The 60948-nt window shown below is 45.6% G+C and overlaps 3 protein-coding genes across 5 annotated transcripts in view; 1 reads left to right on the forward strand and 2 right to left on the reverse strand.

Moving 5' to 3' along the window:
• The window catches only part of WDR33 (WD repeat domain 33), a 120547-nt gene extending 115815 nt beyond the window's left edge, over nt 1-4732 (forward strand). For 2 of the 3 annotated variants that reach the window (XM_049769290.1, XM_049769291.1), the window contains 4 exons: nt 805-968; nt 1103-1195; nt 2169-2384; nt 4070-4732. In XM_049769290.1, coding sequence (XP_049625247.1) covers nt 805-968; nt 1103-1195; nt 2169-2384; nt 4070-4299 — 703 coding nt within the window. In that variant the 3' untranslated portion in view covers nt 4300-4732. The remainder of the gene's footprint in view (nt 1-804; nt 969-1102; nt 1196-2168; nt 2385-4069) is intronic. The other variant, XR_007492892.1, reaches the window with a different exon arrangement.
• A 4743-nt stretch (nt 4733-9475) lies between these two features.
• On the reverse strand, nt 9476-10133 carry SFT2D3 (SFT2 domain containing 3). Its single transcript, XM_049769339.1, has one exon. It carries the CDS (start codon nt 10131-10133, stop codon nt 9483-9485), a length of 651 nt encoding a protein of 216 aa, XP_049625296.1. The 3' UTR covers nt 9476-9482.
• Nucleotides 10134-32927: 22794 nt separating this feature from the next.
• Nucleotides 32928-60689, reverse strand: GNB5 (G protein subunit beta 5). Its single transcript, XM_049769322.1, has 11 exons — nt 60516-60689; nt 49741-49877; nt 48322-48363; nt 47527-47603; nt 45662-45794; nt 42730-42873; nt 40534-40625; nt 38040-38088; nt 36131-36227; nt 35207-35373; nt 32928-32973 (listed from the first exon to the last, which is right to left on the reverse strand). Exons 1-11 carry the CDS (start codon nt 60625-60627, stop codon nt 32962-32964), a joined length of 1062 nt encoding a protein of 353 aa, XP_049625279.1. The 5' UTR covers nt 60628-60689; the 3' UTR covers nt 32928-32961.
• Nucleotides 60690-60948: the final 259 nt, after the last annotated feature.

Raw genomic sequence — 60948 nt, forward strand, 5'->3', positions numbered from 1 at the left:
AAGACAAAACAGTAACAACAACAAAAGAATTTGGATGGCACGGGATCCTCAGCTTGGACTAAGGATCAAGACTGGGTGAGGGGCCAGAGAGATAGCATGGAGGTAAGGCATTTGCCTTGCATGCAGAAGGACGGTGGTTCGAATCCCGGCGTCCCGTATGGTCCCCTGAGCCTGCCAGGAGTGATTTCTGAGCACAGAGCCAGGAGTAACCCCTGAGTGCTGCTGGGTATAACACCTCCCCAAATACAAGACTGGTTGAATTCTGAGGCCACTCAGATAGTACACTTGCTTTGCATGCAGCCAACCCAAGTTGAATCCCAGGCATCCCATATGGTTCTCCAAATACAAACAGGAGTGATTCCTGAGTGAAGAGCCTGGAGTAACCACCCCTCATGGTCTCTGGGTGTGCCATATACCCCCCAAAAAATGTAAAGAAAAGTTCATTGCTTTTACTATTTCTGAAAACCTAAAAGCAAACTAAAATAACCCTATGTTGTAGTACATTTCCTTCCTGCTTCACTTGGCCTCTGGGTTATACTATCAGGGTTGTAAATTACCTATTTTTGTTTTGGTCCTTTCCCATTTAAATTGTACCATTGTGGTGTTTGGGGGATATGCCCAGCCCTATGCTTGGGATATCATTCAGTGCCAAGGATTGAACCATGACCTGCAAAGCCATGCACTTAGCTTGTTGCATGCTCTTGCCACAGGAACATATTTTTCATATTATTCTGTTGCTCTGATTTGTGATACTAAGAGTGGCAAAGTTTTGCATGAGGTGGATGTTCTGCTTTTTCACAACAGCTTTAGAAGAGGAGCCCCCCCAAGACATGAAGGCCGTGCTCCCCCCAGAGGACGGGACAATTTTCCTGGTCCAGAGGACTTTGGTCCAGAGGAGAATTTTGATGCATCTGATGAAGCAGCTCGAGGGCGAGATCTCAGAGGTCGAGGTCGGGGAACTCCACGAGGTGAGCATTTGGCTCTGAGGAGGCTGAGGAGGCCCAGGTGCAGAGGTGCAGAGTCAATGGGCTGTGGACCAGTAGGCTGTCCAATTGGCTCTGGAAATGCCTCAGACAGTGCGGGTGACTCTTCTTTCGTGCAGGAGGAAGGAAGGGCCTGCTTCCCACTCCTGATGAGTTCCCTCGCTTCGAAGGAGGACGGAAACCAGATTCCTGGGATGGAAATAGAGAGCCTGGTGAGTGAGTGATGGGAATGCCGTGTCTTAGGGTATCTGCAAGCTCAGCAGTGCACATAATGTCATTCATAGCTTTGGCAGAACTGAGGCCTTCCCAGATCCACTGGGCTTTCTCTTTCCACAGGGTCCTGAGCCATCAGCATCATTCGAGTGCAGTAGATTGAATGTGGAAATGGAGAGTCCACTTTGTTTCAACCCAGACCATTCAAGGGATTTGCCTGAATGGAAAACTGCTCTAAGACTGCTCTTTTCACTAAAGTGTTTTTATTTTAGAAACATAGCTTAAATGAACTAATATGGAAATATATTAGATGTTACTTATAAATGAAATTTCAGGGACTTCAGGTCTTAAATGAGAGGACGTTCCGAGATTTTAAATTATGAGAAGCTGGGGGCTGGAGAGATAGCACAGTGGTAGGGCATTCGCCTTGCACACGCAATCTATGACCTACGATGATGGTTCAAATTCCAGCATCCCATATGGTTCCCCAAGCCTGTCAGGAGCGACTTCTGAGCACAGAGCTCCTGTGTTCGGGTGTAGCCCCTGAGCACTGCCTGGTGTGACCCATGAAGGAAAGGAAAGGAAAGGAGAGGGGAGGGGAGGGGAGGGGAGGGGAAGGGGGAGGGAAAGGAAAGGAAAGGAGGGGAGGGGAGGAGAGGAGAGGAGAGAAGAGGAGAGGGAAAAAAAAAAGAAAAGAAAAAGAAGCACTTTGGGGTTTTGTGTTTGTTTTGATTTTAGGTAGGGAAGCATCCCCAGGGCTTCAAGAGGTTCGAAGTACCTTATGTGGTACTAGGGATTGAAATGTCATCATGGTATGACTTATTCCTGACCTTTGCTGAGCATCAGGGAATGTTTCTACTGAATGGATAGAATGGAAGTGTCAACTGATTCTAAACAACACTGTTTCCATGTACTTTTGTGAATGAACAAGATGCTTTGATTTCTAGCTAGTGACTTAGTTTCCTGTTTCAGGACCCGGTCATGAACATTTCCGTGACCCTCCTCGCCCTGATCATGCCCCTCATGATGGTCACTCCCCAGCTAGTAGAGAACGGTCTTCATCTCTCCAAGGCATGGACATGGCTTCTCTGCCTCCTCGAAAGCGCCCCTGGCATGATGGGTTAGGGACCTCTGAGCACAGAGAAATGGAAGCCCCGGGGGGTCCCTCAGAGGATCGAAGTGGCAAAGGTAAGTGGAAGCTTGTGCTCCCATGAATGCCTGATCCATTCATATTTTCCAGTGCCACTTCATCATGGTGCTGACTGCTCAGACTTTCTGAGCGATATTTCTACTCTCTTGTACATGAGAAGGAGATTTGTCCTCTCTTATATCTACTTTCTCCCAAAGGCCACACTAGTGAAGAATATTACCTGTGTCCAGAGTCTTGGAAAATATCACTTGAAAGGGGCTTTCCTCAGAGCAAGAGAGTAGATGATTTCTGCACTTTGAAGCAGCTGTTAGTGTGCTATATTCTGGAGTCTGTTGTGAAAGTTCCCTGCCCCCCCACCTTATGTGCTGACTTGCCTTACCTTATGCTTACAGGTTCCATTAAAAAGTTTTACTGCACTGCTAGGATTGAACAAGAGGGGGGAATAAAAGATTCCATGTTAGGTTATTTTATGTTTTTGATTTTTGAGGGCCCACACCTAGCAGTGTTCTGGGTTTACTCATTCTCTGCTCAGGGATTACTCCTGACAGATTCAGGGGACCACAGTGGGTGCTGAGGCTCAAAGCCAGATCAGCCACATGAAAGGTAAATGCCGGTCCTGCTGTATTACCCTGTAGCCCCTTGTTTTGTGTTCGTAATGTTTCGTTATTCTCATCACAGAATCCTCATAGGTTACCTTATGTGGTACAACACAAAACCTATTGTACCCCACCCAACCACATTTTATTCTTCGAGAATGGTTATGATCTTGGACTTGTACTGACACACTGAGAGATACCTGAGTCCTGTCCCAAGTCAGGCTATATGGCTAGTGTGAAAATGACATCTCAGCTGACAAACTCTGCTTGGGGACTTCAAGGTAGCTTAGATTGGACTTTGTAAGAAGCCATAGTAATTTCTCTGGCTATTTTTCTATCTCTTCATCTCAAAATACTTAAAATTCCATTAGAATTTAAAGCACAGTAGGTTTGGCAGCAGGTAGATGTGGTCAAATCTATCAACTCAGTTGAGGAAATTTAAGTCAATTTCAATAACACCTAAAGGTTTGTGTTCATGTATTCCTGAGAGCAATAATTCTGCCAGCTAGTCTTTTTCAAGCAATCTTTAATTTCATGATTCAAAAGGAAATCACAGTGCCATTACAGGTATTTTTTTTTTTTTTTTGTTCCTCCAGAAGAGAAGTCATTGCTTTTCAGATATTCCCTGAGTACTGCTAGGTGGGTGAATAGATTTCCCATTGACTGGCACCACACGGAGTGTTTCATCTTTCAGTGGCTCCCGTTTCTTGGCTTCTCAAGGCCTTCTTGTATAGCTCTGGGGAATGTGTTTGGTTGATACTGGAGGTGGGGCGGCAGGATGACAGACCAAGATGAGAATATGATATCAGTATCAAAGAGTGAGGTACATCTTACTTGGCTTACCTGCCTTGCTAATAATCCTCAGAGGGTGTTGTAAAGAAAGATCAAGAAGTGTTTCATTATTATCAGAGTAAAGTTTCTACTGAAAGTTATTAGTTTTAAGTTTCTGGTGAGGTTCGAGCTTTGCACGTGGCTTACATAGATATGATCCTCAGCATCATATGATCCCCCAATCACTGCCAAGAGTCATCGCTGGGTGCAGAGCCAGGAGTAACCCCCCTGAGCATCATTGGGTATGGCCCCCAAACAAAACTTATGTTGCATGTGAAATCAATATTTCATTTCAGGCCGAGGGGGCCCAGGACCTTCGCAGAGAGTGCCAAAATCTGGTCGTTCCAGCTCCTTGGATGGAGATCATCACGATGGATATCACAGAGATGAACCTTTTGGGGGTCCTCCAGGCAGTGGTACTTCTTCTAGAGGGGGCCGGAGTGGCAGCAATTGGGGTAGAGGGAGTAATATGAACTCTGGCCCACCTAGGCGAGGAACTTCAAGGGGTGGTGGACGGGGTCGGTAGAAATTTGGACTGACTAGCCCTAGGCCTCTCTGGACAGTATTTAAGACCTTCCTGTGGACTTAACCAAGAGCAACAAAAGGAAGCCGCACTATGTCGCACCATGAACTCTTTCTGGAGCAGTTGAAACCCAGGAGCCCCAATTGAGGTCTTCAAGATGAAGAGACTGCTGCTGGCTACCCAGAGTAGCTAGCTTTGTTTTGTCCTGTATGTCCTCACTGCCCTAACTCCCCCATTGTTTTGTGAAGATAAAAGCTGGAATTCTTTTTTTTTTTAAGTGTCACAAGACATGGAGCACCTCTACAAATTTAAGTTCATGTCCTATTGGAAATTTGTTTCTATATGTACAGTTTGTCAGAGAAAAAACATTTTTTGTATGAATACAGAATGTGATTTACGCAAGAATTAACAAAAAAAAAAAAAACCCAGTTGTGAAGCGTTTACCTTAAACAGTTTCCACTACATCTAGTGTCATGGGTGGGGCATTACACAGTTGTGATATGGTATCTCTCTGAACTTTTGACTTTAGTAGATTGCTACTGCCAACAGGTCTCTCCCAATCAAGTGCCCCTGACAGGGTAGTGCTGTGGTGCCATCAAGGATCTACCTGGCAATGCACAGTGCAGATACATGGCAAGTGGCAAAGTACCTGCGTCAAAATTAGGGCCTCTTCAGCTCTGTCCCCAGCAATAATTTCTTTTGTTTCGTTTTATTTTGGGTCACACCCAGCAGTGCTCAGGGGCTACTCCTGGCTCTGTGCTCAGAAATCGTTCCTGGCAGGCTTGGGGACCATATGGGATGCCGGGAATCAAACCAGAGTCCATCCTGTGTTGGCCGCGTAAAAGGCAAACACTGTACCGCTATGCTGTTGCTCTCACCCCCAGCAACAATTTTACGTTTAAACAAATTCTTATCTAGTCATCCTTTTGATTCTTTTAAGTAATACATGATATTAGGGCCAGCAAGTTAGTACAGGAGCTAAGGCATTTGTCTTGCACACTGTTAGCTCTGTGTGTGGTCCCCTTAGCACTGTCAGGAGTGAGCCCAGATGTGACTCCCCCCTAAATAAAGCAAACTAGAATACAGAAAAGTGGGGCCAGAGTGATAGCACAGCTGTAGGGCATTTGCTTTGCACAAGGCCAACTCTGGACAGAATTGAGTTAGATCCCCAGCATCCCATATGGTCCCCTAAGCCTTCCAGGAGAGATTTCTGAGTGCAGAGTCAGAGTAACCCAAGCACAGCCGGGTATGGTCCCCCCAAACCCCCCAAAAAACCAACAATACAAAACCAGAAAACTTTACTCTGAAGAAAAACTAATCTGTCAAAATAGGGGTTCTTCCTAGCTAGATGAGCTGCCTTTTACCTGCAAAGAAGAGGAACTTGACCTAGAATGGAAATTACATGCACCCTTTTAATTACTATAAACCATTTCAAACTTTTTAAGTAAGAAAGGATCAGACAAAAACAAGTCTTAAAATAGTTCTATGAAACTTAAACTATTTCTTCTATACTCTGTGCTACTTACTGCCCAGCTTCAGTAGAATGGAAAATTTTACTTTCACTGGTGCTCAGTCTCAACTATTGTTTAGAAAAGAAACGCAGTTGTGATATATCCAAAATGACCTCTTGGCTGGAACAATAGTAATCGGGTAGGGTAACTTGTCTTGTACATGCCTGATCTGGGTTCCATCCCTGGGTGTGGACCAAGAAACAACACAAATTTCTAGCTTTTTATTATTGTAAAAAAAATGGTTGAAAGCAGCTTAGAGGGGGCCAGAGAGATAACATAAAAGTAGGGCATTTGCTTTGCACATAGCTGACCTGAGTTCAATCTTTAGCATCCCAGACGATCTCCCAAGCCTGCCAGGAGCAAATTCTGAGCACAGCCAAGAGTAACCCTGTTGCCAGGTATGGCTCAAATACAAAATAGGAGGCTGAAAAGATAATACCATGGATGAGATCCTTGCCTTACACATGGCTTAGGGTTCTCTGTCCATAGGCGAGTAATTCTTTAGAGCTACCCAAAAATTAACAATACATAAAAATAATAAAAAAAATAACAAAAAGTTACAATAATAAAAGGTAAAACTGTTATTTCTGCAGAATGATAAAATGTTAATCATAAACTTTTAGAACACCTAGATTGAATTTTATTTTGAAACTCACTTATCAGAACCTTGTTGACAAATAAGTGATTGGGAGACCTGAGTTGCTTTATGGCTGAATATTATTTGCTGTCCTTGAATCTAATTTTTTTTTTTTTTTTGATTTTTGGGTCACACCTGGCAGCGCTCGGAGTTACTCCTGGCTCTACCCTCAGATATCGCTCCTGGAAGGCTCGGGGGACCATATGGGATGCCGGGATTTGAACTACTGTCCATGTGTATACAAGGCAAACACCTTACCTCTATGCTATCTCTCCAGCCCCCCCATGAATCTAATTTTAAAAGAGAATTTTTCGGGTCAGAGAGATAGCACAGTGGTGGAGCATTTGCCTTGCATGCAGGAGGACGGTGGTTCGAATTTCGGCATCTCATGTGGTCCCGAGCCTGTGGGGGGGCGGGATTTCTGAGCATAGAGCCCAGAGTAGCCCCTGAGTGCTGCAGGGTGTGACCCCCCCAAAAAAGAAGTTTTCATCAAAATATTTTTTTGGTTTTTGGGTCACACCCACAGCGCTCAAATTCTGGCTCTGTGCTCAGAAATCACTCCTGGCAGGCTCAGGGGACCATATGGGAATCCGGGATTTGAACCACCGTTCTTCTGCATGCCTTATTGCTGTGCTATCACTCCGGCCCATTTTCATCAAATTCTAAGAAGCTAAAATGAAAGAAAAAACCCATATTGAGATGAGGCTCAATTTTAAGAAGTTGGGGTGATAATAACTTTATTTTCTCAACAAAATTAGGCTATAACTTTATAAACACATTTTTGCACTGAGTAAATAGGTTGCAAGAGTGCATTTTTGAGAATGGCATTTATTTTGAGAAAGTTGAATTATAAGTGTAGTAAACGGATATAAGTATATAATAGATATTTTAAAAATTGTCAAAATAAACATTTGTGCTCTAGATTTTATTAAAGTTTTTCAAATTGGGAAACAAATTTTTATTTATTTTGTTTTTTGGGGCCACACCCGGTGACGCTCAGGGGTTACTCCTGGCTATGCGCTCAGAAGTCGCTCCTGGCTTAGGGGACCATATGGGACGCCGGGGATCGCAAGGCAGACACCTTACCTCTAGCGCCACCACGCCGGCCCCAAGGGAAACAGATTTTTTAAAAATACAGCACAAAAATAAATTCTATTAAAAACAAGTCACAGAAATCTAGAAAACATTTCAAAATGGAGCAGAGCACCCAATGGCACATACTTTTCCAGTTGAAAATTGCTTCCTGAAAGTGTTTGTTCCCAAGAACACATCTTGGCTCATTATTCCTTTGAGGTAGGTAAACAAGTTTACTGAGAGAACAAAGCAGTATTCTTTTTTTTTTTTTTTTTTTTTTTTTTGGTTTTTCGAGCCACACCCTTTGATGCTCAGGGGTTACTCCTGGCTATGCACGCAGAAATTGCCCCTAGCTTGGGAGGACCATATGGGACACCAGGGTCGCGATCTTTCCTTGGCTAGCGCCACCTCGCCGGCCCCACAAAGCAGTGTTCTTAAGAGAATTCTGAGGTTATGAGGTGAGTTGTGAACTTAGTGTGGGGTGTGGCTCACTTTAGTGCCACTTTTTTTTTTTTTTTTTTTTGGTTTTTGGGCCACACCCGGTAACGCTCAGGGGATACTCCTGGCTATGCGCTCAGAAGTCGCTCCTGGCTTGGGGGACCATATGGGACGCCGGGGGATCGAACCGCGGTCCGTCTCCTAGGCTAGCGCAGGTAAGGCAGGCACCTTACCTCCAGCGCCACCGCCCGGCCCCAGTGCCACTTTCTGGGGTAGGAAACGGAACAGAAATTTTTGGTTTTTGGGCCACACCCGGCAGTGCTCAGGGGTTACTTCTGGCTGTCTGCTCAGAAATAGCTCCTGGCAGGCACGGGGGACCATATCGGACAGCGGGATTCGAACCAACCACCTTTGGTCCTGGATCAGCTGCTTGCAAGGCAAACGCCGCTGTGCTATCTCTCTGGGCCCAGAACAGAAATTTGTATTCTGGCTAGCAAAGGACACTCCGATGCCGCCTGAGGAACGTTTAAGTTAGCACTGAAGTTCCCCAGGACGTTACAGGTCGTGCAAAACTATCAAACAGTTGCCAACGTCGGCTATAACATGCTCAAGAAAATTACTGATGCCTGGAAGTCCCAACCCCAGATTTCTGATTGAACTGCTCTGAAGAAGTGCTCATCAAGGAATCTTGATGGGAACCACTGGCATAGAGTTTTATTTACCTTTTTACTTTCTAGTTTCCATAGTAACCGACAATAATAGTTTTATGGACTGGGCCCAGGGTGGAGAGATAGATAGTACAGCAGGAGGGCCCCATTTCCACCACACCAAATGGTAAACCTGTCTTGAACCGCCCCCCCCCCAAAAAAAAAACAAGTCCTGAACTTAAAACAGATATTTGGACATTATTTGAAGAGATTTACAATGCATTTGGCATAAAGTGCAGCTTAAGATAAGCAGATAACAAAGATTGGCTAGAATTCAAACTGACATAAATCTGTTTCGGTAGAAATCTCCGTGGGTCGTTTGGTGGGGGGGGGGGGGTCCTTAGAGCCTTTCCTTGGACTTTCCCGGGTGCCGTGTTCTCTTGGGGGCCTGGAACTGCAGTGGCTAAAACTGAATTGCATTGGTATTTGAATCCAAGAACCCAGGAGAAAACATTGAGTTGCTTTAGAATTTTTTTTGGCCTTCAACGATTTGAATCCAAGAACCCAAGAGAAAACATTAAGTTGCTTTAGAATTTTTTTGGGCCTTGAACGATAAAGGGTAAAAATGATGGGAAAAGATCATTACAAAAGCAGGTCATTGAAACATGGGTTGTCTTTTTTTCCGTTTGTTTTACTGTTTGGCGAGTCGAGTGCAAAAGCAACTTGGGGGTTCCCGTCTCCGATTGCACAGAAATCCTTTGCAGAGCGCTTTGAGCCGAGTAGTCCGTCCGAGGTGCTGAAATGCAATAAATACACGAAGTGCGGCCCGCCGTCAGCAACTCCAGCGGGGTTCGGAAGAGGCCGGGCCTGGGTCCACGGTCACACGGGCAGCGCCTTGGCCAGCCGCGCCCCGGGCTTGAGGCGCCCGAGCGCCAGGCGCAGGGTCGGGCCGGCGCCCCAAGGCAGCAAGTCCAACACCAGCGCCGCCAGCGCCAGCACCTGCGCGCACGCGCCCAGCGCCGTCCAGAGCGTGCTGCGCATGCCCAGCGCGGCGTACAGCGTGGCGCCCAGCGCGGCGACGTAGAGCAGCGCGGCCCGCGACGGCACCTCCTCGCCGCGCAGCAGCCGCCCGCACGCCGCGCCGCCCCGCAGCAGCGCGCCGCCCACCAGCGCCAGCGCCGAGCCGAGCGACCAGAGCAGCGCGAACTTGCGCGCGCGCAGCAACAGCGCAGGCGCGTACAGCACCGCCAGCCCGAAGCAGAAGGCGGCCAGCAGCAGGCACACGCCGGCCGCCGCCAGGCGCTGAGTGCGCGTCACCGTCGGCAGGCACGGCGGGCCCGACGCCGCCGCCGGCTCCGCGGGGCTCCGCGCCGCCCACGCCCAGCGCAGCCCCACGCGGTCCAGCCACGTCCCGCCCGTCGCAGGCTCCGCCGCCGCCGTTCCCGCGGCGAGCAGCGGCTCGGCGGCCTCGCCCCCGCCCGCTCTGCCTTGCGCCAAGTACTCCTGCAGCTGGCGGTGGAGGTCCGCCATCTTGGGCCGAGCGGACGCTTCCGGCTTCTCGCCGGCGGAAGTGGCCGCCCTCCGCGTGCTGATTGGCCGGCCGCGGCGGAAGGGGCGGGACAACCCCGGAGGTGGGCGGGCTCCCCTTGGCTGTAGGTATTTCTGTAGGGTTGTTGGGCCTGTTCACAACCTCTACCTGTTTCAGGGTTCTATTCAAACTGTAAACAACGTTTTTTACGACGTGGGGGAGCAGAGAAGAGCAAATAAGTGAAAGGCCAAATGCTGGCTACACGTCTTAAGTTGAGAAGTAGGATGGGAGGCGAATCCTCTGGAATTCTCGAGGATCTGGAGGAAGTAACACATCCGAAGTAGTTCATTGGAGAAGGTGCAGAGGGGGAAGATCCCTGGAAAAGGAAATGGCCAATGCTTTTATTTCTCCAGTAATTTTTACTTTCTGTGTTTTAGGTGACCTTGAGGTCAGGAAAAATCTCAGTGTTATTTGTGAGGGGCTTTTGTTTATCCATGACTTTATTGTAACATGCATGCTGTGGAGAACCTGAGTCATGGTCTATGGGCCCTCCATGTTCTCTTCCCCCCACCGAGAGTCAGAACACAAGGAGTCTATATTTCATATATATGCATGTATGTATTTTTAAGAAAAGGTACCAAAGAAATAGTTCACATGCTGAAAAACATGTTTTGCAGTAGGCCTGGGTGGATCTGAGACATCGCTTGGTTCCCTGAGCAGTGTCACATGCTGTAGCCCAAACAATACATACATCAAAAAGCATCCCTAGAAAAGGAGACATTCTATTTAAGTTATCTACTATGGAAAAAAAATCAGGGAAAAGTAGAGGATCCCATAGAGACAAGAAAGATGAAATTAACAGATATACTTGCTTAGATTTAATAGCTTATATTTCTATAGTAAAGAATGCCTATAAAGGGGCCGGAGAGATAGCATGGAGGTAAGGCGTTTGCCTTTCATGCAGGAGGTCATCGGTTTGAATCCCGGCATCCCATATGGTCCCCTGTGCCTGCCAGGAGCAATTTCTGAGCCTGGAGCCAGGAATAACCCCTGAGCACTGCCGGGTGTGACCCAAAAAAAAAAAAAAAAAGAGAAAAAAAAAAAAAAGAATGCCTATAATACATATAAAATTTTAAGAGTGGCTGACGTGATATAGTACAGCAGGTTGGTAACGTGCAATCAGTCTAGCTATTTTTCTCAGTTTAAAATCATTTGTACTAGTAGCCTCTACTATATTGTACTTTACATTACCAAAGAGCTTCTAAGCCATCTTATATACAACAGAAACAGTCTACAAAACAGGTTTATCAGTGGTGACAGGAAGCATATACAAAATCAGGCAGACACCTGCAGTGAAAGCGACATTTGTATTCTGTCAGCATCCTTTTTTGTTTTTTGTTTTTTTGTTTTTGGGTCACACCCAGCAGCGCTCAGGGGTTACTCCTGGCTCTGTGCTCAGAAATCGCTCCTGGCAGGCTCTGGGGACCATATGGGATACCGGGATTCGAACCACCGATCTTCTGCATGCAAGGCAAATAAATGCCTTACCTCCATGCTATCTTTCTGGCCCCAGCATCCTTTTCTTTGTTCATTGCAGAGCTTTATTCAATTCTTACAGAAAGGCAAATGAGATACCCTACCTTAACATTGCAGGTACAGTATAAATTATTTAAATTTTCACAAGTGCAAAAGATCAGAAGCCAAAGAAACTGAAATAGAAATAAGTCAGAAACCAACAAGCTGTGGCAAAAACCAGGCAAAGTATGATCTGTATAGCCACAAAAAAGCAGCAGGTCAGGGAGGATCTAAGAAAAAGCAGGGTGGTGCTGAATAGTGAATAGGATGCTTGCCTTGCATACAAACAACCTGAGTTCAATTTCCAGCACCCCATATGGTTCCTCAAATATTACCAAAAGTGAACCTTGAGCATAGAGCCAGAAATAATCACTGAGCACTATTGAGTGTATCCCAAGTTTAAGAAAAAAAAAGGGGGGGTGGTGAGGTGGCGCTAGAGGTAATGTGTCTGCCTTGCAAGCGCTAGCCAAGGAAGGACGGCGGTTTGATCCCCCAGTGTCCCATATGGTCCCCTCAAGCCAGGGGCAATTTCTGAGCGCTTAGCCAGGAGTAACCCCTGAGCATCAAATGGGTGTGGCCGAAAAACAACCAAAAAAAAAAAAAAAGGAAGGAAGGAATAAAGAAATGGGGGAGCAGAGCATACAGAATCACTTCAGAATTGATTGTACATGGGCAAGTTCGTTGGTGATAGGACAACCAGCTTGGGTGGCAGGCACCTGGGGTATATAAGGAAGGAAAAGAGACCAACTAAAGATACATGAGGAGAGCACCAAGGAATCAAGACTATTCCTTTGCAGCTGGAACAAAGTAAGTCAAGTTGGTCTTAGTGGAAGCTAGCTCTATCAGCTCTGTTGCCTTTCCCCCAACCACCCAAGCACTGCAGGGATGAAGTTCCTTAAAAAGGTACATTTGAAGGCTGGAGAGATAGCATGGAGGTAGGGTGTTTGCCTTACATCCAAGAGGATGGTGGTTTGAATCCTGGCATCCCATATGGTCCTCCGGGCCTGCCACGAGCGATTTCTAAGCACAGAGCCAGGAGTAACCCCTGAGCGCTGCCGGGTGTGACCCCAAAACCAAAAAAAGTACGTTTGAGGAGCTGGAGAGATAGTATGGAGGTAGGGCGCTTGCCTTGCATGCAGAAGGACGATGGTTCGAATCCCGGCATCCCATATGGTCCCCTGAGCCTGTCAGGAGTAATTTCTGAGCGTAGAGCCAGGAGTAACCCCTGAGCGCTGCCAGGTAAGACCCAATCTCCCCCCCCCCCAAATAAGGTACATTTGAGGCCAGAATGATAGCACAGTGGGTAAGGCGTTTGCCTTGCTTGTGGCCAACATGGGTTCAATCTCTTGCATCCCATATGGTCCTAAAAGCCTGCCAGGAGCAATCTCTGAGTGCAGAGCCAAGAGTAACAAAACCCTGAGCACCACCAGGTGTGGCCCCAAAACAAAGGATGTACAATTGGGAGGTGGTTTGCATATCCACTGTGTCCAGGGGTAGCTATTGGCTCTGAAAGTATTCCTTTGTCAGCTACTGTGAGCAGTCCCAATTTTGACTGGCCCCATCCCACATTTTTGGAAGGCAGCTATGTTCACCACTAAACCATCAATGAGGTCCCATCCTACATTTTTTTTTAACATTCCTGAATGTTAAAAATGACCATAGCATTCTGCTTCTTAGTTTAGGCTAAGAGACTATGGGAAATGGCCCAAACCAAAAAGACTCAGACTGACCAGACCACTTTGTAGGATCCTTTTATTTGTAATATTATTGATAAGGAATGCAATGAGTCTTTAAAGCCTATACAAAAAAGTGTTATTGTACAATCCCCCACAAACCCATCACATTTTATTAGTCCTGTGCTAAGCCCTTTTCCTTTATCCTCTACTTTCCAATAACCTTGTCTACTTTCAAACTCTATTACCTGGAAATTGTGCTAACAGAGAGACCCACAGTTATTGCTCCTGCATTAGCTCTGTATTGGTGGTCCATGTGGTCCTCACAGGCAGAACCTGGGTTAGCCACACACACACACACACACACACACACACACACACACACACACACACACACACACACACCACCTCCATGTGTGGTTCAAAAAGACAAACAGCAAAAAATTATAGGGTTGTAAGTACTTGAGATAGAGGCCCAATTTCCCAATATCTCTCCTAACACACACACACACACACACACACACACACACACACACACACACCACCTCCATGTGTGGTTCAAAAAGACAAACAGCAAAAAATTATAGGGTTGTAAGTACTTGAGATAGAGGCCCAATTTCCCAATATCTCTCCTAATATGTATTTAAACAAAAAGTGCTAAGAATCTGTCAGTAACCCTAAAAGTGTTGAAAGATGGGCCAAGTAATAGCACAGCAGGTAGGGCATTTGCCTTTTACGTGGTTAATTCAGGTTCAATCCCTGGCATCCCATGTGGTCCTCTGAGCCTGCCAAGAGTGATTTCTGAGTACAAAGCCAGGAGTAACCCGTGAGCACTGCCGGGTATGGCCACAAAACAAAACAAAATGTTGAAAGACCTATAAAATAAAAACTATGTAAAAGACATCCTGTGTTCGTGTAAACATAATTTGAAAGACCATTTTTGTAAAGCAATCTCTGGGTTCACCATAATTGCTATCAAAGTATCAATAACATTTTCAATAGGGAAAATAAATCTAAAAGTTGTATCTGAACACTAAAGATATCAAGTAGACAAAAGAATGAAGGAAAATTTCACAGAAGAGGATTCATGCTTCCTGATTTCAAATTATATTGCAAATCAATTGTAATATAAAGATTAGGGCATTGGAATAGAAAATCTTAACAGTGGACTAGAACAGAGAACCCAGAAATCAACTTACACATATATGAACAATTTAATCTATGAGAACCTAAATGAGGCTATAATGGAGAAAGGAAAATCCTTTTATGAAATTGTCTTGGCAAGTTGCCACATGCAAAGAAAGCTTAATATGATATTTCTGGTACTGTCATGGCATCAGCTGCATGATAGGAAGGGCTTACAATATCATTTAATCAAAAGTCAGGTTGTGAGTAACTTCTCTTCCATTGTTAGTTCCTCCAATCCCAACCAGTTTGTTTTAATTTCTTTGGTTCTTGTGCTTACAGTGGTGTCATGAAAGGAAGTCTCAGTTTCCCCTTGCCAGCTACTATGAGGATCCCCATTTTTCAACATTTTTAAACATTCCTGTAATTCCCCAGGACCTTACAATTATGCCCTGAATTTAGGTTCACCCAGAGAAAAAAGAGTAATGCCTAAAGCAAATGGCCAGACCCAAAGACTCAAAACAACCAGACCACTCTTCATGATCATTATATTCTTCATTATTTATCAATTAGGATTACAAAGTCCTACTACACAAAGACTCAGTTTTCTGATAAACTCCCCACAAACCAAGCCATAATTGACTTAGTCCTATGATGAGTTCCTCTTCACATGAGTTGCTTTTCCTTTCTTGTCTACTTTCCAGTAAACTTTTTTACCTTCTAACTCTTAAGTCTGAGCATCTTTACTCAATATTTTCATTCTGGAAAATATGGAGGATCTTGGGAATTGTGGACAAACAAACCTACTGTCACTGCTCCTGTATTTGTCAGAAGGAATGGTCAAATGATATTGTCCTGTAGGAGGAGATGCCTGGCATCGGTCCACCTCTTTCTATCCAAGGAGCCATGGTTAAAGCCCAGTTGGTCCAGCTCCACACCATCACACACACACACACCCTTGGTGATCCTCAGGGAAGAAATTCTCATATCTGCATTTGTCCTTCCTTCCCTCTGTCCATGGGGCCCCCACTTCCGTTTTCAGGAGCAAGTAAGTGGTGCTGTATCTCATGCCCTCTACCTCTTCCATTGTAGAAAGGTGGAGGAACTCCAGTTCCAAGTGGAGGAGGAATCCATCAAAAATGGAGACAAGCAGATAAAACTATACAGGTGCAGACAAGGACACACAGGATGACCAGCAGCCACCAAGAGGCCCTTCTACCTGCTCCCTTTTGCCCAGAGATTTGGAATTGCCAACGGGAGGCCCAAGCTGTGCAGGCTCCTCTTGGGCCAGAAATTTGGGAGCATTTTCATTTCCTTCTGACAGTCCAGGGCAGAACCAAACCTCAGGTTTGGTTTTTAGTTGAGCAGCCCAAATCCTCAAGAATCCAGAATTTCAGAGAAGACCTAAACCCACAAGAAGCAAATGAGAAATGATTTCTCTGATTATTTTCATTCCTGCTTAAGTTCTTGGAGATTTTCTTGCCTCTTCCAGCAGCATTTTTTACGTATTTATTTTGATTTGGTGGCACAGATGAGGGTGCCCAGGGCTTAATCCTGGCAGGCTCAGGGTGCTGGGTTTTGAACCCAGGTTGGCTACATCCCAGGCAAGCACTGGCCTGCTGTCCTAATACTCTGGCCCCACTCACATTGGTTTGTTTGCTTATTTAGTTGAATATCTTTTTTTCCTTAATGGGACACCAGAATTAAACAATTTTTTTTGTTGGATTTTGGGGGGTGAATGGGCCATACGTGGTGATTTTCAAGAGCTCTGCTGGTACTGTGTTCTCTTAGATCACTCCATGGTATGGGGCTCCTGGTGTCCACTGGGGAATTCAGAGAACTTCCTTAGAAGGGAGCTGGATCATCAGGGACTCCTCGACCCTCCCTGCTCTTCCTGCCATAGTCTTGCATGGACCTTCAGGCTGGCATTCCTGAGCCATTCAATGCTGCACCACATCCACACCACGCTTGAGGCTGCATATGGTGTCTCCCATATTGGCTGAAACAGGTGGCATTTTTAGAACGCCCTCAGAAAAAGACACACACTTTTGTCTGTTGCTGTCTCTCATACTCTATGCTGCTGAGTCACCATTGTGAGGGAAGTTGGTAGCTTAGTGCAGTTACCAATTAGTCTTTTTCGTGCTGGTGACGCTCATCACACACAACAGTGTAGCTTGTGTTTGGTCGCATTCATCGAACATTTTCTGTCTTTCCTTGTGTGTCTTCCCTCTGTAGCTTGCTCACGCCCAACCCCTCCTAATCCTCTGTCCAGGGGATATGCCCTTTGAGCCCCGCACAAACCTCCCTCTCTGTGGGCCCCTATACTGGGTGCAGGGGCTCTGCTGTTCCCTTCCCTCGTGTCGATCCATCATGCTGCTCTGTTCTCTTCTTTTCACTAGGGAGACACAGCCCAATGGAGAAGGCCCTCATGAAGGAACTTGCAGTCAGGTTCTTAGAGACATTAAATTCAAAATTTTTCCTGAGGCAGATAGAAGACACTAGGGTAATGGTCAAGGCAGCTAGTGTGGGCAGTGGGGGTGGGGGGACCTGGTCTCTGAACTCAGAATACTTTGCTCAGAAGTAAAAAAGAGCTGCAGAAAGCCTGCAATCTGCTTGGGGAGATTCTTTAAAAATGGCCTTTTCATCACAAAACGTACTGTATTTGGTCCCTAAGACATTAGAACCATTGGGATCAGAGTGATAGCACAGCAGTAGGGTGTTTGCTTTGCAAGCTACAGACCCTAGATGACCCGGGTTTAACCCTCAGCAACCCATGTGGTCCCCGAACCTGCTAGGAGTGACTTCTGAGTGTAGGAGTAACCTCTGAGCACTGCCAGGTGTGGCCCAAAAACTAAAAAAAAAAAGACTTTAGGAACCATCATTTGCAGAATTTCCTGCATCACAGTGTGAAATTTCCTACATAAAAGCATGAAATTGATGTGTCCAGGGTGATAGTACAGAGGATAGGATGTTTGCCTTGCATGCAGCAAACGAGTTTGATCCCTGCATCTCATATGATCCCCTGAGCCTGCCAGGAATAATTCCTGAGTGCAGAGTCAGGAGTAGCCCCTGAATGCCACCAAATGTGAACCAAAAACAAACAAAAACCATCATGGCATCAGGGGCCAAGAGAGTGCCACAAGGGCCCGGAGAGATAGCACAGCGGTGTTTGCCTTGCAAGCAGCCGATCCAGGACCAAAGGTGGTTGGTTCGAATACCGGTGTCCCATATGGTCCCCCCCATGCCTGCCAGGAGCTATTTCTGAGCAGATAGCCAGGAGTAACCCCTGAGCACCGCCCAAAAACCAAAAAAAAAAAAAAAAAAAGAGAGTGCCACAAGGGTTAAGGCCTTGTATGCAGCTGACTTAGTTTTGGTCCCTTACACCATGCGTGGTCCCAGCACTTCCAACTTCTAGGCATGATTCTTGATCACAGAGCTGGGAGTAAGCCCTGATCACCATGAGATGTGCCCCTCCTGAAATAACATAAAATCACTCACTTGAGAAGTTTTGTGCATGCCGGTATTTATCATCGTTTCTTTTACTGTAGCTGTAAGGACAACCCAAGTGCACTGGACCAAAGATGGAATAGAGATATGCAACCTTACTCAACTATGAAACAGAGAACAGTTGGCCATTTGTACCAAATTGGAAGGTACTCAGTAGATTGTGCAAAACAAAGTCCGAAGGAGGAGGCCGGAGTGATAGCACAATGGGGAAGGCGTGCCTTGCACATAACTGAACCAGGTTCAATCCCTGGCATTGATATGGTCTCCACCATATGGTAGGATGGTGGCATCCCATAAGGTTTCCACCTAGGATTGATCCCTGACTGCAGAGCCAGCTATAACTCCTGAGTACTTTGGAAGGGAGCCATGGGGGAGGAAAAGAGGAGAGAGAAAAAGAGAAGAAAGAGAGAAAAAAGAAAGAGGGAGAGGAGAGAAAAGAGAGAAAGAAGAAAGAAAGAAAGAAAGAAAGAAAGAAAGAAAGAAAGAAAGAAAGAAAGAAAGAAAGAAAGAAAGAAAGAAAGAAAGAAAGAAAGAAAGAAAGAAAGAAGAAAGAAAGAAAAAAAGAAAGAAAAAGGACAAAAAGAAAGAATAGGATCCCCAGCCCCATTGGGTCAGCTGGCTGGAGTGGGCTCCTCCCTCCGGACTCGCTGTCCAGCTGCTCCTCCCCCGGGTGCTGCTCCACTGCCACTCATTGTCCATGCCCAGGACTTCCCTGAGCACAGTGGGAAGCTGTGTGCTCTTGGGAGACACCCTCAGTGCAGGGGAAGCACCCAACACCTGCGCCCCATGGCTGCCTTGGAACTTCACCTGGCAGTGCCTCCCTCTCTCAGCTCATCCAGGAGTCCTTCCGTGAAGCTGCCCCAGTGCCTACTACCGCCATGTGTCCCAGCCCTAACTGGGCCCTGCGCCATGGACAGCCCGTGTGTGCAGGGGGAAGAACAGTGCATCTCTGAAAAGACTGACTGTGCTACCCTCCCATGCCCTATGACCTGTGTGGGCCCTGTCAGCGGCCAGGCCACTGCTGCTGCCTCTTCTGTGGGGTGCTCACAAAGGGCCCCACTTGTCCGCTCAGGTCTCCCCAGGCTACAATTGGACTACTAAGTGGATGGGCCCCTGGCCAAGGTAAGCACCTCCCTTGTCATGTGATGAGAATGTATCGTGTTCGGGTCTGCATGGTCTCCTGGCCGACTAGGCCTCAGCGCACATGGGTGTGTGGGAGCTGGGGTGCTCTGTTATCTGGAGGAACTCTTGCAGCTCTCTCTCTACATCAGGGTCAGGGTCGTTGGGCCTCTGAATGTGGCTCATTCATGGGCTCATCAGGGGCAGGGAAAGTGTTTGAGGGATGCCCAGGACAGTAAGGGCTTCAGGTCCATATGCCATCCAGTGGGCTCCAGATGAATCAGACTGCTTCCATAGGTCCCAGACTGGCAACTAGCTGCCTCAGTCCCTGCTGAAGCCTGCAAAATAAATCCCCAAGTTTTGTGAGATCACCCCACACACCGAATTTCTACCCCCAGGAGGACTGATCTGAAGAATCAGGGTATCCGTGAAGAATTAATAAACCAAGCCAGGCAGGAGAAATTCCTGGAGTCAGTTAGTCTGCTTTTCACCTCGCCGTCTCTCCGAATGTGCCAAGTCAAACTATCTTTTCTTTATTCTCGGTACAAATTCAACCAGGTGGGGGAGGGTGGAGTAAGAGTCAAGAAAACTTTTACATGTCAAAATGTTAGGTGAAAAGGAAAGAGAAAATTTGGGGAATACCTTTATTTGGGTTAATAGCTGGGTGCCATCTTACAGGAGCCAAGTCTGCCTGTACAGCTTGGTACACCTGTACACCTGTACAGGTGTGGGTACATGGGTTCCAACTTGGTGTTTCAGCACACCCTGTAGCAGTGCCCACTTGTACTCCCTCTGCCCTCATCACAGCTCTGCAGCTGGGTAACCCTCTGTCTTTCCTGAGAAAGGCCAGTGGGGAGTAATGGCCTCTGAGGAGGAGGAGGAGGAGGCCCAACAGGTATGAGAGTTCCCGGACTCCATCCCCAGGATGTGCTCACAGTTGCACATTCTCACACGTAGGTATACTGAGCTTGCAGCTTTCTCTGATGGGTCTGGCTGGAGCAGAACACTTCCACTCCCTGGCTGTGGCCAGACATTCCTCCCTTCTTGACTGGAGGCCTCTCCCTGGGACTCTCTCCCTCCCTTCTAGGATTCCTCCCTCCTCCTCCCCCTGATTGGGGACCACAGATAGGCCACACCTGTTTGTCAGGGCCCTGGATGCATTTGGAGAAGCCCACATAAATGATGAAGATTCCCTTTCTCTCACCTGTTTTGCCACTGTAAATATATAAATCTACTGACCAGATGTGGAGGGAGAAATTTTTTTTGTAAAAAATAAAAAAGCAGGGCCCGGAGAGATAGCACAGCGGCGTTTGCCTTGCAAGCAGCCGATCCAGGACCAAAGGTGGTTGGTTCGAATCCCGGTGTCTCATATGGTCCCCCTGCCTGCCAGGAGCTATTTCTGAGCAGACAGCCAGGAGTAACCCCTGAGCAACGCTGGGTGTGGCCCAAAAACCAAAAAATAAATAAATAAATAAAAAATTAAAAAAATCATAGCAAATAACATAAAGCTGCCTTTATTATGTTGCTGAAGTAAAAACTTTGAAAATGAAAGCAATTATTTTTCAGAGGAATCCGTTCTGTCCTGGCAGTCCTGAGTCATGGAGTCAGTCTGCTTTTCACCTCGTGGTCTCTTTGAATGTGCCAAGCAAAACTATCTTTTCTTTTCTTTTTTTTTTCTTTTTTAGTTTTTGGGCCACACCCGGCGGTGCTCAGGGGTTACTCCTGGCTGTCTGCTCAGAAATAGCTCCTGGCAGGCATGGGGGACCATATGGGACACCGGGATTCGAACCAACCACCTTTGGTCCTGGATCGGCTGCTTGCAAGGCAAATGCCGCTGTGCTATCTCTCTGGGCCCTTCTTTACTTTATTCTCAGTACACCAGCTAGTTTGAGGGGCAGTGCAGACAGGGCCTGCCCCCAGCCTCTTCTGAGCCCTCAGGCTCCGAGGGAGTCAGGAGTCCAGACTTGGAAAATGGGTCGAAGCCATTCAGTGCACCAGCCACTCTCCCCACATCCGGGGCTGGTTCTGGTTCTGGGGGAGGTGTGCAGGGCCAGGTAGTGAAAGAGCACTGTGTCAGAGAGACCCCAAGCAGCCCAGAGTTCTGTATTGGACCGATTCCCCCAGTTCCCCAGGAGCACTGTGTCAACAACACTCAAGCTTCCCAGAACATTGCATTGGAGAGCCTGCTAGCTGCCCCTCACTGATGCAGGTTTTTTGGTGGGTGGTCACACCGGTGGTGCTCAGGGGTTACTCCTGGCTCAGAAATCGCTCCTGTCAGGCTCAGGGGGACCATATGGGATGCTGGGAATCGAATCGGGGTCAGTCCAGGGCTCAGGCCCATTCGTGCATTTTATAGCTGAGCTTTCACCGTGCTGGACCACCCCCAAACATGGCCTAGGCTGGTGGCTACTGTTTCTAGACTAGCCACAGAGGGGCAGTGCAGGACAGCGGTTGGTGCTGGCACAGAGACCTGGAACCCGCAGCCCAGACAGACTTGGCCCGACTGGGCTCACTGGATTGACTTGAACATGAGCCACCTCAGCAGTTCTGCTGCTTTTGTGGGTTTCCTCTGCTCTTTTCCTCCACCTGTGAGTCCCATGGGTTGTGAGGTGGGGCCCATTGGTCCCGTGGGTTTGCCTGGCTGGGGTCTGTTGGGGGTAAGTTTGCAGATTCAGGCAGAAACTGACCCCACACTGAGTCACCTTGGATCAGAGAAACACCACCACCACCACCCCCTACAGTGAGGGTCCTTGCGGGTCAGTGGCTGCTCTCACCAGCCTGTGTGCACCTGAGGTGGTCTTCGGCCATCTCTGGGGCCAGTGGGTTCTTGTGTCCCGTGTCCTGTTGGGGCTGGCCTCTGTGTGCTGATGGGGTTGCAGTGAGAATGGTGACGCCAGGGAAGGGACTCTGAGCTCCCCCCCGCCCCCCATAACTTTTGGGTGACCCAAGGGCCAGTGCTTGGGAGCACTCATAGAGACACATTTGCCCTCTGACCACTAGGGAGAACCCCAGGTGCTGCTGATTTACCTGCTATGCCTTCCCAACTGTGTGTGGATTATTTCTTGTATTGGAGTTACTGCCTGATCTGTGTCTCTTGTCCTACTCGAACAGGGGGCATGGGAATCCCTTTCCCTCTCCTGGGGTTTTGGAACACACAACCCACCATTCAACAGGGTGGCCCAGCCCATGGGCTTCATCTTGTTTGGAAATTCCATCTTTGATGTTGCCAGCCCCTTTGAGACGACTGATGCTGCCGGATCTGCTGGTACCCTCCACGCTACCAGCTGTGCAGAGACCAAAGATGCCACCAAAACCACCCATGCTGCTGAATCCACTGAGATCACTCATGCCACTGAGACCAACTATGTCATGCCCCCACTGAAACCATTGAGGTTGCCGGCCCTGCCGAGGGCACCACTGGTAGTAGACACACTAAGACTATGAAAGCCACTGGTCCTGCTGAGGTTGACACTGCTGGCCTTGCCGAGGCCACCAATGCTGTTAGACATGCTGACACCATCCAGACTGCTGGCCTTGCTGTTGCTGCAGTTTAGGATGTCACAAAGAAGCTGTCACCAGTATCATCACCACCATCACTGCTGCAGCTTCTGATGCTGCTTCTGATGCTGCCGCTGCCACTGCCTCTGTTGTAGTCACCATCATTATTGCTGCTGTCACTGCCACTGTTTCTTATGCCATCACCTTCATTGCCCATCTCTGATGTCACCACCTTCGCTGCCACTATCTCTAATGCCATCACCTCCACTGCCACTGTCTCTGATGCCGCCAGTGAATATGTCAATAGAGGTGCCTAGCCTGCTGCTCCATTCATGGCCACTGTCTCTGCTGTTCCCACTGTCACAATTGCTGTCAGGGCCACCATCTGTGGAGGATAGAGGAGTGGCAGGCTTTGGTTACTCATGTGGGCCTCTTGACTTGTGTATTCTAGTTCCCTCTGAAAGGGCACTTGATCTTTCCTGGGCAACAAATGTGCAGTAAACGCCACCTGGCCTCAAGAACCAGCATAGCCGTCCTGCTGTGGACTGACAATGGGACTGGGCCACACCCCTAGGAACTCTCAACTTCAGGGCTGCAGATGGACCCAAGGACAGTGATGGGTGCTGCTGAGCTATGTGGGACAGGGCTGAAGGAGCCCTGAGGGGCTCAAGCTGACTGGGAGGGGCAGAGCTTGGGTCAGTGCCAGCCATGGGCTGGTCTCACTAGGCTGTGAGGATACCAGAATGGGGTGGGCCTAAAGGGATGCTCCAATGACAAGGACACACACAAATACTGTTGGGGGGGGGGGGGAACCGTGGCAGTCCAGAAGCTGGGGAGAACAAACCAACGCATGGACTGTGGTTATCTAAGCTGGCTGCCATGGTGACGGAACAGGGATGGGCTTGCGTGAAGAATGGCCCTTCATGCCTAGTTCCTTTGGAGAGGGAAGGGGGAGGCCAGGGATTCAGAACATGTGTCTTTATGGTTGTTTGTGATTGTCTGTGCACAGTCTGGGTGTGATGGTATGTATCTAAGTACATGTGTCTGTGTCTCTATGATCACATTTGTCTGGGTGTGACTGTGTCTATGTGCACGTATGACTATCTGTCTGCACATACAAGTCTGTGTGCGTGTATCTCTGGGTATGGTTTTGTGTACATGCATCTATGTGTCTCCCTGCTACTTGTATAACTATCTGCACCTTGATGGTGCCCTGCTCTTGGTTCTTGGTGGAATAGGGAAAGGAACTGGTATGTAGACTTTGTGTCAGAAGAGGTTTAGAGGTGCCCAGGAAGGACAAGGGCACATCTGCCACAGGGCAGAGAGCTCACCAGCAAGAAGGTGTGACATGAGTGACCTGTGAGACCCATGGGCTGTGATGTGGAGGCCCATGAGTCACATGGGCTATGAGGTGGGAGCCCTGGCTCAGGGGACCATATAGGATGTCAGGTAGTCAACCTGGATCTGCTGTGTGCAAGGTAAATGGCCTCCTATAAGGCAAGTGCCCTTCTTGCTGTTCTATCACCAGTCCCTGAAAGAGGAAGTTTCTTACCAAATATTCCAGGCATTTCTATCTCATCTTTTTTTTTTTTTTTTTTGAAGTCAGTATGTCTTTAGTTGAAATCTAAAGTGGAAGAAAATCCTGGAAGTCTAGTCCTTAATTCACTCACTGCACTGGCTTCTCCCAGCTCTAGCACTTGTACCCTCCAGCCAGACATCAAGGAAACAGACTGGGATTTTGAGAGAGCTCCAGGCTAGAGGATGGAGATTGTGGGAATCTCTGAGAAGGAAAGGTGACATCTTGGCCCAGAGCAGCCATCTTCTTAGGGCTAGAACTGGGCACTGCTGCCCGGTGAGAACCTGGATTCTAACTCCTCCCTGGATGCTCTGGTGGGAGAAACAGAGAAGGCCAAGGATACCCAACTGGCCCAGAATTCTCCTTAGAGGTATCTCGACTCATTAGCTGGAGCCCAGAGTATTGCCAGTAGGTCTGCAGCATGATGGCCCCCATCTTCATTCTCCAAACAGGCCCTTCTCTAATAAGACCCTCCAACCCTTAGCGCCCAGGAGATTGGAATGTCTGCCCTATGAGGTCATCCAGTTGGATCACGTATGCAAATGAGGGTGGGGTGTGCTTGAGAGGCCAATCAGATCTCACATGTTCTATGAAGTTCTGTGCCTTGATTATCTGATCTTTTTTCATTTCCTCTGGAACAGCCCACCCAGGAGACCCCCATTTGGTGTCCCTACCTTGCCAGGGACCCTACTCAGGTGTCCCCCACCTTCAAGGCTATGAATTGTCTAAGCTGTTGCTTGTATATGAAGCTCTGTATTACTCCTTCAAATCTGAATGATAATCTCATTGGAGAGAATATTCTTAGTGAAATTGTTCATTTCATTAAGTTAAATCACACCCCCCCCATACTCCCATTCCCTTCTGGCTCAAAGTCCTGTTTGATTTGCTATGACTCCTTTTGTAATGCGAGTTCTTTGTTTACTCTTGCTGCTTTTAATATTCTGCCTTGGGTTTTTTGCAATTCCAAGTACAATGTGCCTTGGAGTTTTTCTAGTTGGGTCTATTTTTTCTGGGTTCCTTAAAATTTCTTGGATATGTTTGCCTGTACTCTTCAACTCTGGAAAATTCTATGACTTCTCTGTCTAGAGGTTCTACGTCAGATGCCCCTCAGGATTCTAACCTGTTCCTTATGAACTCATCCCACAGTTCTCTGATGTCCTTTTCATTTTTTTTTTCAGACACACCCCTCATTTTGAAGCTCATGAAATTTTTTCCTCAGTTGTTGAACTTTATTGAGTTCTTTTATTTCAAACCAACTCTACTCTTCAGTTCTGTCACTTCTGATTTTCTCATTTCCGCCCATCCTTTCCTGTACTTTATGAACTGTCATTGTTTGTTCGAACTCTTTCAACCCCCTCAACACGTGTCACTAGTGTAATTATCTGAGACATTATAGAACTGATTGGTGCTGGTAGGGCTTTCCACATTATCAGGTTCACTCATCAAACTTGGTGAGCTTTTTTACAGTCTCTTCATGTGTCTGCTGTGCTGAGACAGTCTTTGTAGTTTGCCCTGCTGGGAGTCTTGGGGAGATCAGGCTGAGTGTGGCTCTTCTCTTTCCCTGCTGGTCTTTAATCAGTGACAGGAGGTCTGAGTGTGTTCAGTGTGAGCTGTCATGGTCCAGCTTGTCAGTGTATAAGCAGCAGTGTTCAGTGTCAGAGAATGGGGTGTGGATATGGGCCTGGAAGGTTGATGAGCAAGCAGAGGGTCCAAGGTGTGGGATGTGGGACTGTAGGGATGACAGAGGTTCGGTGTGGAGACTGCTGGCATCTCAGTGAAAGGGAAGGAATTGTTCTCAGTTTTCTTTACATTTGCCATCACTGTTTTCTCTAGGGCAATGATTCTAGACTATTTTGTTTCTTGACTTTATTTGGTGGTGGTGGGGTCCACACCTGGTGGCAGTGCTCAGAAATTGCTCCTGGCAGGCTTGGACAATCATATGGGATGCTGCTTGCAAGGCAAATACCCTATTGCTGTGCTATCTCTCCAGCCCCTATTTCTTGACCTTCCTTCCTTCCTTCCTTCCTTCCTTCCTTCCTTCCTTCCTTCCTTCCTTCCTTCCTTCCTTCCTTCCTTCCTTCCTTCCTTCCTTCCTTCCTTCCTCCCTTCCTTCCTTCCTCCCTCCCCCCCTCCCTCCCCCCCTCCCTCCCTCCTTCCTTCCTTCCTCCCTCCCCCCCTCCATTCCTTCCTCCCCCCTCCCTCCCTCCCTCTCCGTCCCTCCCTCCCTCCCTCTCCGTCCCTCCCTCCCTCCCTCTCCCTCCCTCCCCCCTCCCTCCCTCCCTCTCCCTCCCCCCTCCTTCCCCCCTCCCTCTCCCTCCCTCCCCCCCCCCTCTCCCTCCCTCCCTCCCTCTCCCTCCCTCCCTCCTTCCTTCCTTCCTTCCTTCCTTCCTTCCTTCCTTCCTTCCTTCCTTCCTTCCTTCCTTCCTTCCTTTCCTTCCTTCCTTCCTTTCCTTCCTTCCTCCCTTCCTCCCTTCCCTCCCTCCCTCCCTCCCTCTTCTTTTTTAAATAAAATCTTTAAGCACCATAATTACAAGGATGATTGTAGTTGGGTTTTATCCATAAACAAAACACCTCCCTTCATCAGTGCAACATTCCTACCACCGATGCCCCTGATCTCCTTCCTCCCCCACCCCTGCCTGTATTAGAGACAGGCATTCTACTTTTCTCATTCATTAACATTGTCATGCTAGTTGTTAGTGTAGTTATTTCCCTAACAGCATTCACCACTCGTAGTGGTGAGCTTCATATTGTGATCCAGTCCTTCTGGCCTTTCACTCTATTCTCTGGGATTATTACAATAATGTCTTTAATTTTTCTTAAAATCCATAGATGAGTGAGTTTATTCTGCATCAATCTCTCTCCCTCTGACTTATTTAACTCAGCATAATAGATTCATTCCATGTACATCCATGTATAGGAAAATTTCATGATTTCATCTCTCCTGATGGCTGCATAATATTCCATTGTGTATATATACTACAGTTTCTTTAGCCATTCATCTGTTGACTTTGCCATTCATCTTGGTTGTTTCTAGAGTCTTGCTATTCTAAATAGTACTGCAATAAATATAGCTGTGAGGAAGGGAATTGTATTTTTGTGTTCCTAGGGTATATCCCTAGGAGTGGTATAGCTGGATCATATGGGAACTCAATTTCCAGTTTTTTGAGGAATCTCCATATTGTTTTTCATAGAGGCTGGACTAGAGAGCATTCCCACCAGCAGTGGATAAGAGTTCCTTTCTCTCTACATCCCCGCCAGGACTGCTTGTTCTCATTTTTTTGTGATATGCGCCAATCTCTGTGGTGTGAGATGGTACCTCATAGTTGTTTTGATTTGCATCTCCCTGATGATTAGTGACGAGGAGCATTTTTTCATGTGTCTTTTGGCCATTTGTATTTCTTTTTTGACAAAGTATCTGTTCATTTCTTCACCCCATTTCTGATGGGATTAGATTTTTTTTCATGTAAAGTTCTGTCAGTGCTTCGTATATTTTGGATTAGCCCCTTATTTAATGAGTGTTGGGTGAATAATTTCTCCCATTCAGTGGTATTTCTTGACTTTTCTTACAGGACTTTTCCACTTGGGTCCTGAATTGGTTCCTTGCTTTGTTTTCCTCCAGTGTGTGCGTTTTCTTGAGTGTATGCATACATACAAGTATCCCATCTCTGAGCTTATCAGTGAGTCCTCAGCTCTTGTTGTTGTTTCCTTCAGTGCTATCTTTTTAGTTAAGTTAATCCTTAAAGCACTTGAATTTTTGAGGCAAAGCTATTTTGCTTTTATGTTTTTGGGTCACATCTGGCAGTGCTTGGGGTACCATATGGGGTACCAAGGATTGAACCCAAGTTGGCTGCATGTAAGGCAAGCACCATACACTCTACTATTGCTCCAGCTCAAGGCACAATTGTGACATACTTTTTAAACTCTTTTTAAAATTTATTTCATATAGAAAGCCATAGATTTATGTGCACGAATTTTGTAGTATGCCACTTAACTGTACAAGTCCATTGTTTCTGTGAACCTTTTTGCAGTTTTAGGGCTATAGAGTGTCATGTCATCGTCAAATAGGGATAGTTGGATTCCTTCCAATTTGGATTCCCTCAGTATATCTTTATTATCTACTTACTATGGCAAAAACTTCTAAAAATATATTGAATAAAACTATATTAAAAAAGGTGTGAGTGGGTAACCTTGTCCTGTGCCATCTTAAGAGATTACTTTCAAGATATTACTTTCTCATCAAGATACTTCCTGTAGCAAATGGGAAACTATGTTGGAAAACTCTCCTATCTTCATTTTATTGAGTAGTATGAATCAGCATTGGATATTGCCAACTTATTTTTGCCATATATTAATATGATCATATGATTTTGTGTATATGGTATTTTAAATTGATCAACTTGTATATATTAAACAATCATTGCATCCCTAGGATAAATACTCCTTGTATGATCCATCCAGTTCGTGTATTGTAGGATTGGTTTGCTAATATTTTGTTGAGAATTTTTATATCTATGTGCAATAGTGATAGCAGCTATTATTTTATTTTTTATTGATGTCTTTGTCTCCTTTTGGTATCAGGTTAATATTTGTCTCATGAAGACTTTTTTGATTTTATCTTTTTTTGGGGGCATACCTGGCAATGCTGAGGGGTTACTCCTGATTCAGCACTCAAGAATCACTCCTGGGGGCCGGGCGGTGGCGCTAAAGGTAAGGTGCCTGCCTTGCCTGCGCTAACCTTGGACGGACCGCGGTTCGATTCCCCCGGTGTCCCATATGGTCCCCCAAGCCAGGAGCAACTTCTGAGCACATAGCCAGGAGTAACCCCTGAGCGTTACTGGGTGTGGCCCAAAAACCAAAAAAAAAAAAAAAAAATGAATCACTCCTGGCAGTAATTGGGGGACATATGAAGACCTAGGGATAGAACATGATTTCAACGTGTGGGGTAGCCTTACCTGTAGTAGCTCTCTGGTCCCAAAGCTGTTTTTTTTTTTTTTTTTTTTTTTTTTTTTTTGTCTTGTTTAGTTTTTGGAGCCACACATGGTGGTGACAGGGATCACTTCTGGAAAGGATCTGGGGACAGTGTAGAGTGCTGGGGATCAAGAAATTGGGTCAGCCATGTCCAAGGCTTACATGCTTTGTAGGTGGTAGGGTGAACTCTTTGGTCTCCTGAAAACTATTTTGGAGATTTTCCTTTTTCTTTGACTTTCTGGAAGAGCTTGAGAAGGACTAGAACTAGAATTAATTTGAAAATTTGGAAGAGCTCACTAGTAAACCTATCTGTGCTGGGCTTTTGTAATGAGGGAGTTTTGTTTTATTTTGTTTTTGCTTTATGGGCACACCTGGTGGCGCTCAGGGATTATTTATGGCTCTGCAATCAGAAATTACTCCTAGCAGGTTTGGGAATGCCAAGGATCAAATCTGGATTGACTGTAAAAAAGGCAAACCCGTACCCACTATTATTATTCCAACCCCTCTGGAGAGATTTTTAATTATAATTTTGATTTCTTTACTAGTTCTTTACTGTTCAGGTGCTCTATTTCCTTCCAATTGAGTCTTTTTTTGGGGGGGGGGCCACACCTATCTATTAGAATAAAGAGCCCTGCCCTGTACATGTCAAGGCCAATGCTTTTTTTTTTTTTTTTTGAATTAGTGCCATATCTGGAGGTGCTCAGGGCTCCTCTCTTTATTCAGTGATCACTCCTGGTAGAGCACAGGGGACCATATGGCACACAGGGATTGAAACCAGGACAAAGAAAGCACACTGCCAGTTGTCTTCTCTCTGGTCTCCTTGAGTTTTTGCATAGGTGATTTGATCTGACTAATAGTTGAGAGGAGAGTTAAAATTTCCTACTATGATTGTATTGCTACCAATATTTTTCTTCAGTTTACCTTAAATATCCTGATGCATTATTGATTACACATCTGTTTAGAAGTATAAGTACTTATTAAACATTTGATCATTTGTGATGATTATTCCTTAAAAAATGTGACGTCTATGTTGCCAGACAGAATTTTGGCTGCCCCTTTTTTGGCGGAGGTTTACAAAGGTCTTTACTGCTGGCTCTATGGGAGGGCAGATAGGTAGAGCTCCTTGCTTTCCTGCCATTGTGGTGGTGGGTGAGGAATGAGGTTCCCATCTCCAGCAGGGCATAGGTAAGCATCTTCTTGATGAGGTCCATGTGGGCCAGTGGCATGAGGTGGTAGTAATGCTTCAGGGATTCCCCCTCTTGTGCTCTTCTTGCAGCAGCCCCAGGTAGGCCTCTATTTATCAACCAGCTTGCAGTGCTGGGGGATGATTGTGGTAGAGGTTGTGCAATATAGTCGTGGGCTCACCCAATGTGTGGGGTCCTGTGCCCAGATCCTGCCCAGGTTGGTGGTACCTGTTGTGACTAGAGGAACATTGCAAGGTTGTACCCTGTGTCTGCATGGACAAGTGCTAGGCATCTTGGTACAGCCACTCCAGCTTTTATTTTTGACAATTATTTGCCTGTAAGATTGTTTTTCATGAACCCATGTTTACCATGCTGATCAGAGGCCAGAGAGATAGCACAGCAGTAGGGCATGTGCATTGCATATGGCATATCTGGGTTGGATCCCAGAACCCCATATGGGTCTTGAGCCCACCAGAAGTGATTCCTGAGTGCAAGGACCAGAGTAAACCCTGAGATCACTGGAATGATCACTAGAAGAATCAGATTGGAGCAGGGCTGAGAAAGGCAATACAGTACATAGAAAACTGGGAGGGTTAAAGATCTGGCCAGTCACACCCAGTCATTCAAAGAGTGATTTCTGGTCAAATGCCTTTTTATCTCCTGAAGAAATGTGCACCATGTACAAATGAGCTTTCTAAAACAAGTAAGTGTCCATAATATAAAAAAAAAAGTGGCATGCTCTTCGTCTGTGATGACCTTTGAATACACTATCTTGTTTGTTTCTGTTTGCTTATTTTTTCCTGTCTGGGAAAATCTGTGTTTTCTCTTGAACATTATTCCTCTTCCTCTCCCTTCATGTTATTATAAGTTAATTTTTTTTTTTTTTTGGTTTTTGGGCCACACCCGGTGACGCTCAGGGGTTACTCCTGGCTATGCGCTCAGAAGTCGCTCCTGGCTTGAGGGACCATATGGGACGCCGGGGGATCGAACCGCGGTCCGTCTCCTAGGCTAGCGCAGGTAAGGCAGGCACCTTACCTCCAGCGCCACCGCCCGGCCCCAATTTTGTTTAATAAAAAAAAAATCTTGCTTCACAAATTATCAAAAAAAGGGAAAATTTGTTTAACTAGCAAAAGTCCTTGTTTTTTTTCCAGACGAAAGTATTTGCTAAATTTCAAATAAAGGCAAGCAACTTTTCTTAGTTTTTTTCTCAACATAAGAGAAGCAAACATGTGATAATCTGAACTTAACCATTAATTTGTATATGTAATTACAGATGCAATCGAAAAAAATCAATCTTAATTTTTATAGAGAAGATTCACTTTAGTCTGAATGAATACAATGACGCCTAACACCGCTAATACTATGGAAATTTTTATTTATTTCTGGGCCATGCCTGGCAATGTTCAGGAGATTATTATGTATATTTGTTTCATAAATCAAGCGAGGTTGATTGTATGCAAAGCCCTACCTGCTGTACTATTGTTCCAGCACTGTGAGTTTTTAAGTTTACAAAGTGTTATGTTTTCACACAGAAAGGATTGTTGCCCTGAGAAGCATTTGTGTTGAAACAGTATTAGCTTTTCCCTCAAATAAAGACACTGAAAATTTCCTATTGAATGATAATCACACATTATTATTGAATTTATAAATCAAACATCCTGTCCATTTAACATGCCAGTCTCATTTTAACAGTTCACACAGATAAAAATATTTTAACTGAAAATACAATAAAATGCAAGACTTTTTTTAAATAAAAAATTGATTGTCTAATTACATTTGGAATTAAATTTTTTATTACAGGCTTACTCAACACAATCCTTGTATAGTTCATTAACATGATTACTTATAGAGAAAAGTGGAAAAACACAGTACATACAAGAAAAATCCACTTTGATTGCTGGAGATTATGGTGCTAGAATTATTTATGCAAGAAATTATCATAACAATATTGTAAATCATGGCACTTCAAAAATAAATAATAAAAAATTTAAAAAGCCAGAGTGTTCCAAACACAAATTTGATCCAAGAAAATAACATAGAACATATTAAATACAGAAATCCAGTGGTAATAGAATGAGTCAAGCTGAGATAAGTGTAACTGGAATAACCTTAAATATAGGAATCTGTAAAAGTGCTTAAATGGACAATCTCCCTCCCACAACCCCAAGTCCAACAAACTTAAACTATGATGCCTCAAGATTCGAAAGGTTGACACCAGAGAATGTTCTAGGGGTGGGAATTTTAACTAAGACTGGAGATGCCCAGTGAAACGTTCAACCATGAAACTAGTCCCATCTGGGCCCGAAGAGATAGCACAGCGGCGTTTGCCTTGCAAGCAGCCAATGCAGGACCTAGGGTGGTTGGTTCGAATCCCAGTGTCTCATATGGTCCCCCGTGCCTGCCAGGAGCTATTTCTGAGCAGACAGCCAGGAGTAACCCCTGAGCACTGCCGGGTGTGGCCCAAAAACCAAAAAAAAAAAAAAAAAAAGAAACTAGTCCCATCTGTCACAGTGCAACAAACCTTCAGCCATGCTGCAATCAGATGCATTTCCATGTGATGATGTCAGAGTCTATCTCTAGTACCTACGTGTGTACTGTGAGCCAATCAAGCCCAGACCTGCAAAGACAGAAGCAGAATTTTAGCCCCCTTAGTAGTCAATGGCTGTGAAACCTACTCCCCCTACTCAACACCACAAGAAGACCAATGCTTTATTCCGTTTTTTTTTTTTTTTTTTGGTTTTTGGACCATACCCGGTGATGCTCAGGGGTTACTCCTGGCTATGCACTCAGAAATCGCTCCTGGCTTGAGGGACCATATGGAACAACGGGAGATTGAACTGCTGTCTGTCCTAGGTTAGTGCTTGCAAGGTAAACGCCCTACAGCTGTCCCACTGCTCTGGCCCCTAATGCTTTATTCCTAATTCTTACAGGACGTACTTCTATTTGTTTTTGTTTTTGGTTTCTGGGCCACACCCATTTGACGCTCAGGGGTTACTCCTGGCTATGCGCTCAGAAATTGCCCCTGGCTTGGGGGGACCATATGGGACGCCAGGGGATTGAATCGCTGTCCTTCCATGGCTAGCGCTTGAAAGGCAGACACCTTACCTCTAGCGCCATCTTCCTGGCCCCAGGAGGTACTTCTATTATTAATTCCTTTACATGGACCCCAGTATCCCAAAGGGCAACTGAGCTCCCCACTCTATGGACTCTAACTCTTAGAGAACTGAAATCATCTATACCAATATAGTTCACTGGCCCCAGGAACATATTTAGCTGACCAGGGAACTCTTGACCAGGAAGATATAGTCAAAAGAAGTTTTTTTTTTTTTTTGGGAGGGGGGAGTCACATCCAGCAGTGCTCAGGGGTTACTCCTGAAACCACTGTCCTGCATGCAAGGCAAACGCCCTACCTCCATGCTATCTCTCTGGCCCAGTCAAAAAAATTTTAATGTTTCAGAGATTTCACAAGTATTTTTCTATCCATGTGTCTTAAGATCAGACTACTTCAAGTACCCTCCCTCTTTGAAAAAAAAAACACATCTAAGATGACAGTTTATGTTATTATTATTTTTGTTTTTGGTACTCAGGAATCACTCCTGGTGGAGCCCAGGGGACCATGGGGGTGCCAGGGATTGAACCTAGGTTAGCTGTGTGCAAGGCAAGCACTCTACCCATAATACTCTCTCTTTGCCCCCTCAGAATACTTTCCAATGACTTCAGAGATTGAAATCTCCCTCCCACCACCCTGAGTCCAGCAAGCTTAAACTATAAAGTCAAGTCCTGATTTTGTCCCTCCATTGAAACCTAGACCTCATATATATGTTTGCGCTTTCTTTATTATTTTATTTTTTTAGTTTTTGTTTTTGTTTTTGTTTTTTGTTCTTTTTGGGCCACACCTGTTTGGTGCTCAGGAGTTATTCCTGGCTAAGCGCTCAGAAATTGCCCCTGGCTTGGGGGGACCATATGGGACACTGGGGGATCAAACCGTGGTCCTGATCCTTGGCTAGCGCTTGCAAGGCAGACACCTTACCTCTAGCGCCACCTCGCCGGCCCCTATTTTTTTAGTTTTTGGTTCACACCCAGCAGCACTCAGGGGTTACTCCTGGCTCTGCACTCAGAAGTCGCTCCTGGCAGGCTCGGGGACCATATAAGATGCTGAGATTTGAACCGGGGTCCTTCCTGTGTTGGCTGTGTGCAAGGCAAATGCCCTACTGCTGTGCTATTGCTTGGGCCCTTCTGTTTGCTCTTTCTGAGATGCCACTGAAACCATTAGATTTGTAACATTCCATACTATAATAAGCAATAAATTTATATTTCTTGAGATAAACCTAATTTAGGAACCTAATTTGAAAACCGGAAATCAGCTCCGAGGACAATTTTGCTGGGAAAATGCACTCATATATTTAAATATGATATTAGGGGCTTGGTGGGCTCCCTATAAAGTCACTCTGTGGCTCTCCCAAGGATTCATGACTACAGAATAAGACCCTGAGGTGAGACTAATTTGACTAATTTTGGCCGGCCCAGGGGACCATATTGGAGGCCACAGAATGAACCTGGGACAGCTATGTGCAAGACAAATGCCCTCAACACTGTGCTATTGCTCTAGTGCCTGCCAAAGGCTTTTAAGATCAAAAGGAACCATTTGAAGTGCCTAACCCAAGTCTGTCCTCAACTGCATGCTGGTATATAGTTGTTCAATAACTGCATGGATGGGGCTCATGACCTTTCCTGGCAACCTGCCCTTCTCCTTCTAAGCTCTGTCTGACTGAGTTGCCCAAACTGGATTGCCTGTACATCTTTCTCTCACACCTGAATATTCTCAAACGGGGAATACAAGTTTCACTTACTCGTAGGGTGTGATCCCATGATCCGGAACAGAAAGCAGTTCCATCAGGAGAAACACGCAGAGTGCTGACACGGTTTTCATGGCCAAACAGGATGGAGACTCGGGACCCCTTGAGAACATCCCAGATGTTGATGGTGTAATCATTGTATCCAGCAAACAGCAAGCGACCTCAAAGCAGGAAGATAAGAATGTTATGAATCTGGTTTTTCTTTTCTTGACACATTTCACCCATTCACTCAGACATATGTATTGTTATTCATTATTCATTCACTCAACAGTAGCTGTGTGGGGTAGTGGTAGGCAGGCAGACATGTAAAATCTCTATAGCACCATGTGGTGGCCATGCAAGCAAAGCCATATCTACTATATGTGTGTATGTGTGTGCATGTATGTATGTGTGTATGTGTGTGTGTGTGTAAGAGAGAGAGAGACAGAGAGAGAGAGAGAGAGAGAGAGAGAGAGAGAGAGAGAGAGAGAGAGAGAACATTTATCTGGGGAAACAGACCTATTAATTTTCACTTGAGCTCCTGAGCTTTGAGGGCAATGGTTCCATGAACCCCAGGACTTTTAAAGGGGACTCTTGCTCCATCTGTTCCACCTCTAGAAAAAAAGGCCTTTTTTGGGTACAATGGGGAAGAAGGAAGGTAGGGAGGACATGCCTAAAACCACCGGCAAATGTGTCTTTTCAACAGATAATCTGTGGCAGTCAGGCCTCATTTCTTTAGTGGCTGGGGCAGGGAAAAGTCCCTATGTGAAGGGCAAAGAACAGAATCAAGCACAAAGGCCACTTATTGGGCGACCCCTGACCTCTGCTTCTCATCAATATTTCTGAACATTAGGGAGTTCCACTAACAGGGAGCTTGCCGGGGATATATTTGTACCTAGGTCCTGCATTCCAATCTTTGGAAAGTTCCTTCTGCCTTACCACTGAGGGAGAAGTCCACACTGGATGTCCCGAATATGATGCTCTCCTTGGAGTAGATGGCGACTTCTCGGTCCGCCCGGAGGTCATAGAGGCGACACTGCAGTGCAAACACACAGAAGAGAAGTCACTGACTTTGGGGCCAGTTCAGGGAAGCACTGTTTGGGGAGCCTGAAGGTGGGCAGTGCTCTTCCTCATAATTCATCCTTCAAGCCTCATTCCCTTTTTTTTTTTTTCCCGGGCCACACCCGTTTGATGCTCAGGGATTACTTCTGGCTAAGCGCTCAGAAATTGCCCCTGGCTTGGGGGACCATATGGGATGCCGGGAGATGGAACCGCGGTTCTTCCTTGGCTAGCGCTTGCAAGACAGACACCTTACCTCTAGTGCCACCTCGCCGGCCCCTCCTTTTTTTTGTTTCCCCCTCCACACTTGGCAGTGCTCAGAGATTATTCCTGGCTCTGAGTTCAGGGATCATGTCTGCAGGGTTTGGGGCATATGGAAGCCAGGTTGGCTATGTGCAAGGTAAGCACCATCCCTGCTGTACTATGGCTCTAGCCTATTTCCTATTTATCTCTTTAGATTGGTGGAGATTAAACAGCAAAAATGATTTCTTCAGGCACTAAAACAAAAATGAAACTTTTTTCTAATAAAGCCTACAGATCCATTTTAAAATAGGGGGGAAAAAAATCCCACAAAAGCTGAAGAGGACAATAAAACTACCTCAAATTTTTTGAGCTAATTACTAACATCCAAACAAATGTTCTCAGGTTTAATGTGCATGGTATCTGTATGTATGTATGTATGTATGTATGTATGTATGTATGTATGTATGTGTTTTTGGGTCACACCTGGTGGCGCTCAGGAGTTACTCCTGGCTCTGTGCTCAGAAATCGCTCCTGATAGCCTCAGGGACCATATGGGATGCTGGGGATCGAACCAGGGTTCGTCCTGGGTCAGCTTCGTGTAAAGCAAACACCTTACCACTAAGCTATCACTCCAGCCTCCAATATCTGTATATAGATGTGATTAATAAGCCTCTGAGCACCACTGGTTGTGGGTCATTAAAAGATAGCAAAAAAATATTGACCTCTAACAAATGCAAAGTATTATAATGTATTTCAAAGTAAGAAAACAGAAACGAGGGACCGGAGAGATGGCACGGCAGTGGGGCATTTGTCTTGCAAACTGGGAGTGCCCAGTTCGATTCCCGGCATCCCATATGGTCCCCTGCCTGCCAGGGGTGATTTCTGAGTGCAGAGCCAGGAAAACCCCTGAGCTTCACTGGGTGTGATCCAGAAACCAATCAATCAATGAATGAATCAATCAATAAAGTTAAAAAAATGAAAACAAAGAAATTCTCTTAATCATAAACTTTCTTTCTCCCCCATCTCACCTCCTAAGTTATCCTCACTGAATTCAAGTTATAGGTGATTACATGTGTGCAATTCTTTTCAACTTTCCTATGGTCCAGCAGTGACACACAGTTGTCAAACATTGCAACACATTACAACACTCAATACCAACAATATGCTTGTCAGCAGTAGCTCCTGGTCAGCCATAACCTTATGACAGCTTGGATGTTTGGTGGCTTCCATGTATTAAATCCATTTTTCCTTTGGTTACTTACTTATGGGTTCTCCAGGTTGTGGTCCTATCAGAAGGTGGAAATCTTAATACTATGATGGAGAAAAATTGCTTTGAAATATACAATTAGGATCAGAAAAGTAATACAGTGAGTAAGACTCACACATGCCAATCCCTGGGCACCAGGAGTGATCCTTGAGTGCAAAACCAGGAGAAATCCCTGAGCACATCTGGGTATGGGGAAAAATCCGTTCCACCAAAAAGGAGGAAACAATTCAGTCAGGAACCTCTCTCAAAAAGGAGACTCTCCAGAACTCAGAAACATACCGTAGCATCATCTGATCCTGAAGCAAAGGCGTCTCCACTTGGGTAATACCTGTGGAAAGTAGAGTAGAGAGCATGCTATTTAGAGGTCTGAGTTCCAACAAAAGTGCCAGAAAGATCTGGGAAGAAAGGAGGACCCTGCTAGGTCTGGGAATCCTCCCCTTATCCAGTGACTACTTGGTACAGAGGCCCAAAACAGAGGCTCATCAGGCCACCCACTGGCTTCTGGCTGTGATACTGCCTCAAAGTGTTGGTGAAGAGTGAGTGAGATGCTGTGTGTCTGCACTATACCCACAGTAGGGCCCATCATAGAAGTTCCCTGGATTACACATCTCACCCCAGGCTTATTGCAGAGTCTGTGCAGACCCTGGAATGAGCTAACTAGAGACACATACAGCTTTCTGCTCTGACCTCTATCCACAAGAAAACATGAGGCAGATACTGCATCTCCCACATGTCAAAATGGAATAAAACAGTGTGCTCAAAGACCAGGGAGATAAAAAGGGAGCTCAAAAGATAGCTCACATGGTTGGAGCCCAGGACTTACATACCTGAGGCTCCAATTTCCATTCCCAACACTGCATGGTCCCTGAGTACTAGTGTGTGCAGCTCCAGTGGTCCCAGTATTGTAAGGCCCAAAAAGCTGCATCACCTAATCTTTTGGTCCTTTCCTCCTGTGCAACGTTATTATCCCTTTTATTTCCTTTCTTCCTGTGCCACACTTTGTGAGGGTAGGGAGTTAGACAATCCTACTGAGATTCCTACAAAGAATATTTCTATGCACAAAGTCTCCCTGCAATGTGCTCCCTAGGGGAGTTATTTTCTCAAAGAAGATCAATAGGATACATAAAATTCAAGAGTTCTTTCTCTATTTTTTGGGAAAGTACTGCCACACACGAGAGCATTAGAAGAAGCTGCTATTTCATTAGTGTCGAACCGCATGGAAAAGCATTCTAACAAACTGGAACTTTGGAGATTAATCAGGTAGTCTTTGGTTCTTGTTCTTAAGAGGAACATACCTAGCGCTATCAAGTATAATGAAGACTTTTGGAGGATGATACTTTCTATGCTGCTTCAACATCTTCCAACTCTCCCTTCAATTCAATAGTGCTCCTTATACAAGACCTAGAGTCCCCAAGTGGATGGCCTGCTCCTACAGTGCTCTCCTCATACTTCTGTAGGCATCTGCCCTTTTACTTTTCCCAACATGGTGGGTGGGACCTCAGTTAACCATAAAAATATGCTGTCACCCCCTGCCAATTGCAAAATGGTGGGCCTGAACCCTAACAGCCATCAGAGATGGTGCTGCAGAACCAGAGTTGCTCATATGTTGGGTCCCATAAAGCTAGTCAACATCCAGGGTGTGTACTCTGGGTCCCTGAGAACAATAGGGTAGAGCAAGGGAGGGAAGGAGTGTGGACAGAAGAAAGGAAAAAGAAAGGACACTCTTGCAGGATAAAAATCCCAGACCCTGGGACGTGGAGCCGTGAGTATTCTACAAGCTTGTGGTCTTCAGTTAAAATCCCTGGTGCTTGACATGGTTCTGGCATCACTGCTGTCTGTGATTCCTGGCACTGCAAGTGATCTGCAGCTACAGTGTACAAACAGCAGCAGTATGCAAGCTCCACAAGTAGAAGCATGAGTCCCATCAAGCACCACCACCCCATGTGCCTCAAGAGTAAGCTGCAGTGAGTACCACATAAACACTGCAACCCAACATGTGCCCACAGCAAGTCCTGGTCAAGGCGGCAACAACTGCCATTGACTAGAGAGGGGATTCATGTCACATGTGCGTGTGTCAGGATTCAAATGCATCTAGTCAGATGCTTCTTATCTGAAGCGGGTGGTTTGGATTACATTCGGCAGTGCTCAAGGGCAAATCCTGCATTATAATGTATAATGGTGCCTGTGGGTCCTATGGGATTCCAGAAATCAAACTAGGCCAGCTGCATGCAAGGCATATGCCCTACCTGCTGCACTATCTCTCCGGCCCATGAATCGGTTCTTAAGAGCTTACCTCTTCACCCTCCTTCTATCACTCTGCAAGCCTGATCCTTCCACCAGCTTGATTTTTATGTAAAAGCCGCCTTTTCTGACCACCTTTGCCCAGCTCCCTATTCAGCAGTCTTCCTAACTCATACATCTATTTATCTGTGCTCTGTTTAACTCCTACAGCAGACACTTCTTCAATCTTGATCACAACTATGAACAATTGCTGGGATAATGTTCTGTATGTAGGTACTCAGTAACTACATCACATAAATAAGTGAACAAAAACTGATGATTCTATTGAAGTAGAATAATGCTGCTTGCTTTTACGGGCATGCAATATAGAACTCTGGAGCCCTGTTCAAGTCCTCCCCAAATCATCCTTTTGAGCTAGAGAGGCCTCACTTAGCTGATTAATCAATGTGAAGGCAGTGTCTGAGCTGAGAAGGACTCCAGGACCAAGAACATGGGGAGACATGGATGAGACATCAGCATTCTACTCACTGACCGGACACTGTTGATGTCAGACTCATGGGTTTCAAAGGCCTGCACACACTGGCCAGATCGCATGTCCCACACCATGGCTTTCTTGTCACATCCCTACAAATGCAAACAAATTCCAAGTTATGGATACTTCAGTGAATATTTACAGACAGTCCACAGTCCCCCAAGTACCACCAAGTACGGCCCATGAACAGAGAACCAGGAGTGTCCCCTAAGTACTGTTGGGTTACCCAAACCTCCTTCCTCAGTACAGTATTCATTAGTAACTAGCCAACAACACATTTTTTTCTGAGTCCCGTTATATGGAAAGCCTCTTTACTCAATAAGCCCTAAAAGGCCAGAACGAGAGCTGGAGTGATGGTACAGTGTGTAAGGCCCTTGCCTTGCACACCACCAGCATGGGTTTGATTCCTGCAGAGTCAGGAATATGACCTGAGCATCACCAGGTATGGCCCCAAAACAAAAGGCCACAATGATGTTTTTCAGGTCCCAAGGAAAGGCCCCCAACCCTTCACTCTGTTTTCTTCTTTCACAGCATGTGGACTTAGCACAAACCCTGGATGACCAGCTTACTGTTTCCTCTTCACAGAGGTACTTAGTCCCCTGTTACTTTTCCTTTCTTTCCTCCCTCAGAACCAGAGAAAAGAGGAGCAACCACACATACTGAGTGTGCTCTGAATCCTCTAGGACTATGCTTTAAGGATACAGAGAGACCCCAGGCACCCCTGAACTGTCTGTACCCTCAGCCGCTTGTCTGGCTGGGAATTTGCAACTAGAAGCGGAGTCTCTGGGTTCTAAGGGGATGCAGCCAATACCTGTGACATTCATTCACTGTGGTGTCCACATTGCCCAGAGGAATAATTATACCATTATACCATCATGATCAGGAGCACTCTGTTCCTTCCTATAGTGAAGCCCTGTTCAGAGGCTCACACAATTCAGTGTAGCCTCTCAACAGCTGAAGAAGTAAAAAATGCTAAGGGAAGAGGATATGGGAAGAAGGATGGGAACGGAGGTGGAGGGAGGACAATTCGGTGATGGGAATTCCCCTGATCTTATGTTAATATGTACCTAAAATATTATTGTCAGTGATATGTAAGCCACTATGATTAAAATAAAAATTATATTTAATGAAAATAAATAAATAAAATGCATGCAATAAATAAAAGAGGTAAAACATAAAAAAATGCTGTGCAGCATGTTGGTCTCAACACATGTTGAGCCATGTTTGATCTCTGGCACCCCATATGGTCCCTTGAGATCCCCAGGAGGGACCCCTAAACTCAGATCTAGGAGTAAACCCTAAGCTCAGTTGGTATAACCCCAAAACATCTGACAGGGCAAGGGAAGGAGGCAGGAATAGCAGCACTTAGTGTCTTTATAAGAATGTGGACTAAAAGGGCAGCTTCAGGACTTTAGAAAATGCTGAATTACAGAAGAGTTTATTTTGGGCCCACATCTAGCTGTGTTTAGGCGTTACTTCTTCTATTTTTTTTTTTTTTTTATAGTTTTGGGCCACACCCTGTGGCGCTCAGGGATTACTCCTGGCTCTGTGCTCAGAAATCGCTCTTGGCAGGTTCGGGGACCATATGGAATGCTGGGGCTTGAACCTGGGTCTGTCCAGGGTTTGGCTGCATGCAAAGCAAACGCCCTATTGCTGTGCTATCACTTTAGCCCCAGAGCTTACTTCTGATGATGCTCAGAACCCTATGGAATGCCTGGGATCAAATCCAGGTGGGCTGTGTGTAAAGCAAGTGTCTTAACCCACTATACTCTCTCTCCTGTCCCGTGAGTCCCTCACCAGAAGACTTCCAGTTCTCTGTGGACTGCTGTTTGTAAGCGGCAGAACAATCACAGTGCCTCTGATACAAGATTGTGGAGGCACAGAAACCCCCCACGGTTCCTGTTCAGGTGCCCCATCAACCTCTAACTCAGGGGTGGCGACCAAGTTCGACACAAAGAGCCAAAATTTTAAACTGTGAGAGTCAGAGAGCCACACCACGCAGTGACCTGCCAAAACAGACAAACACTCACACAAAAGCATATCATTTTAACAATAATATATTAAACACATATTGCATTTTGCCATTTTGAGTGAGGGTAAAAATCTTGTTCGCCACCCCTGCTCTAACTAGACACAAGGTCTCTATTACAAGCCTCTCCAATGGACACAGGCCCCTGAGGTCTCCCTCATACTTACCCCAGATACAAAGGTGTTGCCCGTCTCTGAAGGCGCCAAGTCCAAGCACAGCACATCAGCCGCGTGTCCGTGGAAGCTCTGCAGCAGCTGCCCACTCTCCACATCCCACAGGGCACAGGTCCCATCCCCACTTGCTGTCAGAATCTGCCACAAAAGGGAGAGAGTGTTGGCACCACTGCAGGGTGCAGCCAGACAGATGTGGATAGTTTTTGAGGAGGAAGATGTGCATGTGGCTTCCTGTAACTGCCCCTACCAACCTCCCTCACATTCCTGCAATGTTTATGTCTGCACAGAAAGCTCTTGGTGGGTGAATGACGGTGCTGGGAGAAGCAGGGACCAGGCCTCAAGTACTGAGGCATTCAGAAATTTCCAACTCCACATGATGGTGTGTCCTCCTCACACAAGGCAGGGAAGCATTGCTCCATCAGCTGGGGGGCCCAGGTAGGCAGTCTGGGGAAGCCCTAGCCCTGCTCATGGCCAGAAATGGCTCCTCCCAAGTTCCCAGGATGCAGGCATAGTGTCCAAGGACACGAAAACTCATACAAGTACTAAGATGGCCAGGGCTGGCTAAAGAGCTTACAAACACATGCCTGGATTCAAACATCTTTTTGTTTGCTTTCTTTTTGGGCCATATGTGATGCTTCTCAGTGCTTATGCTCAGGAATTATTCCTTACAGGCTCAGGAGACCATATGAGATGCTGGGGATTGAATGTGTGTCAGGCGCTTGCAAAGCAAATGCCCTATCCACTGAACTATTTATTGCATCAGTCCCTAAATTTGCACATCTTAATTGGGATTCTACATTGTACAATATGCCACAATTTTCTCCAATGGCTCCTGAGCAAGTGGATGTTTCACTTCTTGTCCTGTTACTGTGACGGGTCAAAAAATTTCAATCTTGGACTGAAGAGATAATACAATGGACAGGACATTTATTTGCCATACACACAGCAGACACATTTTCAATCCATGGCATCCCATATGGCCTCCCAAGTACTCCCAGGAGTAATTCCTGATGTGGAAGCCAGGAGTAAGCCCTAAGCATTGCTGGGTATGGCCTCAACACAGAACAAAAAAAGAAAACCCAATCTTTTGGGGATATCAGATACTCCCCTCAAAACATCCTGAAAAAAAAATACAAATGGCTAAAAGGCACATGAAAAAATGCTCCACATCACTTATCATCAGGGAGAAGCAAATCAAAACAACTATGAGCTACCATCTCACACCACAGAGATTGGTGCATATTACAAAGAATGAGAACAAGCAGTGCTGGCAGGAATGTGGAGAAAAAGGAACTCTTATTCACTACTGGTAGGAATGCCATCTATTACAACCTTTATGGAAAGCGATATGGACATTACTCCAAAAACTGAAAATTAAGCTCCCATACGATCTAGCTATACCACTCCTAGGGCTATTCCCAAGAACATAAAAATACAATTCAAAAATCCCTTCCTCACACCTATATTCATTGCCATGCTATTTACAATAGTCAGACTCTGGAAACACCAAGATGCCCTTCAACAGATGAATGGCTAAAGACACTGTGGTACATATACATAATGGAATATTATGCAGCTGTCAGAAGAGATGAAATCATGAAATTTTTCTATACATAGATGTATATGGACTCTATAATGCTGAGTGAAATAAGTCAGAGGGAGAGAGATAGACACAGAATAGTCTCACTCATCTATGGGTTTTAAGAAAAATAAAAGACATTTTTGCAATAATTCTCAGAGACAAAAGAGAGGAGGGTTGGAAGGTCCAGTGAAAGAGAGAAGTAGAAAGCCTGTCTAGAGCACAGGCCGGGGTGGGGTGGGGATGAAGGACACTTGGGACATTGGTGATGGGGATGTTGCATCAGTGAAGGGGGGTGTTGAGAAAAAAAAAACAGAATATTCATAAAAAAATAAAATACATTCAAGTGTGATCCACCTGGGGTAAAGAAAAACCAAAAAAAAAAAACATCCAGCACTACAGAAGCCAGGAGAGAATGCCTAAAGACAGGATCACTGTGAGATCCTGAATGCTCAATGTCACATGTCTCCTTCCGCACCACCAGATATAGCCCTGGTAACCCCTGACCATCACTTCTAGGTATGGCTTTGGTGGTCCCCCAAGTATCACCAAAAGAAACACCTGGATCCCTCTGTATGATCGGGGGATTGCTGCCACCCCCAAATATGATCTAGCTCCTCTATGATTCTTACTATCTATGCAGTGAGGACAGGCCTTCAGAGTGTGCCTTTCAGCTGCCAGATTCACACTGGGTCTCCGACCTTCACCTACCATCCTCCAACCTCCATCTGTGGCCCAGCAGTCCTGTAGCATGTTTGTGACCAATGAAACTGAACTGGCAGCCTCCCTACTGTCCACAGGGGGCCTCAGAAACAGACTGAGGTCTTCAGCCTCATGCAAAGGCTCTGCCAGGGGAATGGTACTCATGGAAGTTGTCTAAGCAGACACTGATAAGTGATACCTGTTCTTAGCCTATGAAAAGAAACATTTCAAGTGCTGGAGCTACACTGGTTTCATTCACTACAGTTCACTGAGAACTGACACAAACTTCAGAAATGGCATTTATGTTTGCATTTGTGGAAACAGGAGCAGAAAGGATGAGGGGGTATATCAACCTGGTACATTCATCATAGATAATACAGTTATCTTGGACCCAGAACACAAGGCCAGTTGAAACAAACAGAGAGGATGGTCAGAACAGCCAGCAGCAGAGAATAGCCCTGACTTTCCTCATATGGAATTTCACTAATGACAAGAGCAGCTAACAGTAGACAAATACTACTGTTTTGTGAAGTTCAGCACTGGAGCCTTCTCATGTAGGGAGGATGGTAATTGTTCTGGTCCTCTTCTGAGGGGCCAGTTGTCTCCTAGGCATCGGAGCCTCCTGCAATTCTTCCCTGTCCTCACCTGCATGTCAGAGTTGGTGAAACTGCAGGCTGACAGGTAGTTGGTATGCATTGCAACGGACTTCTTTTTGGCTGCCATGTTTTCATTCTTGTCAAAGGTCAGAGGATACACAGAACACTTATTATCCAAACCTCTAGGAGGAAACAAAGAGGTACCCAGTATGAGTGTGAGAAAAAACCATAAAAAGAAACTCAAGCTGTTCAAAAATTTGCTTCCTTAAAAGCATCATACATCTTGGGCTGGAGAGGTAGCGCAGTGGTAGGGCATTTGACTTGCATCCTGGCTGACCCAGGATGGACCGTGGTTCAATCCCCAGTGCCCCATATGGTCCCCCAAGCCAGGGGCGATTTATGAGCACATAGCCAGGAGTGGCCCCTGAGCGTCACAGGGTGTGACCCCCAAACAAACAAACAAACAAACAAACAAAAAAGCATCATAGATTTCAATCTTTCTCCCAATTTTTACTTTGAGGCTATTCAAAGGCACAGTAAAATTGAATGAAAATCTGATAAACAACTAGCTAGTTTCCCTCAATTGTGCTGTATTTGACGGGGTGTTTGGGCCACACGTGGTGATGCTCAGGGTTACTTGGGACCCCGAACTCTGGAATTATTCCTACTGGTGCTTGGGGATGATATAAAATGCTGTGATCAAATCCAGGTCTGCTATGCAGCATGTGGCCTATCCACTGTACAATTGCTCTGGCCTCAATTCTGAACCATTTAAATATACATTGCAGATCTAAGTATTATGTCTAAATGCTCCAATTTGCAAATATGCATCTCCCTACTGTCACTAAGTCATCATCATATCTATTTCTCTCCCAATCATAACTTCTTAAAAAAAAACCTAAAAATTGCATTCACTAGTGTTATAGACTAACAAGCCGTCTATATTTAGTCTTAACCAACAGTCCTTAAGTGCCCTACCTGCTGTATTATCTCTCTGATCCACTTTAGTTTCTTTTAAAATCTTTTATATTTTTTGGGCCCGGAGAGATAGCACAGCGGCGTTTGCCTTGCAAGCAGCCGATCCAGGACAAAAGGTGGTTGGTTCAAATCCCGGTGTCCCATATGGTCCCCCGTGCCTGCCAGGAGTAACCCCTGAGCACCGCCGGGTGTGGCCCCAAAACAAAAACAAAACAAAACAAAATAAAATCTTTTATATTTTTTGTTCATGACAAGTGGCATTGGATCAAATGTCCTAAGATGTTATAGTACTTGATATCTGTCTCACTGTTGTCTACATTTCAATTATATATAACATTTGGAGCAACAGTATAAAAATAATGCAGTAAATTAACTGCTTCAATTTGGGGGGCTTGTGGCGCTGTTTTTTCTACTTTGGTGATGCCAACTTTGTTTTTGTATTTTTAGATCATACCCAGTAGTGTTTCAGGGTTTGCTCCTAGCTCTGCACTCAGGGGTCACTCCTGGTGGACTCAGGGGACCATATGGGGTACAAGGATCAAACCTAGAACAGAGGCGAACAAGGCAAGTGCCCTATTCACTATATTACCTCTCTCTTGGTGACGAGAGAGAAATCATCCATGTCTAGCATTAGTACATGTGATGGTCAAATTGCCCCAAATTTGGACATGGGGCTGGCAGAGGGTGCTTTCAAATAACTGTTTCTCTCTGACATTACCAGTATGTTTTTCAATGAAGTAGCGTCAATTTATAGAATTTATAGTCACTTCTATTAGCATTTTGGAACAGAGGGCACAGGTTTGAAACAAACTCTCCCTTCAATCTGAATATCCTCTTGGACCAAGGCCACTAAAGACATGCTAACTAGCCAATGAAAAGCCCTAAGTACTTAGGGACCAGCAGAATATGGGGAAGCTTCTGTTCCCCGCTACTTACCCACAGGCAATGGCACAGCCCGAGGGGGCATAAGCACAAGCCATAACCCATGTGCAGGGCATGGTGACCGCGTGCTCCTGAAACACAGTGTGAACAAGGGTGAGTGGCTGCATCTATATGAACACCCCAACAGCTCCATTCTAACAAGCACAATCCCCTGTTGTGAGATCAGTTTCAAAAGGCAAAGAAAGTGATGTGGAAGCAAGATAGGCTTTGTCCCCATAACCAAATACATGTCACATTTTCTAAAATCAAAAACACTTATTTTTAAGTGGGGTATACTTCCAGAAATGCTACAGTGTGCTAAGGATCCTGGGTCCATGCTGGTTGAGTCCTGAGAGCTCCTCATTTCCATCAGCTTGGTAGAGAGAGGCACAGAGAAGCCCAGATCTGGAATGCTCCCCACAACCAATCCACAGGGGAAATAAACTACAGCCCGAGGAAGGCACTGGCTCTCGTCTGCTCATCTCTGCAGTCACTACCAGACTGACCCACTCTGGATAGGCTTCCATAGAGTTTCCATTTCCAAACTTGCCCCCCAAGAAGTAAGCTACAGCTGGGGGGTACTTAAGTGGGCAGAGCTGGGAGCTGGGCATCTTTATTGGAGTGATGATATTCTGGGTTTGGGGTCATACCCAGCGAAGCTCAGGACATGCTTCCTGACTCTGTGTTCAGTGGTCACTCCTGGCAGTGCTCCGGGGGCCATACAGGACACAGACACGTGTCCTGCCCACTGTCCTGTCTCCCCAGCCCTGGATCACTGAGGCCCTCATGTGTCAGGATGTCACATCTTACCTTGTTAGTAGTGAAGGAGTCCCACACGATCACCTTCCCATCCTAAGTGGTGGAACAGAAAGAACAGTGGAAGGTCAGAATAATACTGGACTATTAAGTCCCTTCAGAAAAAAAAATGGGGTCCATGAGAGGTTTACACCTTCCTGTCTGGCTCCGGACTCCATCCCCAGTGTTACAAGGCTTGAATAGACAGAAAAACAAGTGGCAGTGCTGCAGTACTTCCTCCCACTATTTATCAGTCAGGCAGAGCTGTTGACTAATGTCAGGAGATGTTACACCCCCGAATGTCAACAAATGGGTAGGTAGGCAGGGGGAGGTTTGGGTACCAAGGCACACAGGAAATGCCCTTTGTTACCTGACAGGAACTATTCACCTGGAGCCTCTCCCACATCAAATCACTCTCTAGAGTATCCTCCAGCCTGTTTCCCAGGAAATCCTAGCTCCTTCACTGCTTCACCACACACGAGGGCCATGTGGCCCAAGATCATGCCTGGTGCTCACAGACACACTATATGTATTAGTTCTTGAAGGAGTAAGACTTAGTGATAAACTCCCAAGCTGAATCAACAACTGATACCTTCAATTTGGAAAAACCAACCAACAAACAAAAAGTATCACTCACCAACAAGACATAAACATATGCTCAGGGAGAAATATTTTGAGTGTTTCATTAAACATAATATTTTTTGTTTGTTTTTCGGTCATACCTGGTGGCACTCAGGGGTCACGCCTAACTGAGCTCAGAAATTATCCCTGGCAGGCTTGGGGAACCAAATGGAATGCCGGGGATCAAACCTGGGTCAGCTATGTGCAAGGCAAACACCCTACCCGCTGTGCTCTGCCCCTAAACATAATTTTTTTTTTTTTTTTTTGGTTTTTGGGCCACACCCATTTGACGCTCAGGGGTTACTCCTGGCTATGTGCTCAGAAATTGCCCCTGGCTTGGGGGGACCATATGGGACGCCGGGGGATGGAACCGTGGTTCGTCCTACGCTAGTGCTTGCAAGGCAGACACCTTACCTCTAGCGCCACCTTCCCGGCCCCTAAACATAATTTTTAACCATTTCCAAATCTACTCAAAGTATCAAAGTTCTGGGGCCAGAGTGATAGCACAGTGGTAGGACATTTGCCTTGCGCACGGCTGACCCAGGACAGACCTGGGTTCAATCCCTGGCATCCCATATGGTTACCCGAGCCAGGAGCGATTTCTGAGCACAGAGCCAGTAGTAACCCCTGAGCATTATCGGATGTGGCCCCAAAACAAAAACAAAACAAAACGAAAAACAAAGTAGTGAAGTTCTACAGGACAGGGTAGAATTCTCAACTATTCAAATTCATAACTGAAAATATGCAGAGTCACAAAGCTCACAAAAGGGGTTTGCAAAGGACACCCGAGCCCCAGCTGCTCTTGTGGCATACCTGGGATGAGCTCACAATCCGCCTCTTATCCTTGCACCAATCCATGCAGAGAACTTTGTTCCCGTGGCCTTTGAGGGTCCTTCTGGTCTTCATAACAAATTGGCCCAGGGCCTCTACTCGCTCAGCCACCTGGTACACTGGAAGGAGAAGGTGCCAATCAACGCCCTTAGCAAGGACCATGCTCAGCACAGGGCGCTGGTCTTTCTCTACAGCTATAGCTTGAGAGCCTCGCTGTCATGATTTCTTTGAGTTTGTTTGAGATGTCTGGATCTCCTCCAGAAGAAAGCAGGCTCCTAAATCCTGCTCTATTCTTCCTTAAAACCCATCTATGGCTGGTAGGGCAAGCAGAGCCAAGCCTGGAAGGTGTGGTGATGGCAAACAAGCAGTGTTGGTCATTCCTTCTGGGCTGGAAGCCCCTTTCAGTGCCTTGGAGAGAGACTGACTCTTGGTCTAGAGACACTGTCCCCTTCTCAGGAATCTTCCTACCTGTTCTCCTTCCCATCCTTCTTGCCTCTAAACACATCAGGGACTATTTCCTGAAAATAAGAAATTCTAACAAGCTCACAGAAAAATAGTCCAAACAGTAACATTGCAACAATGCCAGAAATAATCTATAGACCATATCCACTGTCCCTATAGCTTTATAGCTAAAGAATCCCCACCCCCATCATCTGTGTGCATTCTCTTACCATGCTTACTGACTGATTTTTGGGGTGGAGGGATCACAGTTGGCGGTGCTCAGGAGTGACCTGTTGGGGTGCTCGAAGGACCACATCTGGTGCTGAGGGTTGATTGGTGCAGGAATATATAATGCAACTGCTTCACCCCGGTACTCTATCTGGCCCCAGAAGCTAGTCTTTTTGTTTGTTTTCTGGGGGTTGGACAGCCACACCTGATGGTGCCCCCTGGGCTGAGGAGTAATGCTTGGCTATGTTCAAGGGACTAGGGACTGAACCCACGTCAGCTGGAAGCAAGGCAATTGCCCTACCTGCTGTACACTATCTCTGGCCTCTGGAGATGTAACTTGATACAAGTATCAGTTTACTCTTCAATCTCATATGCCCTTGTTTTAACATCCATTAATGAATCTTTTTGTTTTTGTTTGTTTTGGGAGCCACACTCGGCAATATTCAGGGGTTACTTCTGGCTATTCACTCAGGACTTACTCCTGACAATATGCAAAGAACCATGTGGGATGCTGGGGATGGAACCTGTATGCAAGGCAAATGTCCTACCAGTTATATGATTGTTCCAGGTGGTTCCCATTCCCCATTAATGACACTTAACTGAACGACCTTCTAGAATGGTTGGCACTGAGCAGTTTTTATCATAGCATTTTTATTGCATTATTAACATAAATGAACTTTTTTCTCCTCCCCAGTATTATTGTTTTTAGCTTAGTATGAGCTCATAGTTTCTTACTTTATTCAAGAGGTTATCCACATCATGATGAAGATGTTCAATGAGTTTAAAGAAACAATATAGCACAGGTCGACAGCAAAGCACAAGAAAGTGTGAGAGTAGAAAATAAAAACAACTACAGTCAGAAATGAAAGAAATAGAACTTAGTCCTATACTAAGTTCCTCCCCATGGGGAATTCCTTTTCTGTACTCCTCTACTTTCCAATAAAGTTTTCTACCTTCTTTAAAAATAAAAAAGAACAAAATGCAAGGCATGGAAGATGATGTTAAAAAACATTCAATAGGGGCCCGGAGAGATAGCACAGCGGCGTTTGCCTTGCAAGCAGCCGATCCAGGACCAAAGGTGGTTGGTTCGAATCCCGGTGTCCCATGTGGTCCCCCGTGCCTGCCAGGAGCTATTTCTGAGCAGACAGCCAGGAGTAACCCCTGAGCACCACCGGGTGTGGCCCAAAAACAAAACAAAAACCAAAACAAAACAAAAAAAAATTCAATAGACGTTCTTAATAGCAAAATAATAGAAGCTGAGCAAAAAAAAAAATTTGAGGTGTTCCAAAATGAGGAGGAACCCATTAGAAAACAGCAGAAGGTAGAAAGTAGTCTAAAAAGAAATGAACAGCATATCAGAGAACTGTGAGATGAGTTCATGAGGAACAATATAAGAATCATTGGAGTCCCTGAAGAATAGGAAGGCAAATATGATTAAGAAATAATAGTTTAGGGGCCGGAGCAGTGGTGCAAGCAGTAGGGCATTTGCTTTGCACGCACTAACCTAATCCCTCAGCATCCCATATGGTCCCTCAAGCCAGGAGCAATTTCTGAGTGCATAGCCAGGAGTAACTCCTAAGTGTCACCGGATGTGGCCCAAAAACCAACCCCACCAAAAAAAAAAGGAAATAATAGTTTAAAATTCATCAGAAAGAATCTCCCAGAGTTGATTAAGTACTGCGATTCAAGAGGCCTGAAGGGTCCCAGTGAAAACAGACCCAATTAGGAAAACTCTAAATCATATTATATTAAAAGTGACAAACAAAACAAAACAAAAAACAAAGATAGAGACAGAATATTGAAAGTAGCAAGATTGAAAAAGGAACTTACATACAATGGAAAGCCCGTAAGATAAATCACAACTTGACTTTTATTAATTTGTTTTTTGATAATTCTATTTGCCATTCCTTTACATTTTATCGTACCAAGTAATATGAAATACATTTTGTGGGGGGCTGAGGCAATAGCACAGCAGGTAGAGTGTTTGCCTTGCACGCAGCCAGTCAACCCAGGTTCAATCCCTGGCATCCCATATAGACCCTCCAAGCCTGCCAGGAATGATTTCTGAGCTCAGAGCCCTGAGCACCACTAGGAGTGGCACAAAAACAAAACAAAAATATAGTTTTTGTTTATATACCTGCCAAGGGGGCAGGCTGGGGGCTGGAAGAGAACCTGGGTATAAGGGCTCATCTGCAAGAACAATCTAAGACACTTTATGGTAGAAAAGCATGGAGATTGGTGGGGGAATCTTCCAGCCTCATGAGCCTGTCAAATCAACCTCTCTTTATTGACTAGCTCATTCCACAACTGGGAGGGAAAAGGGTCCAGTGACAGACAAAAGTACCTATCTCAAACTAATCCAATCTAGGTGGGCCTTTTACTGGTATAAAAAGGGGTGGGTGAAAATAAAGGAGGAAGCTGGGAGAAAGTCTTTGTTTTGAATAAAACAGGGTATAATCCCAGGGAAAAGGTGACCAGTGGTAGGATTGATGTCAGAACATTTTATACCTGAAACTTCTATTATGACCAAATTTGTAAATCACAGTGTCTCAATAAACATTCTTGAAAAAGAAACCCAAACTGTAAAAAATACTTGCTAAACTATAAAGTACTACACAACTATGGGATTATAATGCCACAGTTTTCTGTTCAAATAACTGCATTTATAACTATAATTAAGTCAAAGATATATTATTCATACACAAAATTAAATGGAGTCTAAAAATAGATCTTTTACAGAAGTCTATACTGCTGAGAATTTTCAGCAGCAAAGTGAAACTGCTTCCTCAATGCTGCAAGATAAGCATAACTTTCAAATGCCCCTTTTTGGAAAAAAAAAAAAAGCCAAAGTACTCCCCCAGTCAAAACAGTCTCCTTATGTAACAAGAATCTGAGCACATCCCCACTCTTAATTATTTTTCCTACTGCAGTTTTCCTTCCCACATACAAATTCAATCCTGACCCACTCACTCCTGCTTCTCTCTGCCAGATATTGCATCCACTAAGATAAAGGATTTTGAAAGATCTCAATGCCAGGAAGAAACACAACTGCAATTAATCCATAAGTTTAGTAAATTATCTGTAGGGTCTGTTTGGAGCAAACATGTTTTATATTTCACCTACTTACTGATCACTCCCTAAGGACGGTGAATGCAAGCAGTTGGCTTCTAAAACGAGCTTCCAAGCATATGATAAACTGTGAAGAACTTCTAGAAACTGAGCTGCAGCAGGAAGAGGGGGTTTTGTATTGTGAAGATCCTCAGAGAATCATGGGAACAGAGGGGCTAGGTCTCTGGAAAGTGCTGGAAGTAGAGGCCTGTTTGATGATGACTGGGTCAAAACAGACAACCACTGTGCTTGGCTGTGCAACCTTGTGCATCCTGGGGTAAGTTGCTGACCTCCATAACACCTCAGTTCTGCTTTGGGACTGTGGGACCAAGGGAACCAATTTGGCAGAAAGGAGCAGGTTACAAGTGAATTATTCTTCTCCAGCTTGGAACAGCATGAGAGCCCAATCAATATTTACTGCAGGAATAAACGAATCCATAATATTCATTTTCAATAACTGTAGTCATTTTAAAGCAGTAGCTCTTGGGCCCATATAATCTTCGGGGGGTTGTTTTGGTTTTTGGGCCATATGCTCAGGGCTTACTTCTGGTTCTATTCTCATAAAATATATCTAGTGAGACAGGGAACTATATGAGGTGCAAGGAGGTAGATGTGGGTCTGAAACATCATAATCTCATAATCTGGAGGGAAGAAAGATTTGGAAACTAGAGGTGGTATTTAAAACAGAAGAGAATGGGAGAATTAAAAGAGATTTACAGTTACTAGATTTTGAAGATTTTTACAAATTTACTGATGTATGCCCACTGTTTTAATGCAGAAATGTTAAGTCAGAAAATTGTCCAGGTCACTGTGGGTCACTCTCACACTCCAAAGTGGAGGGAAAGAAAGATAGTACAAGGAATTAAGGCATTTTTCTTTTTTTGTTTGTTTGTTTTTTGGGTCACACCAGGCAGCGCTCAGGCATTACTCCTGGCTCTACGCTCAGAAATTGCTCCTGGAAGGCTCAGGGGACCATATGGGATGCTGGGATTTGAACCAAGACCTTCTGCACGCAAGGCAAACATTTTACCTCCGTGCTATCTCTCCAGCCCCAAGGCATTTTTCTTGCAGGCAGCCAACCCCAGTTTGATTTCCAGCATCCCACATGGTCCTCTGAGCCCTGCCAGAAGCACAAACCAGAAGGAAGTCCTGAACACAAGTAGGTGCGGTCTACACACCATGATGAGTCAGAACATAGTACTAAATAATTACTGACAAGTCTGCTTAGGATGACTACTAACTAACACCTGTTTTATTTTCCTATCCCAGAAATTTTTTTTCTGTGTCCCTTGTGTTTAAGTAGATTATAACCACATCCAAGTTGGAAGACCTGATTTCCCCCCCCTGATAATTGCTGGATATGACTGGATATACTACTATCCACAAACCCCCTCATGGTGTACATCTGGTACTTCAGGCTTCCAGGACACCCTCAAACTGTGCTACCTCCTTAAAGAACCTGTTAGCTGTATGAAAGGTTTTGAAAGAATCATTTTTTGTTTTTGCTTTTGGGTCACACCTAGAGGTACTCAGAGGTTACTCCTGGCTCTTTGCTCAGAAGTTGTTCCTGGCAGGCTTGGGAGGACCATATGGGATGCTGGGGATGGAATCCAGGTTGACCACATGCAAGGCAAATTTCCTACACATTGGCCCTGGAAAGCACCATTTTTAATATGCCCATGCAAGCTGACATTATCCAGTATTCATGGCCAGTGTCCAGCATCACAATTTCCCAGAGTCAGTAGACAGAGGCTTTTCTGGAAAGGGACTCTCCCAAAGGCTAAGGACTTAATGACACATTCACCAATGCCCACAGGAACAGAAGCATGGTCCAGCAGCTGACCTCTGGGCAACCAGCTATAATACTTGAGGATATCATGGATCATGTGAGGCAGTAACATTGGCTTCTGACTCTAGAAAACACCCAAATCTTAAGATTTTGGCTCCCATCCACTTTTTGTTGTTGTTGTTTTTGGGCCACACCTGGTGATGACCAGGGGTTACTCCTGACTCTGTGCTCAGAAACCGTCCATGGCTTGGGGGGACCCTATGGGACACCGGGGGATCGAACTGCAGTCTGTCCTAGGCTAGCGTGGGTAAGGCAGACAGACACCTTATCACTTGCGCCACCACTCCGATCCCTAATTTTTCCTTTTATTTAATCACCTTAGTTACAAAATTGTTCATGACTGAGTTTCAGTCATACAATGTACAGCACTCTTCACCAGTTCACCATTTCCCACGACTAATGTCTCCAATTTCCCTCTCACCCTTTCCCCCGCCCTTCTCTAAGACAGGCATTTACTTCTCTCTTCCTTTCTCCCTCCCTCCTTCTGTCCGTCCGTCCCTCCCTCCCTCCCGTCCCCCCTCAGATACTATGGTTTGCACTACTGTTAATGAAGGTATACTACGCATATCACTTTATTTCCTTCCAACATCCAATTTGGTTTTTGTTGTTGTTGTTGTTGTTGCCAACATCCAATTCTTATCCAGAGTGATTTGTTCCAGCTATCATTTGTCATAGTGATCTGTTCTCTACCCTAACTGTACTGCTCTACTATTATGGCAACCTTCCTACCATAGACTGGTCCTCCTGGCCCTCATCTCTATTGTCTTTTATTGTTATTACCATACTACCTTTTATTTTTCCTATATACCACAAAGTAGTGAGATTATTCTATGTCTATCCCTCTCCCTTTGACTCATTTCACTCAGCTTAATACTCTCCATATCCATCTATGTATAAGCACGTTTCATGACTCCATTTTTTCCTAACAGCTGCGTAGTATTTCATTGTGTAGATGTGCCAGTTTCTTTCTCCACTCGTCTGTTCTCGGCTCTTGAGTTGTTTTCAGATTCTGGCTATTGTGAATAAGTGCTGTGATGAACATAGAAATGCAGAGGTCCTGGATCGGCAGCTTGCAAGGCAAACACCGCTGTGCTATCTCTCCAGGCCCTCATGTTGTTTTGATTTCCTTTGAAGTGCAGAAGTTTCTCAGTTTAAGGTAGACCCATTTGTTTACCTTTATTTATATTTTTTGTTTGTTTTTTTTGTTTTTGGGTCACACCCGTCGGTACTCAGGGGTTACTCCTGGCTGTCTGCTCAGAAATAGCTCCTGGCAGGCACGGGGGACCATATGGGACACCGGGATTCAAACCAACCACCTTTGGTCCTAGATCGGCTGCTTGCAAGGCAAACGCCGCTGTGCTATCTCTCCGGGTCCCTTTATTTATACTTGCTTGGCCAGTGGTGGTTCGTCCTTGTAGATGCCTTTAGCTTCGATATCATGGAGTATTCTGCCTATGTTTTCCTCTCTGTGTCTTATGGTTTCAGGTCTAATATCAAGGTCTTTAATCCATTTTTATTTGAGCTTACTTAGTACATGGTTTTAAGTAGAGGTCTGAGTTCACTTTTTTACATGTAGTTCACCAGTTTTCCCACCACCACTTGTTGAATAGGTTTTCCTTGCTCCACTCTGTATTTCTTGCCTCTTTATTGAAGATTAATTGATCATATACCTGAAGGTCAGTCTCAGTGTATTCAAGTCTATTCCATTGATCTGAGGGTCTGACATTATTCCAGTACGTCTCATCCATGCCTTTTTTTTTTTAGAAGAAAACAAGTTCATTTTTTTCCCTTTTATTTAAACACTGTGGTTACAAATTTGTTCATGATTGAGTTTCAGTCTTATCATCCAGGTCTAGATGTGGTCACATGGGGCTAGAGCAATAGCACAGCAGTAGGGCATTTGCCTTGCACGCGGATGACCCAGGACAGGTTCAATCTCCAGCATCCTGTATGGTCCCCTGAGTCTGCCAGGAGCAATTTCTGAGTGCAGAGCCAGTAACCCCTGAGTGCTGCCGGGTGTGGCCCAAATCCTCCCATCACCCCCCAAAGATGTGGTCACATGAGTGGATCAGTTAGGGACTCTAGAGCAGGTGTCAGGAGACCTGCCTGGTCTTGGCTCAGCCACTCAAGGAATACTGAGCACTGCAGTCACAAGTTCATGTTCTGGGGCTCAGAAACAATATTTAAGGCTCCATAGACCTTGTGAATGAATGTCGTCCTGCAGTCCAATTCCTGTGCCTTAGATAAGTTTCCTCAGCCTTGCAGAGAAAACAGACTGACCAGCTGGATACTGACCTGGTATCAGTAGGTCATATCAGAATATGACCAATTCCAATTCCATGCTAGATTCCCATGCTCCTGGGAGTCCCAAATTTAGCCTCAGTTTCTGGGGGAATGAGACCTTTGACAAACCCTGACATTAACATTCTGTGTCTTTGCCTTTCTTTTTTTTTCTTTAATTTAATCACCTTGAGATACATAGCAACAAAGTTGTTGATGGTTGAATAACAGTCATACAATGTTCTAATACTCACTTCTTCATCAATGTATACTTCCTGCCATCAATTTCCTCAATTTTCTTTCTGCTACCTCCAGCTTGCCTCTATGGCACATACTTTTCTCCTTTCTTCCTTTCCCCCCTTTCTTTCCTTTTAGGCATGGTAGTTTGCAGTACTGTTACAAAAATGCTATCATGCACATTTACCTCCTTTCTGCACCCAGTTCTTGCCAAGTGATCACTTTCCATTATTATTGTCATAGTGGTCCTTTTTCTGTTCTAACTGTATTCCCCATTTGTGACAAGTTTCTAACATGGACCGGTCCTCATCACCTTCCTTTCTATATTTTTTAGGGTATGATTCTCATACTATTTTATATCATGTAAATAAATGGAATCATTCTATCTCTGCTTCACTTCCTTTGATTCTTTTTACTCAGTATGATACTATTCATGTCTATACATTTATACGTAAATTTCACAACTTCATTTTTTCCTAACAGTTGTGTACAATTCCATAGTATAGATGTGCCATTTTTCCTTTAGCCACTTCACATCATTAGTTATAAGGCAGATGCAAATCAAATCAACAATGAGATATTATCTCACACATCAGAGACTGGTACATATCAAAAAGAACAAGAATATCCAAGGCTGGCCAGGATTTGGGGAGAAAGGGACTCTCATTCATTGCTGATGGGAATGTATACAGGTCTGGCTTTTTTGGGGAAACAATACAGAGATTCCTCAAAAAATTAGAAATTGAACTTCCATTAGACCCAGCAATACTATTCCTGGAAATAAACTGTATGGTCTCCCCAAAACACAATGCAGAAAAGGTATCTGTATTCCTATGTTCATTCCAGGACTATATATAACAGACTGTGTCTTTGTCTTATAACAACTAATAAATTCATAGCCTTTAGGGCAGCCTGCACTGTTACTGAGGGTCTCTAGAAAAGGCCCTGAACAGAACATAACACACACAGGGGTCACTCTGGAGCAAAGGGGAAATGATGGTGGCCTGGAGTGTCAGAGCCTGCACGTAAGGGCAATGCTGTTCCTTTTGGCATCTCGGTTTTCTCATCTGTAAAATGGAGAAATGAGACAGCCTACCTCACGGACACTTAATACCACATGGACAGCTTCCCTATCATCTGCACAGTATAAGGGTTTGCAAGGGGCAAAAGGGGCAACCTTTCCCCACCTTTCAATATCCATTCGACTTTTTCCTTTTTTTTTTTTTTTTTTTATTTTTTTGGGTCACACCCAGCGGCTTTCAGGGGTTACTCCTGGCTCTGCGCTCAGAAATCGCTCCTGGCAAGCTTGGGGATCATATGGGATGCCAGGATTCCAACGACGGTCCATCCTGGGTCAACTTAGCAAATGCCCTACTGCTGTGCTATCTCTCTGGTCCTCAACTCTTCCTTTTGAACAGAAACCCAACATCACTTTCTCAGCCTCCCAATGTCCATGGGACCTAGTTTCACTCCCCCCACCCCACCCATTAAAAAAAAAATCCCTAGGCTGGGGGAAGATGGATACTTGTGATTTCCTGACAGAGCAGAAGCAGAGGCAGGGTCCACTTTACCCAGGTCTCCCTGCCCTGGGTTGTATTAAAATGATGGAGATTGCAATTCAATCATGGGGTGATTGCTGGAGGTTAAGAATGAGGGGATGGAGAGTGATGGCAAAGGACACAGAGCTATCAATCATCTCTGGGGGAGTCTTTAAATTATGTCACAAATAACTCCTAGTTTGCCTAACTACTTCCTGCGACTTTAGAGCTGAATGTAGATGGAGCTATTATGAAATGCCAGAGACTGAGCCAGCCTGTTCTGAGGGCCTTACAAGAGCAGCAACTGAATTTGCTGAATCCAGATCATCTGCTTCGATCCAAGTGAGGCTAAAGCTGCCTAGGCACCTAGGGTAAACCCCAATTTTCTTCCATAAATAGAATTTAAAGGTATCACATAGGTGTGAGGGGCTGGTTTGGTGCATGTGCTTGTCATGGAGGCCGGGCTGATCATGACGCTGATCATGAAGCTTTGGAGGTCCTCTGGGAGCAGAGAGCACCAGGCAATCAGCACCCAGAGCCCCCCTTGAGTGTGGTGGCCCCAATCCAAACCCCAAACAGGGAAGAGAGTGAGCATGCATGACAGGCTAACCTGTGAATCGAGCTCAGGACTGCAAGGCAACTAGATCGCACACTGGTGGTTCAGCCCAACGGGGAGGAAAAGCTGGCAGGCATTTAGCCTCACCATAAACATCACAGAGCTTCTGGTGGGAAGGTTGCACTGGTGAGGGGGGGTGTTGTTTTTTGTATAACTGAATCCCAGGTACAAACATGCTTGTAAGCATGGTGCTTGTATAAAGATATGATTAAAAATAAATCACAGAGGGCGTAGGGTGTGTGTGTGTGTGTGTGTGTGTGTGTGTATGAAAATGATCCAAATAATCCGTGTGTGTGTGTGTGTGTGTGTGTGTGTGTGTGTGTGTGTATGAAAATGACCCAAATAGTCCAAGTGTGTGTGTGTGTGTGGATGAAAATGATCCAAATAATCAATCCAAGGGCCCGGCCTGGCCTGGCCTCCCTCCCTCCCTCCCGCCCTCGGGCCCGGCGGCCCCACTCACGCTCCACGTCGTGCAGCTTGGCGCGCTCCTCCTCCAGCTTGCCCTTGAGGCTCTCCGCCTCGCTCTTGAGCGACGCCAGCGTCTCGTTCTCGTGGAGCCCGTCGGAGGCCATCTTCGCCGAGCGGAGGAGACACGGGACACGAGAGACGCGCGGGCGCTCAGCGTCGCGGACTCCCGGGGCTCCACGCGCGCCGTCCCGCCCACGCCGCCGTCCGCGCTCGAGGCCCCGCCCCGGGCCCGCCCCAAGCGCCGTCTCCCCTGCGGGCTCCTCCCCGGCCCCGCCCACACCGCGGTCTCCCCAGCAAAGCCCCGCCCCGCCCCGCCCCGCCCCTGACTTGGAGGCCCCGCCCACACGCCGTCTCTAGCCCCGCCCTCAATGCCGTCTCTCCAGTGAGACCCCGCCCACACCGCGGTCTCCCTAGCGAAGCCCCGC

Source organism: Suncus etruscus, chromosome 2 (assembly GCF_024139225.1).
Source record: "Suncus etruscus isolate mSunEtr1 chromosome 2, mSunEtr1.pri.cur, whole genome shotgun sequence".
Lineage (NCBI taxonomy): Eukaryota > Metazoa > Chordata > Mammalia > Eulipotyphla > Soricidae > Suncus > Suncus etruscus.

Bases quoted from the DNA above. Each gene is read 5' to 3' on its own strand.
- SFT2D3 (XM_049769339.1), bottom strand. From the start codon at position 10,133: ATGGCGGACCTCCACCGCCAGCTGCAGGAGTACTTGGCGCAAGGCAGA.
- GNB5 (XM_049769322.1), bottom strand. From the start codon at position 60,627: ATGGCCTCCGACGGGCTCCACGAGAACGAGACGCTGGCGTCGCTCAAG. The intron at 48,364-49,740 runs GTATGCCACAAG...TCCACCACTTAG, and splicing joins GGATTGTGAGCTCATCCCAG to GATGGGAAGGTGATCGTGTG. The intron at 45,795-47,526 runs GTAAGTAGCGGG...GTTTCCTCCTAG, and splicing joins GGCTGTGCCATTGCCTGTGG to AGGTTTGGATAATAAGTGTT.